This window comes from Triticum aestivum, chromosome 1D (assembly GCF_018294505.1).
Source record: "Triticum aestivum cultivar Chinese Spring chromosome 1D, IWGSC CS RefSeq v2.1, whole genome shotgun sequence".
NCBI classification, from domain to species: Eukaryota; Viridiplantae; Streptophyta; class Magnoliopsida; order Poales; family Poaceae; genus Triticum; species Triticum aestivum.
In genome coordinates, this window is record NC_057796.1 from 206,546,206 (window position 1) to 206,618,294 (window position 72,089).

Consider the following 72,089-nt stretch of genomic DNA (forward strand, 5'->3'; position numbering starts at 1 on the left):
ATCAGGACTAAGTTCATGATAAATTTAAGTTCAATAATCATATTACTTAAGAACTCCCACTTAGATAGACATCCCTCTAATCCTTAAAGTGATCACGTGATCCATATCAACTAAACCATGTCCGATCATCACGTGAGATGGAGTAGTTTCAACAGTGAACATCACTATGTTGATCATATCTACTATATGATTCACGCTCGACCTTTCGGTCTCCGTGTTCCGAGGCCATATCTGTTATATGCTAGGCTCGTCAAGCTTAACCTGAGTATTCCGCGTGTGCAACTTTTTTGCACACGTTGTATTTGAACGTAGAACCTATCACACCCGATCATCACGTGGTGTCTCAGCACAAAGAACTTTCGCAACGGTGCATACTCAGGGAGAACACTTATACTTTGATAATTTAGTGAGGGATCATCTTATAACGCTATCGTCAATCAAAGCAAGATAAGATGCATAAAAGATAAATATCACATGCAATCAATATAAGTGATATGATATGGCCATCATCATCTTGTGCTTGTGATCTCCATCTCCAAAGCACCGTCATGATCACCATCGTCACCGGCGCGACACCTTGATCTCCATCGTAGTATCATTGTCGTCTCGCCAACTATTGCTTCTACGACTATTGCTACCGCTTAGTGATAAAGTAAAGCAATTACAGGGCGATTGCATTGCATACAATAAAACGACAACCATATGGCTCCTGCTAGTTGCCGATAACTCGGTTACAAAACATGATCATCTCATACAATAAAATTTAACATCATATCTTGACCATATCACATCACAACATGCCCTGCAAAAACAAGTTAGACGTCCTCTACTTTGTTGTTGCAAATTTTACGTGGCTGCTACGGGCTTAGCAAGAACCGTTCTTACCTACGCATCAAAACCACAACGATAGTTTGTCAAGTTGGTGCTGTTTTAACCTTCGCAAGGACCGGGCGTAGCCACACTCGGTTCAACTAAAGTTGGAGAAACTGACACCCGCCAGCCACCTCTGTGCAAAGCACGTCGGAAGAACTAGTCTCGCGTAAGCGTATGCGTAATGTTGGTCCGGGCCGCTTCATCCAACAATACCGCCGAACCAAAGTATGACATGTTGGTAAGCAGTATGACTTTTATCACCCACAACTCACTTGTGTTCTACTCGTGCAGATAACATCAACGCATAAAACCAGGCTCGGATGCCACTGTTGGGGAACATAGTAATTTCAAAAAAATTCCTACGCACACACAGGATCATGGTGATGCCTAGAACCGAGAGGGGAGAGTGTTGTCCACGTACCCTCGTAGACCGAAAGCGGAAGCGTTGGCACAACGCGGTTGATGTAGTCGTAGGTCTTCACGATCCGACCGATCAAGTACCGAACGCACGTCACCTCCGAGTTCAGCACACGTTCAGCCCGATGACGTCCCTCGAACTCCGATCCAGCCGAGTGTTGAGGGAGAGTTTCGTCAGCACGATGGCGTGGTGACGATGATGATGTTCTACCGACGCAGGGCTTCGGCTAAGCACCGCTACAGTATTATCGAGGTGGACTATGGTGGAGGGGGGCACTGCACAAGGCTAAAAGATCAAACAATCAATTGTCGTGTCTATGGGGTGCCCCTGCCCACGTATATAAAGGAGTGGAGGAGGGGGGAGAGGGCCGGCCCCTATGGCGCACCCTGGAGGAGTCCTACTCCCACCGGGAGTAGGATTCCCCCCTTCCAAGTAGTAGGAGTAGGAGTCAAGGAAAGGGAAGAGGGAAGAGAAGGAAGGAGGGGGTGCCGCCCCTCCCCCTAGTCCAATTCGGACTAGTCAATGGGGGGGAGGGCGCGGCCTGCCTCTCCCTCTCCCCTAAAGCCCAATAAGGCCCATATACTTCTTCCCCCGTATTCCCGTAACTCCCCGGTACTTCGAAACATACCCGAATCACTCGGAACCTTTCCGATGTCCTAATATAGTTGTCCTATATATCGATCTTTTTTTCTCGACCATTTCGAGACTCCTCGTCATGTCCCCGATCTCATCCGGGACTCCAAACTACCTTAGGTACATCAAAACTCATAAACTCATAATGTAACTGTCATCGAAACTTTAAGCGTGCGGACCCTACGGGTTCAAGAACTATGTAGACATGACCGAGACACGTCTCCGGTCAATAACCAATAGCGGAACCTGGATGCTCATATTGGTTCCCACATATTCTACGAAGATCTTTATCGGTCAGACCGCATAACAACATACGTTGTTCCCTTTGTCATCGGTATGTTACTTGCCCGAGATTCGATCGTCGGTATCTCAATACCTAGTTCAATATCGTTACCGGCAAGTCTCTTTACTCGTTCTGTAATACATCATCCGCAACTAACTCATTAGTTGCAATGCTTGCAAGGCTTAAGTGATGTGCATTACCGAGTGGGCCCAGAGATACCTCTCCGACAATCGGAGTGACAAATCCTAATCTCGAAATACGCCAACCCAACAAGTACCTTCGGAGACACCTGTAGAGCACCTTTATAATCAGCCAGTTACGTTGTGACGTTTGGTAGCACACAAAGTGTTCCTCCGGTAAACGGGAGTTGCATAATCTCATAGTCTTAGGAACATGTATAAGTCATGAAGAAAGCAATAGCAACATACTAAACGATCAAGTGCTTAGCTAACGGAATGGGTCAAGTCAATCATATAATTCTCCTAATGATGTGATCCCGTTAATCAAATGACAACTCATGTCTATGGCTAGGAATCTCAACCATCTTTGATTAACGAGCTAGTCAAGTAGAGGCATACTAGTGACACTATGTTTGTCTATGTATTCACACATGTATCAAGTTTCCGGTTAATACAATTCTAGCATGAATAATAAACATTTATCATGAAATAAGGAAATAATAATAACTTTATTATTGCCTCTAGGGCATATTTCCTTCAAAGACTTCATCCACACAAAACTCAACAAGAACACGTGAGATAAGTTAGTATAAATTAGTGCAAAACCTTATCATTCTCTACTATAGAAAATCACTAAAATTATAATTTAACATTGCATACTAAATTCCTCTGCATATTTAATACTCCTATCCTCAAATAGAATCATTAAACAAGCAAACATATGCAAACATAACAACAATCTGTCAAAACAGAACAGTCTGTAAATGAGGCAAGAAGATCCATACTTCTCTAAATCCAAAAATTCTGAAAATTTTACCACACTGTATAAAATTTGTTATAGCTTACCGTGTAAAAATTTCAAGATTTTATCACGTTCTGACTTTTCTGAAGAATTCAGACAATGATAGAAAACTTTTTGTTTTCAAACAGCAACATGTAGACTTGCAAAATAAGCATGGTAAAGACTATACTTGACATTTTTATTGAAATGAAAGATACAAAACATTATTATAAACAAAAGCAAGCAAATCTAAACAAAAGAAAATTACGCTCCAAGCAAAACACATATCATGTGACGAATAAAAATATAGCTCCAAGTAAGGTTACCAGTAATGTTGGAGATGAAAGGGGGCATGCCTTCCGGAGCATCCCCAAGCTTAGTTGCTTGGGTATTCCTTGAATATTACCTTCGGGGGAATCCCCAAGCTTAGGTTCTTGCAACTCCTTATTCCCCTCATTTCTATATCTCACCAAAACTTCAATCACACGAAACTTAACGGAACTTCGTGAGATAGGTTAGTATGATAAAAAGCAAATCATTCACTTTGGCACTGTCAAAGGGAGATTCATAATTGTTTCCATGTAATGCCTATTGTGCCCTACAATTTCTATAATTTATATTGACCAGTATAAGCCATAGAAACTATAAAACAAGCAAACTATGCATTGAAAAACAGAATCTGTCAAAAATAGAGCAGTCTGTAACAATCTGAACAATGACCATACTTATGTAACTTCAAAAATTCTGAACAATTAGGAGGACGTAGGAGATTTGTATATAAATCATTTGTAAAAAATTCAGAATTTTATCACGCTCCAGTAAATCTCAAAATTTTGCTACTAGATGCAAAAGTTTCTGTTTTTGCACAGAATCAAGTCAACTATCATCCACACTATCCCAAAGGCTTTACTTGGCACTTTATTGAAACAAAAGCTATAAAACATGATTACTACAGTAGCTTAATCATGTGAACATACCAAAACAGTAGGTATAAATATTGGGTTGTCTCCCAACAAGCGCTTTTCTTTAATACCTTTTTAGCTAGGCATGATGATTTCAATGATGCTCACATAAAAGTAGAGAATTGAAACATAACGGGAGCATCATGAAGCATATGACTAGCACATTTAAGCCTAACCCACTTCCTATGCATAAGGATTTTGTGAGATAACAACTTATGGGAGCAAGAATCAACTAGCATAGGAAGCCAAAAGAAGCATAACTTCAAGATTTTCAACACATAGAGAGGAAACTTGATATTATTGAGATATGTAAAAGCATATGTTCCTCTCTCATAGTAATTTTTAGTAGCTTCATGAATGAATTAAAAAATATAACTATCACATAAAGCATTCTTTTCATGATCCACAAGCATAGAAATTTTATTACTCTCCACATAAGCAAATTTATTCTCATCAATAGTAGTGGGAGCAAACTCAACAAAATAACTATCATGTGATACTTGATTTATATAATCAATTTGAGCATTAAAATGATGATGACAAGATTCATGGTTATCATTATTCTTTATATCATAAGTGCCATCACAATAATCATCATAGATAGCAACTTGGTTCTCATAATAATCAATTGTAACTAGTGGATTCATCACTAAATAAAGTCATGACCTCTCCAAATCCACTTTCATAATTATTACAACAAGATTCAACACCCTCCAAAATAGTGGGATCATTACTCCCTAGAGTTGGCACTCTTCCAAACCCACTTTCATCATTGCAATCATCATAAATAGGAGGCATGCAATCATCATTATAAATTTGCTCATCAAAACTTAGGGGACTAAAAATATCATCTTCTCCAAATATAGCATCCCCAAGCTTATGTCTTTGCATATCATTAGCATCATGGATATTCATAGAAAGCATACTAAAAACATTGCACTCATGCTTATCATTCAAAGATTCTATGCCAAACATTTTATTGAATTATTCTTCTATCAGTTGCACAATTTTCCAATCCATAATTTTCAAGAAAGACATGATAAAGACGAAGAATATGAGGCAACCTCAATTCCATTTTTTTAGTTTTATTTTATAAACCAAACTAGTGATAAACAAGAAACTAAAAGATTCAATTTCAAGATCTAAAGATATACCTTCAAGCACTCACCTCCCCAGCAACGATGATAGAAAAGAGCTTGATGTCTACTACGCAACTTATTCTTGTAGACTCCTGTTGGGCCTCCAAGCGTAGAGTTTTGTAGGACAGTAGCAATTTCCCCACAAGTGGATGACCTAAGGTTTATCATTCCATGGGAGGTGTAGGATGAAGATGGTCTCTCTCAAACAACCCTGCAACCAAATAACAAAGAGTCTCTTTTGTGCCCAATACACCCAATACAATGGTAAATTGTATAGTTGCACTAGTTCGGCGAAGAGATGGTGATACAAGTGTAATATGGATAGTTCCAAGCACTTTAAAATTATCCCCTGTACCAGGCATCAATATTTTGAAAACGCATGCCGGAGTCTTGGGGGCTGCTCATTCGTAAACCTATGGTACTTTTCTTCGATTCCAAAGCCAGTTTTTCAAAACAAGTCTTGGGCTCGGGGGCTACTCATTGGCTACACTGTCCAAAGTACTATGATGCAATACAAGCAAAACTGTCCTCAGATAGATAGACATAAACCTAAGCATGGAGGTTATTCTCAATATATTATAGAAGAATACCTCGAAGCTCGTGACGAGGCCCTTGAAGACCTCACGCATTCCAGCCTCTGCAGAACGGAAGCCCTGCAGCACCGCGCCGATTAGTGTGTGGTGCTCTTCTTTAAGGGAGGAACCCGTTATGGCTACCTCCATCTCTTCTGTCCACCCCACAGTAGCCTACCATGGGGTAGCATGCGGGGGTGGCGGAACCTCAGAACCCAGCACCAAAGTGCCGGGAATGAGCGTCTCCAGCTGTATTGGCACTGGAGACGACTTCGGTTGGGCCGATGTCTGGTCCAGCCCTTCTTCGACGACCTCGGGGACCCTGTCCCCTTGGCCTAGTTGGACCATGGCCTCGACCTCGGCCATGGCAACCAACACTTTGGTCCTCGTCGTGTTGACTAGGGGGGCCAGAGTAGACGTCGCCTCCCCCAGACCCTCTTGAGCTGGAATAAGAGTGGCGGGGTCAGGCGTGCCGCTGGCAGGTGGCAGCCTGTTCGAGGAGTCGCCGCTGAGATGCGTCCGCGGAGGACTGAAGAGATTACTCATATAAATCTTATCTTGACAGAAAAACTTATTAAAGTAATGGACATTGTGATGATAACATACCTTCTGGATGCAGGCTTCTCCCTCCCCATCTCGAGGAGGTCGTTATCCGACCCGTCGGGGAAGGTAATCTTCTCTGGATGCAGGCCTCTTCTAGCCCTTCACCCGCACTTCGACCTCGGCGCCCTTGGGCGCCACCCTCTTCCCCTTTAGGGAAGGGTCTTCTTCCACCTTGTCCTCCTCCATGTCGTCTTCATGAGTGGAGGAGGCGTGAGTGTCCTCGGACCGAGTGACCGAGGTCTCCCAAGTCCGGAGACCCGCCCTGCCCTTCGAGAGATTTGAGCCCTTGGGGATCAACACGTTCAGCTCCTCAACTCGGAGGGCCGTGAGCAGGGGGTCCTCTCCCCCTCAGGCAGTGGTGCTTGGCACAACATCTGTTGCGCTTTGGTGATCCACTTCTGCAAGCATGAAATCATTTGATTAGCCAAAATCTACATTGCAGGGTATAAAACTATGTGTCAGAAGGTTACCTGGGGGGTAGCTATCCTCGAAGTCGAGGTCGCGCTCATCCGAAGGGAAGTCATCCTCGGACGACTTGAACAGCCGCGTCCACATCCCGGCTAAGGTGGAGCTGAAGAAGTTGAGGACGGGGCCTACGTCCTCGGACTTGTGCTCCCACACTGGGGCGAACCGAAGTTGGAGTGGGAGGATGCGGCGGTGGAGCATGACTTTTACCACGTCAGCCAGCTGGAGGTTCTTCTCGTCAGACCACCACTTGATCTTCTTGCTTAGTTCCTCCACCTCCTTTTGGTTCCCCGAGGCGATGCCCTTCTTTTTGCAGGACACGAGCTTCTTCGGGGGCCCGACTGAAAAGGCTGGGACTTCGGCCTGGCCGGCGACGAGCGGCTTAATGATGTAAAACCACTCGCGCTACCACTCTTTGACAGTCTCCCTGAAGGTGCCCTTGAACCAGTCGGCCTTCTGGTTCTTGCTGATCATGGGCCATCCGCACTCACCAGATCGGAGCCACTAGACTTCGGCTTGACGCCAAAGATCTTCAGCCATAGGCCGAAGTGCGGCTCAATGAGGAGGAAGGCCTCATAGATCGTGATGAAGGAGGCAAGGTAGAGGATGGGGTTCGGGGCCATGTGGTGGAAGTCCAGCCCATAGTAGAACATTACCCCGCACACAAAGGGGTGCAGCGGGAATCCCAGACCTCTTACGATGTGGGGAATGAAGACCACCCTCTACCCTGGTTTGGGAGCGGGCACCTGCTGGTTGGGATCTGGTGCTCAGTGGCGGCTTTGGCAGGGATGTACCCCGCGCTGCGCAACTCCAGGATGGTGCCCACGATGGAACCACCCAAGTGCCCCTTGAAGTTGTCGGCCATTGCCGGGACTGGAGAGTAGTATGCGCTGCAGAGGAAGGGGGCAACTTTGGATCTGTGTGCTAGGGCTCGGGAGGCTGCTGGCAGGGGAAATGAGAGCATGGTTCTTTCTGTTGCAGTTCTTTTTGCTCTTATAGGATGGTGAAAGGCCAAGAGTTCACCCTGCCGCACCGGTGAAATCGCCACTCCCCCGTAAAAGATGCCATTATGCGTACGGGGAGAATCGAAATCTTAATGATATCCCTAATAAGATGGGCACGATATCCACTTTGATGGGACGCACCAGTAAAAAGATTGCCTTGGGCCACGATGTGGGTGAGTAGTAACTGCTTGACCATTCGTGGGTAAGAGCCTCTTCGATAAAGTTGTTAGGCTAGTAAGTATTGTTCACACTAATGCGGCCGACCTTCGAGGCTAAGTAATCCCGTAACTTCGGGCGCTAGGTGACTCGGTTGAGCCATGGCCGAGGTATGTCGCTCCATGGGGAGAAGGAATCTCGGATTACTAATCCTATATACTTAAGAAGTTCATCCCCACTACATGATTTATCTCAACATGCAAGCTGTCCACGTCACCATGGTGCCACATCACCCTTTAGTTTCCAAACAACACCCAATCGATCTCTTTTTGTGACCAACCCCTCTCGATCTCTTTCTGTGACCAGCCCCTCTCGATCTCTCTCCCAGCGCTCTTCCACTCAGGAAGAAAAAAACTAAAGCGAGCGGGTGCCTTTTCCTCTTCCTATCACAAAAAGCCTAACCAAAGTCTAGACCCATCCTATCTCGGCCCATCTTCATCTGCTCCTTCCCCTAAAAAGGCGTTTCATCTCCTCTTTCTTTTCCCTTCCCATTTCATCTTCCCACTATAGTTTTACTCACGCGAACAAATCATCTCCTCATCTTATTGTTGCATCCAATTCAACAGCAGTATATAGCCAGCCATCGCATCAGCTTTTGCACAACTACCAAATCGGAAAATCCTCACCTTTTGTAGCGATGGTGATGTTGAACTACTGATGGTGCCATGCCGCTACCGGACAAGCCTTCGTGGGTTATGGCCACCACAGGCCTGCGCGCAGCTGCCGACCCAGGCTCCAGTGATCACCGGTTAAATTGAGCCCCATTTACCCACAATAGAGCATGTTGGTTCTGGTGGCCCGAGCCCCACGCCCAGGCGTCCACCAATTTTCACCGTGATCCACACACGCCATCGTCGACATCCTCCTTGAACATCACCTGCAGCAAATGTGGGCGGCTCTCCTTCCTCTAACTTTTCAGATCTGTGCAATTTTTTCCATGGATCTGAGCAATTTTTGAGTTTTAGCTTTAGTTTGATGCTCTCATTTTGGGTGTGGTAGGAAGCATGTTTTTAGAAGCTCTGCTCCATCTCCAAGCACCTCCTCTTCGGCAGCAAGTCCAGCCAATTTCTCTCACCTACAAACCTCTCTTACTTAGGCACAACCGAGTAAGCATGTGAGGAGATAACATGGATTGTGTTCATCTCTATGATCTGGTAAGTTTTGATTGGAATCGCTAGATGGTGAAAAACTCCTTTCATTAGTATTTTTTTCATTTTTCTTGAAGGAATAGACATATGAAACTTACTATTTACTACTACATGGAACTACAATCGTCTCTCTCTCTCTTACACACACACACATGTTATTTTAGTATGAATTTTATTTGTATTTTTATTGTTTTCCTTGGATTGTTCTGTAGAATCAGCATATGGCATAGTGTTGTTCATTTTCAGGTCTTTGTTGTTTGTGGTATTATTCTACTACCGATAACATGAGATGGATCCCATACCCGATTAATACCACTGTCTTACTGGCATGGTCGTTCATCTACGCCAAGGTTCAAAATTCAAGGTTTTGTTTGTCAGTTGCCAGGCATTCAGGAGGATCCACGGACGAAATGCATATAGATTTAGCTATATGTTTACTCTTATGTGTATGATATTTTACATTGTAATTTTAATTGCTGGCTTTTATGGAGTTTAGTTGGTTCCATGCAAGAATTTCTAGGGTTGCTTAAATCATTTCACTCATTATAGGTTCTTCATGTTGGGACTGGACAGCAGCAATGAGCTGCACAAATTCACCGACACAACAAATATGCACACTACACAGCCCCCTCCATCTATGATGAAATTTGAGGACAACTTCAACCAACAAGTAAGCAGCGGAATAACACAAACAACATGCACATGTGACACGGGATTTAACGTGGGAAAACCTCCTCAGCTTGAGGAGAAAAAACAAACCACGGTTGTGGACCGACCGGTCCACACCACTTCACTATGAGAATGATGAGTACAAAGTATTCTCTAGAACCTCTAGAGATTTATAAAACACTCTCCATGTTGCCAACCGGCAACAACAATAATAACCACAAGAGGCAAGATTTCAGCAAAGCAGAATTTACACAGCTTATGTACCCTTCAGTGCTTTGCAAACTGCTCTTAAACCGCTGAACTAAATAGGACCAAATTTGGCAGACAAGTAGACACACGAGTTCCTGAGATCCCCTCAAAATTTCAGCTCAATCGGACATCGTTTCCCTACCCAAATTGTTCGTCTCCCAAAACTACTCTATTCTGAAAACTGCAGGAGTCAGAGCTAACAAAACCACTCTCAAATCTGATGCCCCACTGACCCAATCCTCAAACCAGCAAACCAGATCGAAGTACTCAAAGTGAACAAGCTCACCAAGTTTGGTGCCAATCCAAGCACGTTTGAGCCTCCAATCACCAGCTTGAACACTGTCTAGTTAGATGCAGCAAATCTGGAGAGAACCTCTACTTCTTCTTCTTCCTCTCTCTCAGGTTCTGTTTTCTCTTGTGTGTTCTCTCTCACACTCTCACAAATGGTAGCCACCACTAGCAGGGTGGAGTGTCTAGGGTTTTCTCCTTGCTTCACTTCCCTTGGAAGCGCTCTCAACCGTTGGATGCAGCAAAGATCAACGGCTGACATGCGTTGGACTTATGGACTGATGTTGGGCTGCCAACACACCTCCATGTGGAGGGACTTAGACCAACAATCTCCCCCTCCCGACATCATGGAGGGTCTCACTGCCTTCCGACAGTCCTACCAGCGAGCCGGTGGCATACTTCAAGCTTCTTCCTTGTCACCACTTTAGTCAACATATCAGCCCCATTGTCATCGGTGTGAACCTTCTCAAGTTGCATTTGCTTGGAATAAAACACATCTCGAATCCAATGATAACGGACTTCTATATGCTTATACCTTGAATGAAATCTTGCATTCTTACTCAAGTGGATAGCACTTTGGTTGTCACAAAAAACACATACTTGTCTTGCTTAAAACCAAGCTCACAAGCCAACCGTTTCAGCCACAATAGCTCTTTGCTCGCCTCTGTTACTTCAATGAATTTAGCTTCAGTTGTATTCAATGTCACACACTTCTGCAGCCTGCTTTGCCATGGCACCACTCCCCCTGCATAGGTAACCAAGTAACCTGAAGTAGACTTCCTTCTGTCAACATCTCCAGCCATGTCAGAATCTGAGAAAGCAACCAGCTTGGCCCCACCACCACCAAAGCAAAGCTTCAGATTTGTGCTGCCCCGGAGATATCTCAAAATCCACTTCACGGCTTCCCAATGAGGTCTTCCTAGATTAGACATAAATCTTCTCACAGTAGTAACCGCATGAGCAATGTCAGGCCTTGTAACACCATAGTATACATCAAACTCCCAACCGCTGAAGCATAAGGAACATGATGCATTTCCTTTTTCTTCTCATCGGTGTTAGGACATTGCTTTCTGCTCAACTTGAAATGGGCTGCTAGTGGACAACTCACAACTTTAGCATTTTCCATCGCAAACTTCTGAAGTACCTTCTCAATATACTTCTCTTGAGAGTTGAGACAAGTACAACTTGTTGCAATTTCTGTCTCGTTCAATTCTCATTCCGAGAATGTTCTTTGCTGGACCTAAGTCTTTCATGGCAAAACATTTGCTCAACTCCTTCTTCAACTTAGCAATCTTAGAGACATCCTTGCCAACAATCAGGATATCATCAACATAGAGCAATAATATGATGAAATCATCACCTAAGAACCTTTGAATAAACACACAATGGTCTGAGCTACATTTCTTGTAGCCTTGCTCCCCCATGACAGTTTCAAACTTCATGTACCATTGTCTTGGTGCTTGTTTCAGGCCATAGAGACTTTTCTTCAGCTTGCACACATAGTCTTCTTTGCCTTTCACAAGAAACCCCTCAGGTTGCTCCATGTATATTTCTTCCTCCAACTCATCGTGAAGGAATGCAGTCTTCACATCCATTTGCTCAACCTCCAAGTTGAGACTTGCTTTATGCAATGGATTACTCTTATGGATGCCATTTTCACAATCGGTGAAAAGATCTCATCATAGTCAATGCCTTTTCTCTGGCCGAATACTTTTACAACTAGCCTGGCCTTGTACCTTGGATGTAATGTGTGCTCTTCTTGCTTGATTCTATAGACCCACTTGTTCTTCAAAATTTTCTTGCCCTTGGGCAAATTCACCAACTCATAAGTATGATACTTATGCAAGGAATCCATCTCTTCTTGCATAGCCTTTTTCCACTCCTTCTTGTGCTCATCTTCCATTACATATGCAAAGCATTCAGGTTTTGAACCGTCAGATAATAACGCCATGTATTGATCTGAGGGATACCTGCTGGAAGGAATTCGACCCCTGTTGGATCTTCTGAGTGGAGCGGCTGGTGGACTTTCTGGTGCTGGTGCTTCCTGCTGATCCGGATCATCAACTTCAGCGTCATACTCTTTCTGCTGTTGGGGAGTATCTTCTTCACTTGCACCACCATGTACATCATCTTGTACATCTTCTGCACCTGCTTCAACTTGCATTGGAGCTGGAGCTGCAGGAACTGGGCCAGAATCAATCATGTCTTGCTGCTGCTGAGGAGGAACCTGCTCCTTTGTCTTCACAATATCCTCAATTTTTTGGTCTTCTACAAACACAACATCCCGACTTCTCACAACTTTCCTTGCTATAGGGTCAAACAGCTTATAGCCAAACTCATCACCCCCATAGCCAAGAAAGATGCACTGTCTTGTCTTTGAATCAAGCATTGACCTTTCATCTTGAGGAATATGAACAAAGGCCTTGCACCCAAAAACTTTCAGGTGGTCATATGAGACGTCCTTATCACACAAAACCCTGTTAGGAACATCTCCCTGCAAAGGATAACTTGGTGAGAGATTAATAAGATAAATTGCAGTCATCAAAGCCTCACCCCGAAAGTGTTTACTTAGCTTTGCATTTGACAGCAAGCATCTAACTCTCTCCACAATTGTCTTGTTCATCCTCTCAGCAAGACCATTCAGCTATGGTGTCTTCGAGGGAGTAAATTGATGCCTAATACCGTGCTGCTTGCAATATGCATCAAATGGCCCAATATACTCTCCTCCATTATCAATGCGATGCACTTGATCTTCTTCTCAGTTTCTCTCTCAACTGAGGCTTGAAAATGCTAAAAATACACCTAGTACTTGATCTTTGGTCCTCAAAGTGAAGGCTCAAACTTTCCTGGAAAATTCATCAATAAAGGTCACAAAGTACTTAGCACCACCAAGAGACCTTACCGACATTTTGCAAACATCAGAATGTATCAAGTCCAGCTTCTCAGGATTCTTGTCACGAGGTAGAGTCTTGAAGGCAACTCTGTGTTGCTTCCCTGCTAGACAATCTGAACATTTATTGATGTGAACTCCCTTCACACCCTTCAACATTTTTTTCTTCACTAGCACTGTCATCGCCTTCTCACTCATGTGCCCAAGTCGCTTGTGCCATAGAGCACAATGGTCATCCTTCTCTAGTGCATTGACAGAAGCACTATAGAGCTTAGCATGAACATGATACAAAACTAAAATCATTTTACCTCTTGCAACAATCATGTTGCCTTTGGTGAGCTTGTACTGCCCTTTCCAAAACTGCTTAAGTAATCATCTCCATCAAGCAAACCAACTGAGATAATATTGAGACGAAGTGCCTCAACATGCCTCGCCGACTTGAGGACTAACCTTGTACCATTTGCGGTCTCCAAATGCACATCTCCTTTTCAATGATGGCTGCCCTATCATTGTTGCCCATCTTCACAACACCAAAATCATCGGATATATAGTTAGTGAAGAGCTCTCTATGAGATGTAGCATGAATGTTAGCACTGCTGTCCGGTATCCAAATCATCTCGTCACCATCCACAAGGTTGACAGTTTAATCAGAAACAACAGTGATCTTCTCCTCAACAGTGGAACCAAATCTGCCCTCATTTTCTTCATGCATAACAAGCATGATGTCCTCTTCTGCTACAGTAACTCGATTGCCCTCTGTGTCACTATCACTGTCAGCTTTCTTATGATCTTGCTTCTTCGTTTTCTTTTTGTCTTTTTTCCACTTGTCACATTGCCACTTAATGTGGCCCTTCTGATGGCAGTGATGGCACTCATAATCATCATACTTGTTTGTTGATTTGCTCCTACCTCTTTCTGCCCCTTTACCTGGACCTCTTCTCTTGCTTCTCCCCTGAACTAAGTGACCAACACCTCTGAATGTGAGGAAGAACTAGCTTCATCCACCTTTCTGGATTCTTCATTTAGTACCCTGGTTTTCACAAGATTCCAAGTGACAACTCCATTAGGTGCTGAATTGCAAACCGTGACTTTAAAGGTCTCCCAACTGTCCGGTAATGAGCCTAGTAGAAGCAAGGCTCTCACTTCATCTTCAAATGTAATTCCCAATGAAGAAAGCTGATTTATAATGCCTTGGAATGTATTCACATGATCTGCAATTAGAATGCCCTCTTTGTACCTCAAACACATCAATTGTTTGATCAAGAACATCTTGTTTGTACCTTCTTTTCCTAGCAAACAACTCTTCCAATTCTGTCATAAGTTGCGTGCATGTGTCTCATCAATGATATGGTTCAAAACATTGTCATCAACCCATTGCAGAATAAATCCACAAGCTTGGCGATGAAGTACCTTCCACCGACCTTCCTCAATGCCCTCCAGCATCTCAGTGGAGAACACTGGCTTCCAGTAGTTTTTGACATATAACAAGTCCTCCATCTTGCCCTTCCATGCTTGATAATTTGTACCATTCAAAGATATCATCCTGTTGGTATTCACTTCCATCTTTCACCACAATAAACTCAACAATTAGCACAAGTAAACCAAGGGTTTGATGCCACTTTGTTGGGACTCAACAACAACAATGAGCTGCACAAATTCATTGGCACGACAAATATGCACACTACACAGCCCCCTCCATCTGTGGTGAACTTTGAGGACAGCTTCAACCAACAAGTAAGCAGCGGAATAACACAAACAACATGCACATGTGACACATGATTTAACGTGGAAAACCCTCCTCAACTTGAGGAGAAAAAAAACCACGGCTGTGGACCGTCCGGTCCACACAACTTCACTATGATAATGATGAGTACAAAGTTTTCTCTAGAACCTCTGGAGATTTACAACACACTCTCCATGTTGCCAATCGGCAACAATAACCACAAGAGGCAAGATTTCAGCAAAGTAGAGTTTACACAGCTTTTGTACTCTTCAGTGTTTTGCAAATTTCTCTTAAACCACTGAGCCAAATAGGACCACATTTGGCAGAAAAGTAGACACACGAGTTCTTCAGATCTCCTCCAAATTTCAGCTCAATCGGACATTGTTTTGCGTACCCAAATTGTTCATCTCCCAAAACTACTCCGTTCTGAAAACTGCAGCAGTCAGAGCTAACAAAACCACTCTCAAATCTGATGCTCCACTGACCCAATCCTCAAACCCGCAAACCAGATTGAAGTACTCAAAGTAAGGAATGAGCTCACCAATTTTGGTGCCAATCCAAGCACGTTTGAGCCTCCAATCACCAGCTTGAACACTGTCTAGTCAGATGCAGCAAATCTGGACATAACCTCTACTTCTTCTTCTTCCTCTCTCTCAGGTTGTGTTTTCTCTTGTGCGTTCTCTCTCACACTCTCACGAATGGCAGCCACCACCAGTAGGGGTGGAGTGGCTAGGGTTTTCTCCTTGCTTCAATTTCCTTGGAAGCGCTCTCAACCGTTGGATGCAGCGAAGATCAACGACTGACTTGTGTTGGACTTATGGGCTAATGTTGGGCTGCCAACACACCTCCAAGTGGAGGGACTTAGCCCAACACTTCATGATTTGCCTCTTTCGTGGAAAGCGGTTAAGTGTGGAGCAAACCAAGGTCAGACATGCGATCCAGATTTTCTCAAGAATAATGTTAGTATGTAATTCAAAGTTTCTAGGACATGATTGTTCATAAAACCTTAATATATTCCATGGGCTTATATTTTGGTTAGATGGTTTTTACTATAGTTCAGTGAGAGAAAAAAATCTATTTTATATCATATCCACTATATCTAGCTTGGTACGCTTCCATCATGTTCCTTATGGAATAGTCTATTTCCACATTCCTCTTATCACAATGCTCCTGCTCCTATCATCTTTGGTTGATTTTTTTGACATTGTCTTTGGTTGATTTTTTATACTATTGCGACTAATTCTTATAGAATATGAGTTACATGTTAACTAATTGGTGTCTTTAACTGTGGGTTTCATAGAAAATTCTACACATAAACAAGGTCGATGGAAAATTGTATATTTGCATTTGTTGACATAGTATATGTACATATAAGAGTTTTGCTTTAGGAAACTGAGTTTTTTTATTTGTTTGCACTGTATCAAGGTGAAACAACCACCAATATATTCACTCCATGCAATCGCCTTATCATTCACACTTCTACATAACAAACTGTTATACGTATTTTAAAAAAATGTTAAAGAGACTATTTATTATTGTTGTTGCCATTGTTTCATTTTTTATTTTCTGCAATTCGCCCATGCTGAGATATGAATTTCAAATGCCACATGGTTTCATACTCCCAGTCATGTCCTTAACATGTCTATTTCTCTTCCTGCATATTCCCTTCATATATGTAATAGCATGGCCATAATCAAATAATTCATTTCCTGTTTTTCAAAGGTACGTTTTTTCTTCTCTTAATTTGGTAATACACCATAATTTACATGTTTCTAATGGTGTTAGTGTATGTTCTTCTGAATTCTCAACCTAACGACACCTTTAGTTTACATTCATGTTTTATTGCAGTAAAGAATACAATACACTTCCTTGGGCAGGATGTACAAGTGTGATGATGAATAAGGGCTAATAAGGGTGTTATGGTGTTTCCTAGTTTGGAGATGTTATAATTTTATTTTATTTATACATGTCTTTCTGGAGTGGAGATATATGATAGGATAGTAACTTATGTTATGTTTTCATGCACACATGTGTAGTTACAGCCAAACAATCTTCTCTAAGGCTAAGCACTTGGATATTATCTCTTCAAACATATGGCTTCACTTGAAAAATGTAAGAATAATAATTTTCTACAGTTAGAATATCACTAGATGATTGCTCTGGTGTTGATGAGAATTCTAGCATAAAAGCTATCCTCGCTGAGAGTCAACTATGACCCCTTCTGATTATCCTTTGGTTCAATTGTTAAATGTTACCTGGAACCCTATTGAATAAGATGTAATAAAATGGAGTGTACATGTTCTCCTACTAAGGAATTATGCCTTTTTTACACCTTTGGATGATAAACAACCAAGCTATTTTTCTTGAATTATTACGAGAAAAAAATTCAACCAACTATACATCCCTTCCTTTTCGTCTGAACGATGCATTCTGATGCTCTAAACGATGTTTTCGGACTAAGCATATCATCCCATCCAAGGTTCAAAAAAATATAGTTATGTTTCTTTTCATGGTTATTGTTTCTCAGAATAAATCCTTTTTCTATGTAGTACGACAAATTCCCGCAGCAACGCATGGGGTATTATCTAGTAAAAGGGAACTCGTCTGTCAAGCGAAGGAATTTGGATCCATTCAAGGAGGTCATCCTTGGCATAGAAGACTAGTTCGAGGGATACTGACGGTGTCCTAGACTAGGGGGTACTAACCTAGTCGGCCTGTAGTCTTTGGGCTAGTCTACTGGGCCCCGCATTCTCATTAAGGAAGATTCTAGAGGTTGTACGCCTAGATGAGATCAGGACCGTATCTGCGGAAGACTTGACGTATACTCCAGGATATCCCTAGCCGCCTCCATGCGATCTCAGGATGCCGACCATGTAACCCTAGATACCCTACCTGGCATGTATATAAGCCGGAGGGTTTAGCCCGTAGAGGGGACCGAATCACAATTACATTCGCCTAGCCTTAGAGGTAGAACACAATTTACGATCTCGAGGTAGATCAACTCTATACTCGATACATCACCATCAATATAAACAAGAGTAGGACGTAGGGTTTTACCTCCACCAAGAGGGCCTGAACCTGGGTAAACATCGTCTCCCTTGTTCCTATTACCACCGATCCAAGATCCACAGCTTGGGACCCCCTACCCTGAGGTCTGCCAATTTTGACACCCACAACAAGGATTCAGTATTTGTAGTTGTGGATCGTTTCTCTAAGATGTCACACTTTATTCCTTGCAACAAGATAGAAGATGCTTCGCATGTTGCAAATCTATTTTTTAGGGAAATCTTGCGATTGCATGGAGTGCCCAAGACTATTGTGTCGATCGCGGTGTCAAGTTCCTTAGCTACTTTTGGAATACACTATGCCCCAAGCTCGGAATCAAGCTACTCTTCTCATTAACATACCATCTGCAAACCAACGGCCAAACGAAGGTCGCCAACCAGACGCTATCTACTCTCCTCCGTGTGTTGATCAAGAAGAACAGCAAGGAGTGGGAGGAATGCTTAATCATCGCCGAGTATGCCTACAATCGAGCAAGAAATTCTACTACCGGTAAGTCCTCCTTCATGGTCGTCTACAGATTCAACCCGTTGGCCCCATTGGACATTCCACCACTACCACTACAAGAGCTCATCAACATGGACACGAGTGCATGAGCGAGCTACCTCAAGAAGGTGCATGAAGATACAAGGCACACAATCGAGTGCCAAGTACAATGACTCATGACTAAGATCAACATCAACAAGCACCCCATAGTACTCAACCCCGGAGATCTTGTGCGGCTACACCTACGCAAAGAACGCTTCCCCAACGAGCGCAAGTCCAAGCTACTACCTCGAGCCGATGGACCCTTCAAGGCGCTAGCAAGCTACAACAATAATGCATACAAGATCGACATTCCACATGACAAGTACAACGTGAGCGACATCTTCAATGTCCAGGATCTATCTCCCTTCCATGGTGATGAGGTTTTCGATCCGAGGTTGGATCTTTCACAGGGGTGATGATGCGGATCATCCTACGGTCATCCCCATGGACCTACCTTCGTCTCCCAAGACACCACGTGGACCAATGACTAGAGCTCGTGTAAGGGCTATCGAAGCTGAGGTGAACTCGCTCCTCTCCGAACTTACATACTCCACATGTGAGACATGGCTACTACCTCAAGCGGAGACCTTGTGTGTGATCAGGTACTTGGAGGAAGGCCATGGACCAACTACGTCCACTGGACGAGATGGCGAGGACACCAAATGCAAGGACCGAGGAAAGGCTGACAGCAAGTCACAGCCACCGGACGACCGGTCCACACCGGACGTCTGACGCCTGAAGGATTAGCTAGCCAGAAGGCCCAGCCGATGAATGCTACAGTGGTCGGACGACCAAGAAGTATCGAACGCCTGACACGCTCCTGCAACCGGACATCCAACAGCCTCCGGAAGCTCGGTGCCACCAGTCTAATGTGAAATTACCAGAAGACCGAAGCCTTCCGGATGACCAACGCACCGGACGTCCGACATCATCCGGAAATCCGACGACGCCTCAACATAGCTGAAATGCTGGAAGTCCCCTCCTTACAGGACGTTCGGTCCCTCATGAGACATCGGATGATCGGTAATGTCTGGACGTCCAACGCCTGTTTGTGCACAGCTACTCAGGCCGAGGTCCATGTACCTGTGACGCCCCGATTCAATCGTCCACTAATCATGCACGCAAACGTGTACGATCAAGATCAGGGACTCACGGGAAGATATCACAACACAACTCTAAAACATAAATAAGTCATACAAGCATCATAATACAAGCCAGGGGCCTCTAGAGCTCGAATACAAGTGCTCGATCATAGACGAGTCAGCGGAAGCAACAATATCTGAGTACAGACATAAGTTAAACAATTTTGCCTTAAGAAGGTTAGCACAAACTGGGATACAGATCGAAAGAGGCGCAGGCCTCCTGCCTGGGATCCTCCTAAACTCCTCCTAGTTGTCGTCAGCGGCCTGAACGTAGTAGTAGGCACCTCCGGTGTAGTAGGAGTCGTCGTCGACGGTGGCGTCAGGCTCCTGGGCTCCGACATCTGGTTGCGACAACCAGGTAGAAGGAAAAGGGGGAAAAGAGGGGGAAAAGCAACCGTGAGCACTCATCCAAAGTACTTGCAAGCAAGGAGCTACACTACATATGCATGGGTATAGGTGTAAAGGGCCATATCGGCGGACTGAACTGCAGAATGCCAGAATAAGAGGGGCATAGCTAATCCTGTCGAAGACTACGCTTCTGGCCACCTCCATCTTGCATCATGTAGAAGAGAGTAGATGGTAAGTTCACCAAGTAGCATCGCATAGCATAATCCTACCCGGCGATCCCCTCCTCGTCGACCTGTGAGAGAGCGATCACCGGGTTGTATCTGGAACTTGGAAGGGTGTGTTTTATTAAGTATCTGGTTCTAGTTGTCATAAGGTCAAGGTACAACTCCGGGTCGTCCTTTTACCGAGGGACACGGCTATTCGAATAGATAAACTTCCCTGCAGGGGTGCACCACATAACCCAACACGCTCGATCCCATTTGGCCGGACACACTTTCCGGGGTATTGCCCGGCCTCGGAAGATCAACACGTCGCAGCCCCACCTAGGCACAACAGAGAGGTCAGCATGCCGGTCTAAATCCTATGCGCGCAGGGGTATGGGCCCATCGCCCCTTGCACACCTGCACGTTGCGAACGCGGCCGGTGAGCGGACCTAGCAACCTCCATTTCAAAGGAAGTTGTGTTACGCGGTCCAACCCGGCGCGCGCCGCTCAGTCGCTGACGTCAAGAAGGCTTCGGCTGATACCACGACGTCGAGTGCCCATAACTTTCCCTCGTAGTTGGTTAGTGCGTATAGACCAAATGGCCAGACTCAGATCAAATACCAAGAACTCGTTAAGCGTGTTATTTGAAGTAACTGCGGACGCCGACCAGGGCCAGGCCCACCTCTCACCTAGGAAGTCTCAACCTGCCCTGTCGCTCCACCACAAAGATCCACACAGAGGGCCGTTGGGACAAAGGTCCTTTCAGCCCCCAATCCGTGAATCACTCGCGGGTGCTCCACGAGCCGACCCAACTTTACTCACCACATGTATCATGTATAAAGTATATAGTATAAACCCGTGATCACCTCCCGAGTGATCACGACCCGATAGTATAGCATGGCAGACGGACAAGAATATAGGGCCACTGATGGAATACTAGCATCCTATACTAAGCATTTAGGATTGCAGGTAAAGGTAACAACAGTAGTAGCAAGGACAGGCTATGCATCAGGATAGGATAAACGGAAAGCAGTAACAGGCTACACTACTCTAATGCAAGCAGTATAGAGAAGAATAGGCGATATCTGCTGATCAAGGGGGGGGGGGCTTGCCTGGTTGCTCTGGCAAGAAGGAGGGGTTGTCAACAACGTAGTCGGTCGGGGCACCAGCAGCGGCGTCGGTCTCGTAGTCTACCGGAGAGAAGAGGGGGAAGAAACAATGAATACAATGCATAACGATGCATGACAAAGCAAACAGCGGTGTTAGGTGTGCCCTAACGCGGTAAGAGGTGATACCGGCGAAGGGGGGAAACATCCGGGAAAGTATCCCCGGTGCTTCGCGTTTTCGGACAGATGTACCGGAGGAGGAAAGTTGCGTGTTCGATATGCTAGGGGTGTGTGGCGGACGAACGGGCTGCGTATCCGGATTTGTCTCGTCGTTCTGAGCAACTTTCATGTAGAAAGTATTTTCATCTGAGCTACGGTTTATTTTATATGATTTTCTAAAGTTTTAAATCAATTTTAGAATTTCAGCATGACATCAGCAGTCAACAGAACGTTGACTGGGTCACACTGACGTGTGGGTCCCGCATGTCATACACTGTTAGTTAATTAACAATAGTTAATTAGGTTAATTAGTTAATTAGGCTAATCTAATCAGGATTAATTAAGTTAATTAATCATTATTTTAATTATTTTTATTTACTATTTATTTATTTATTTATTTAGTTCTTTTTTTAATAACGTTCTAGGGCTAGGCCCCACATGTCTGTGGCCCAGAGGGGCCATAGCGGTTCGGGCCGTAGCGGGCGTCGGGCACCACCCGATATGGCGCAGCGGGCGCCCGCCCGCTGCCACCAGCACGGCCAACGGGGGGAGGCTCGGCGAGCCCGGAGCGTGCGCTCGCCGGCGGGCGGTGACGGTGGAGGCGACGAGGGGAGCGGCGCGACGCAGGCGGTGAGGGGAGCGACGCGATGCGCGGGTGGGCGGCGAGCGCGGCGCGCGGGCGGGCGACGAGCGCGGCGCAGTGCGGCGACTGCGGGGCGACGGCTGCTGGACGCGGCGGTGAACGGGGCGAGGGACGCGGGCAGGCAGGGGCGCGGCCGGAGCGGACGAACGGCATGGGCGAGCAGCGGCGAGGGCGCGGGTGCGTGAGAGCCGGCGGCCACGGGGTGCAGCAGCCGGGGAGATCCGGGGCTGGCACGGTGGCGCGCGCAAGCGTGGCCATGGCGCGGCCGCAGGGGCCGTTCGGCGGGAAGGGGCGCCGTGGCGGGAGGTGTGGGAGGCCGGGCGCGTGCGCGCGCGGCGGCGCATTGTGCGGTGCGTTGTGCGGTGCGAGTGCGGTGAGCAGGGGAGGGCGCACGTCGGGCGGAAGCGAGGCAGAGGAGAGTGGAGAGGGGGCGAGGCCTCACGGGGGTTTGTATGGCACGGGGCAGAGGGGCTCGAGGAGGAAGTCGGAGAGCCGTACGCAGGGGAGGCAGGCCAGTGGGGAGGTCCCGCGAGGTCCTCGGGCGGCGGCGACGGTCGGTCCGGGCGGCGGCGTCGACGGGTCGTTCCCCCGATCCAAATCTGGATCAGGGAGGAGGAGGCGATCGTGGGGGGCAGAATGGGGCGACGGGGGTTAGGGTTTGCGGTTGCGAGGGGATAAGGGAGTGAGTGGGGTGCGGCCTAGGCCAGGTGGGCTGGCCTGGTGGGTCGGAGCCCAATGTTTTTTTTCCTTTTTCTCTTATCTTTTTTGTATCTTGTTTTGTTTTACTTTTCTTATTTTATTTTATTTTTGTTTTGGCTAATTGTTGGGCACCAAATGAGTTTTGTAAAATATGAGAGCTGGCCCACAAATCACGGCACAATATATTCTACCACCAAAAACTAGTTTGGTGTAAATATCATTTCATATTTATTTTGTATTAATAAAAAGGCTATTAAATAATGTTTTCAGCCACTGTTTGAGGTTGTTTAAGTCACTTATCAAATTTCAATAATGTTGTTTACAATTTTATCATAGCCTCTGATTTACCTATTATTTATTAGACATTTTAGTTTTAATATTTGAAAACTTTTATTATTTGCTTGACTTTGAATTTTGAATTTGAATCGGTTTCGAACTAATGCGAGATTAGCAACAATAACCGAGGTGACGTGGCATCGTTAATGTGGGATTACTGTAGCTTAATTATCTGGGCGTCACAATTCTCCTCCACTACAAGAAATCTCGTCCTGAGATTTAAGGGGGGAAGTGAGGGGGAAGGGATTTGGTTACGAAATTCTAACAAATCTTCTTGGCCTTGGTTGCTCTTCTCCAAGAGGTTGATCCATTACGTTGATGTCTTCATTCCTCTGCTTCAGGTCATCATGATGAAGTCATCATCCTTTCTTCGGAAATTTCATCGTACTTACGAAAGGGCAAGGGGTAACTTCGAAAGAACGGACCTTGCAAGGTTGACTCCGGCAAATAACTCAGGGAATGGGGTAGAAAGTAATTCTCGAATAGATACTTAAGAACATATCGAGAGTAAAGTAAGAAGGTACCCTGAGAAGTTTCCAATGGGCAGGCAGTCGTTCGATGGCCTAATCAGAAGGTGAAAGGGGTTCAGAGCAACGAGAATAAGTATTGCGTCTGATACCAGAATAGATCACTAGGAAGGTGGCCCGTGAATTACATACGAAGCAAAGCGTGAGGAATAACTTTGACAACAGGGTGTACAGGAGAGTCAGGTTTCGATCCTGTGGAACTGTGGGTTATGGGCCCACCATGTGGGTTAAAAGTAGGAAGGGGGATGACGTCTTGCATGATCATGTAAGCAAGGCATGTCAGAGGATAGACTATCGATTATGTCGGAAACAACCATTGGTACCAAGGGCGAGGGACGAAGAGAACCATTTTCCTGCTCGTTGAACGAGGCGGACCAATAGGCAAGGTTCTCGTCCATCGGTGGTTACCGGAATGCTATCAACAAAAGCAACAGGGTCTTACTGACACGGTTGTACACCAAGGTGTTCACATAAGCAAAAGAATATTACTGCTTAGATCATATAGATCACCAGAAAGGTTAAACAAAAAATGGAAAGGAAAAGGTGATCTTCATATTAAACAGAACAATGGAAAGGAAAATGTGTTTAAACACAAATTTCAGGGGTATATCCTTCCCAAGGACAAACAGAGCATGATATCCATGACAGGAGAAATTTCATGACATTACCCATACAACGGTGTTTGGATAATTGATAGAGAATTTAGCATTGTGCTTCAAATGCTCGTATTGATGATCGGAGTAGCACAGACATGCTTTGAGATAGCATTGACATGGTCTTCAAGCAAAGGTCAGTCTTTGGATACACGAAGGATTCCTCAGGAACAACTCGTAGAATAAGTCTTACAATTTCCTCATGGAAGAGTGTTTAACCTGGCTGCAAAGGAAAACTATAACAATAGAGCCTTCGGCCAGGTGTGCTAGGCATGACATCACCTTACCGGGTCACATAAAGACCAATGTTATAAGTCTTGGAAATATGTTCCAACCATCATATCTGACCGAGATTCAGATGTGATTGGTGTCAGGATGCCTCAAACTCAGGATGCCCGAGGAGAAAAGGTGCAACATAAATTGACGAGATGATATCGAAGATTCTCGGGGAAATGAAATATGGCAGCGAGTTTCAAAACAAGAGTTCATCAGTAACCAGGGAGAGGAAGAGGATGTGGCTGATGGAATCAGCGACAATTCATCGAGATTAACAAAAGATGGATTTCCACAATTATGTGAACAAGGAGATAGCATTTGTAGGATCAAATGATATAATGAGGTATGCTCGAGGAAAACATACACAATTGAACATTGGTTGAAAAGGTGCACTCAAAATATGGGCTAGGCTGCACGACCAAAGTTAGAATGGTGATTCAATTATCGAAAGACTTAGAATGAAACTATCGCCCATTCACTTCAAAGCAATAGGGTTGCTAGAAGTTTTGAATTGACACGTCACAGCTCAATTGTCGGTGTTTCGGTTAACAACAACACGGGGACCAAGGAATGAACGGAGATGGCGGGAAGTATTATTATATCAAGAATTCTTAAGGGGTGGTGAAATTCTCACCACATTCTTGACAAAAAGAGATGGCAATAATCCAAGGTAAAATAGAACATGAGCTAGATTGCGAGGAGCTCAAGGTATAACACAAAACACGGACAAGTTTGTGTTGAACGGAAGGCAATAAAGTGGTCAATGATAACACAAATCATCGAGGGAAAGGATGGTATTTCTCATTATGAATTTAGTTGATATCCTTGAAGAGCTCAGAATGCTGATGATGATCACGACACATTTGTCGAGATTTTTCATGAAGATGTAATCGATCGATGATGGCATCAAGTCAAAGGAATGATGAAGCGAATGGCTATTGGACCCATGGGTACGACACAAACTCGAATTCAAGTTTGTTGTTCAAGGAGAAATGATATGTCGAGGAAGATCGATGTAAGATTAGCTCGCCGTCGAAATTTGTGCTCCAAGAAGAAGGACCAGGTAGCACAGTTAAAATTAGCATGATAGTGATGTAGCCGGTCAGGCTAGGAAAGACATGATGGAGTATTAAACTTGTAAGCAATGAAGATCTCTAATCCTCGTTGAATCGCAGTGCAGACTCAATTCCTTTATCGGTGTCCTTGAGTGTCTAACAACTCAAAACCCGGGGAAAAATTCGAATCGGTGAGAATAATAGTAGATGAAGAACTCATAAGGAGTTATGTAGTTCCGAGATATTCTCGAGATACCAGAGGGTAAAACTCGAAGGTAGAGCAGAGTAGAGGTTGGACTGGGGTATTGATCCGCAGAAGACAAATGCTTAAACTTGGCCGAGAAATGGGATCAAAGAAGAAAATTATGGTCGGAACCATAGCTGCAAGGGATCCAATTTAATGACACCGAAAGAATTACCCAAATGATTAAATATTTTGCAAGAAGCTTCCATGATAAGTTCCACATCGGGTCCATGGGCATGAACACAAAGTTCAAGGTCGACTCCCACTTCTTTAATGCATAACCTTTCATTCACTTCTCGTCTTCAAAGAAGTTGTAGGGTAGAAAATTATCTGGTAAAACACCAGAAGGGTATAACTTGTGAAAACTTTCGGGTTCATACGGTTTTAGGGAAGGTATAGGTTCAACCCATCGGGGCATCTTAGGAACATATACTACGAACTTCAAGAGTAAATAAGACAAGCTCGAAAGCAGAGCATCGTTTCCAATTCAGAGAATAGGATTTACCATTGGCATTATGTATGAGGGAAAGAACTTCCAACGTGATTGAATATGCAGGACGTTGTCGGATAAGATCCAACAAAGGACTTGATGGTCCACAAAGGATCTGATGTGAGTATCGGTACTCAAACAGAAGAGGAAGGAATGCAAATGCAACAGGTTAAGGAATCATCTGAATAATTCGAAGCTTAAATGCAAAGGAATTATGATTCCAAATCGAAGGATCGGAAGCAGATGCTCTGATCGAGGATGGATAAGTTGAATAGACTTAGGGGCACAATCGACGGCAATTTGATTGGTCGAGAACTAGCTCCTGTTCAAAATGACGTCTGAGCCGGAGGGATGAATTCTAGGACCTGATTGAGGATTGCGAGCATTCACAACATATTGAATCAACGGACCCAAATGATAATGACAAGGAATGTCAATCAGATTACGAGACTTATGGGATTCACCATAATGCAAGCAAGCAAGAATTTCAAGAGCAATAGGCTGCTCAGGATTTCCATAAAATTGAATGGTATTTCGAGGACTTTTGTGAAACACATGAACAACTAGGAATGAGCGGATACTCGGCAAGTGCGAGGGATTATCCGTAGGGGTATTTATGTGGCAAGGAACTGCAAGGCAATAGGCACAAAGTATACTCGGAACAATAGAGAGAATTTCAGGGTATCTTGTAACAACAAGATCAACATGGAATGATTGAATGAATGGCAAGTATACGTGGTTATCCATAGGGGTATATCGATGGTCGGGAATAGCAAAAGCGGTGGGCACAAAGTCTCGAGAGAATATGGAAGAGTATCTTCGGAATCTTTTGGTGAAGCCGGCCATCATCTGGAATGAAGGAGCTCTCCGGGAGAAAGTATTTACGAGAACCTAGAGTTAGAGTTAGCAAAACCATTTAACCCGAATAGAAGAGAGATCAGAGTCCCAGAGTATGGACAAGGAGTAAAAGATCTTAATACCACCCAATGGCGATGTGGGTCCGTAAGACACACAGCCATGTTAGTAAAAGTTTTGCAATGACTAGACTCGACTTCGGCCAAGTAGGTGGAAAGGGGGATTCCTACAGGCAGTCGGCTCTGATACCAACTTGTGACACCCCGATTCAATCGTACACTAATCATGCACGCAAACGTGTATGATCAAGATCAGGGACTCACGGGAAGATATCACAACACAACTCTAAAACATAAATAAGTCATACAAGCATCATAATACAAGCCAGGGGCCTCGAGGGCTCGAATACAAGTGCTCGATCATAGACAAGTCATCGGAAGCAACAATATCTGAGTACAGACATAAGTTAAACAATTTTGCCTTAAGAAGGCTAGCACAAACTGGGATACAGATCGAAAGAGGCGCAGGCCTCCTGCCTGGGATCCTCCTAAACTACTCCTGGTCATCGTCAGCGGCCTGAACGTAGTAGTAGGCACCTCTGGTGTAGTAGGAGTCGTCGTCGACGGTGGCGTCAGGCTCCTGGGCTCCGGCATCTGGTTGCGACAACCAGGTAGAAGGAAAAGGGGGAAAAGAGGGAGAAAAGCAACCGTGAGTACTCATCCAAAGTACTCGCAAGCAAGGAGCTACACTACATATGCATGGGTATAGGTGTAAAGGGCCATATCGGTGGACTGAACTGCAGAATGCCAGAATAAGAGGGGGATAGCTAATCCTGTCGAAGACTACGCTTCTGGCCACCTCCATCTTGCAGCATGTAGAAGAGAGTAGATGGTAAGTTCACCAAGCATCGCATAGCATAATCCTACCCGGCGATCCCCTCCTCGTCGACCTGTGAGAGAGCGATCACCGGGTTGTATCTGGCACTTGGAAGGGTGTGTTTTATTTAGTATCCGGTTCTAGTTGTCATAAGGTCAAGGTACAACTCCGGGTCGTCCTTTTACCGAGGGACATGGCTATTCGAATAGATAAACTTCCCTGCAGGGGTGCACCACATAACCCAACACGCTCGATCCCATTTGGCCGGACACACTTTCCTGGGTCATGCCCGGCCTCGGAAGATCAACACGTCGCAGCCCCACCTAGGCACAACAGAGAGGTCAGCACGCCGGTCTAAATCCTATGCGCGCAGGGGTCTGGGCCCATCGCCCATTGCACACCTGCACGTTGCGAACGCGGCCGGTGAGCAGACCTAGAAACCTCCATTTCAAAGGAAGTTGCGTTACGCGGTCCAACCCGGCGCGCGCTGCTCAGTCGCTGACGTCAAGAAGGCTTCGGCTAATACCACGACGTCGAGTGCCCATAACTTTCCCACTTAGTTGGTTAGTGCGTATAGACCAAATGGCCAGACTCAGATCAAATATCAAGAACTCGTTAAGCGTGTTATTTTGAAGTAACCGCGGACGCCGACCAGCGCCAGGCCCACCTCTCACCTAGGTAGTCTCAACCTGCCCTGTCGCTCCGCCACAAAGATCCACACAGAGGGCCGTTGGGACAAAGGTCCTTTCAGCCCCCAATCCGTGAATCACTCGCGGGTGCTCCACGAGCCGACCCGACTTTAGTCACCACATGTATCATGTATAAAGTATATAGTATAAACCCGTGATCACCTCCCGAGTGATCACGGCCTTATAGTATAGCATGGCAGACGGACAAGAATGTAGGGCCACTGATGGAATACTAGCATCCTATACTAAGCATTTAGGATTGCAGGTAAAGGTAACAACAGTAGTAGCAAGGACAGGCTATGCATCAGGATAGGATAAACGAAAGCAGTAACAGGCTACACTACTCTAATGCAAGAAGTATAGAGAAGAATAGGCGATATCTGGTGATCAAGGGGGGGGCTTGCCTGGTTGCTCTGGCAAGGAGGGGTCGTCAACAGCGTAGTCGGTCGGGGCACCAGCAACAGCGTCGGTCTACCGGAGAGAAGAGGGGGAAGAAACAATGAATACAATGCAAACAGATGCATAACGATGCATGACAAAGCAAACAGCGGTGTTAGGTGTGCTCTAACGCGGTAAGAGGTGATACCAGCGAAGGGGGGAAACATCCGGGAAAGTATCCCCGGTGTTTCGCGTTTTCGGACAGATGTACCGGAGGGGGGAAGTTGCGTGTTCGATATGCTAGGGGTGTGTGGCGGACGAACGGGCTGCGTATCCGGATTCGTCTCATCGTTCTGAGCAACTTTCATGTAGAAAGTATTTTCCTCTGAGCTACGGTTTATTTTATATGATTTTCTAAAGTTTTAAATCATTTTTCAAATTTATTTAATTAACTTAATTCAACATTATCCAGAACAGTGTTTGCTGATGTCAGCATGACGTCAGCAGTCAACAGAACGTTAACTGGGTCACACTGACGTGTGGGTCCCGCATGTCATACACTGTTAGTTAATTAGGTTAATTAGTTAATTAGGCTAATCTAATCAGGATTGATTAAGTTAATTAATTAATATTTTAATTATTTTTATTTACTATTTATTTATTTATTTTTAGTTCTTTTTTTAAATAATGTTCTGGGGCTAGGCCCCACATGGCTGTGGCCCAGAGGGGCAATAGCGGGCGTCGGGCACCACCCGATATGGCGCAGCGGGCGCCCGCCCGCTGCCACCAGCGCGGCCAACCGGGGGAGGCTCGGCGAGCCCGGGGCGTGCGCTCGCCGGCGGGCGGTGACGGTGGAGGTGACGAGGGGAGCGACGCGACGCAGGCGGTGAGGGGAGCGACGCGACGCGCGGGCGGGCGGCGAGCGTGCGACGAGCGCGGCGCGGTGCGGCGACTGCGGGGCGACGGACGCGGGCAGGCAGGGGCGCGTCCGGAGCGGACGAACGGCACGGGTGAGCAGCGGCGAGGGCGCGGGTGCGTGAGAGGCGGCGGCCACGGGGTGCAGCAGCCGGGGAGGTCCGGGGCCGGCATGGTGGCGCGCACAAGCGCGGCCATGGCGCGGCCGCAGGGGCCGTTCGGCGGGAAGGGGAGCCGCGGCGGGAGGTGTGGGAAGCCGGGCGCGTGCGCGCGCAGCGGCGCGTTGTGCGGTGCGAGTGCGGTGAGCAGGGCAGGGCGCGCGTCGAGCGGAAGCGAGGCAGGGGAGAGTGGAGAGGGGCGAGGCCTCACGGGGGTTTGTAGGGCAGAGGGGCTCGAGGAGGAAGTCGGAGACGTCGTACGCAGGGGAGGCAGGCCAGTGGGGAGGTCCGGCGAGGTCCTCGGGCGGCGGCGACGGTCAGTCCGGGCGGCGGCGTCGGCAGGTCGTTCCCCCGATCCAAATCTGGATCGGGGAGGAGGAGGCGATCGGGGGGGGGCAGAATGGGGCGACGGGGGTTAGGGTTTGCGGTTGCGAGGGGATAAGGGAGTGAGTGGGGTGCAGCCTGGGCCGGTGGGCCGGCCTGGTGGGTCGGAGCCCAATGGTTTTTTTCCTTTTTCTCTTATCTGTTTTGTATCTTGTTTTGTTTTACTTTTTCTTATTTTATTTTATTTTTGTTTTGGCTAATTGTTTGGGCACCAAATGAGTTTTGTAAAATATGAGAGCTGGGCCACAAATCACAGCACAATATATTCTATCACCAAAAACTAGTTTCGTGTAAATATCATTTCATATTTATTTTGTATTAATAAAAAGGTTATTAAATAATGTTTTCAGCCACTGTTTGAGGTTGTTTAAGTCACTTATCAAATTTCAATAATGTCGTTTACAATTTTATCACAGCCTCTGATTTACCTACTATTTATTGAACATTTTAGTTTTAATATTTGAAAAATTTTATTGTTTGCTTGACTTTGAATTTTGAATTTGAAGTTTCGAACTAACGCGAGATTAGCAACAATAACCGAGGTGACGTGGCATCGTTAACGTGGGATTACTGTAGCTTAATTATTCGGGCGTCACAGTACCCATTCACTCCCCTAGACTATATATACTCGTCTCCCACTGGCGTTTTAGGGTTAGCAAAGGATTAGCTCAAGATAAAGATATAGCTTTGCTCATCCACTTATCTCTCCCATAGAGATCAAGGCCTCCATGTGAGAAGATACCCCAAGTGGATTCAAGACCCCTTCATGGGAAGATCCTCATAGGATTCAAGACCTCTCTCCTTCAAGGATTGGGGTCAACTAGCTACTCTTTGTACCCTCTTGTGTTTGATTTGGATCCTTGGATCTCCTCTTTGTGTGTGTGGATTTAGCATATGTGTGATTTGGATCTTGTTGATTGAGTGGTTTCCCTCTCGTATTCTTCGCGGGATCCCCTCCAATTTGTGAAAGATCGGCCCTTAGGGTTCCACCCTACATTAGGCTCTCTCTATCCTCAACATACCAGATCCTTGGTTTGGTTTTTTTGGCCCTACTCTTCTTGCCAAGCACAAATGCTAGGGGTACAGCCCCATAATTTTCCTCTTCCTTCAAATCACCAGGATTTGGATCCTCATCAGATGATGGTACCCACACATCAACTCTTGATCTAGACTAGGATGTGATCTTGTGGTTGGCTCTTTTCTTACTATCAACTTCTTCCTTTGTTTCCCCTCTGGCACAACATCCTCTTCCAACTCATCATCCTCTCCATGCTCCTCTTGCACTTCCTCTTCTTCTAGCTCATAAAGTTCTTCAACATCAATTTCACCTTAAAAGTGCAAAAGTGGGTCATCTCTCTACCTCCTCATCTCATCCATCCTAGCTCTAATATCCTCATCTTCCTCCAAGTCAGAGTCGTCTTCAGTTAGTAGGACATGAAGTTTTCTTTTGACTGCCTGCACCCTCTCAACATTCTTCTGATGCTCCTTAAACCTCTGAATTTTAATTCTCCTCTCAAGCTCCATACTTCTTTGCAACTCCTCTTGCTCGATATCAACATCTCCTGCATTGCCTTGCTCCATATCCAAATTATTCCTAAATAGATGTGTGCTCTGTTGTGTGGAGGAAAATTGGATTGGCTCTATCTCCCCAACTTGTGCAATTCTCTTTGATATTTTGGATGGTGACTTGTACAGCACACCAGCATCACTCACCTCATATGCAGTGGTCTCTCCAACATTGCCTAGAGGTACTTGTTGATCACATACATAACCTATGTTTAAATCTGCAGGTCTGGGCTCTCTACCCCTAACTGCTGTCAGGCTTACTATGTTCTGATCTCTGTTGGTAATGTGGTCCAGCATATCATCGAATTTTTCATCATCACATATCTCTTCCAAACCTGCTATTCCCAACCCAGCATCCCTCACAAAATACATGTAATCTTTAGATCCATTTCCTACTGTCTCTATGAATGCTAAAAGATTGAGAAATGTGATGTCCAAAACACACATAGACCTTTCCAATTTATCCCTGTCACGAAAGTGGAGTCTAAGTTCCCAAACATCATCAGGCAAGCTACAAACAAGATACTACACATTAATTAAATAGTCCATAACAACTACTTAAATTTCTAATAATTAATTACAGTACATAACTACTACAAACAAAAATAGTGAACATTTTTAATATACAATGCATACCAACTACTAACCATTAAAATTATACCCCTGATAAAAACATTAAACGCTAACCATTAGCCACTTTACCTCTGATAAAAACATAAAATGATAACCATTTTAACTATACAATCCATACCAAGTTATGAAAAGTTTAATTAAACAGTACATTACTACTACAAACAAAAACAATGAACAATTCAAATATATAGTGCATACCAACTACTTGAATTAACAAAGTCAATAAGAAACACTATAACTAGAAGAATTATACTGTCTACTAAACATGGTACAAATTGTTCTTCAAACTTGACCATCTAATTAACACAGCAAAATTCCCAATTTGTATTACAACCCTAACCAAACCCTAGAGTTTGGTTCAAACCAGAATCCCCAATTTGGTTTAGAACCCAAACCCTGGAATCGATAGAAAAGGAGGGGCAGAAAACTTACTCCACACCGCCGAATGCAGATGCCCATTAGTGGCTTCCCTTCGGAATTACCTGCACAGCACGGGCAAGAGCACATGTGGCACCATACTCGAGCGACGGCGACGACGCTCTGCTTTGTGGGGCCTGGATAGGGTTATAGCTCTCGTAGACCTCCTCTGGTGGCTTTGGATCTCGGCCGCCAAGCAACCCTCCCGCGCCATCGCCGATGGTGTCAGTCCTCACCGTCGCCATGGACAAGACAGAGAGAGGAAAGTGCGGGGAAAGGGGGAAATGTCAAGATGGAGGGAAAAAGAAAAGCCTGAGCCGATTATGACCTAGCAGCGCCGTCAAACGTCGTCAGTTCATGACCGTTATGCCACTTCATGAAAAACAGGACCCACATGTCATAAGCGAGGTTAAAATGCCCAAAGAGACGGGTGAGTGTTTTCTGAAAAAGATTTAGCCCAGAATCAGCGCTTTCCGGCAGAAATTCGTAGAACGATGTTTTCTGCAAACCAAGGCTTCATTGTGGTGATTTTCTGCAATTCACTCACTCAAGTGGGGTCGAAGTCAGTACTACAACAAGAGTCCCCTTGAGCCCGAGTCATTGATGTGCAAGTAATTTCCAGTAGGCACATGGGGTAGATGAGATCCATTATGTAATAGTTATTGGATTTGTTAGGGTTTGATGCTTAGTGACATCTATCTTGTCATACTTACCAACGAAGATTATGGCAATCTCCTACACTCGTGGTTTTATCAATCATATATTTTTTGGACCTGGATCAGGTAGGTTAGGAAGAGAACGAAGGAGATAGGAAGAGACTAGTGAGAGGGAGAGAGGGACCGGATGGATGTATTCATCATGGGGTGTGTCGCAGGGTGGGGTCCTAGACGAGCATAAACGTGACCATTTTCTCCCACCTTTACTATTTTCTCTCACATGCATAGATCTTGAGCGAAGCATTGTGTGGTATGCTACTTGTAATAGTGTTGGGACTCCCCGAAGAGGAAGGGTGATGTAGTATAGTAGTAGATAGTATTTTCCTTAGTTAAGAACCAAAGTTTATCGAACCAAAATGAGACAACACACAAACATCATGAACGGTACCTGCACACACATAAAGCAAATGCTTTCGCCCAACAAAGGCAAGAGGGTAGTCAATTCCCTTCTCGCCAATTGCAAGGACCAAATCTGGTAGTGATATGTAAACAAATAAAAACAGCGAGCAATTTTAGGTTTTTAGTAATAATGGAGAATGGACACGGTGGCCATAGGTTCACTAGTGGCATCTCTCTCATAAGCATAACAACGGTGGGTAAACAAACTACTGTTGGGCAATTGACAGGATAGCGCATAGTTATGATTATGATTCTTATGGCATGATTCATATATATACATTACGTCCATGACAAGTAGACCGTTAATCCAACAACATCTACTACTATTACTCCACCCAAGACTGCTATCCAGCAATGCATCTCGAAGTATTAAGTTCATGACAAATAGAGTAACGCTTTAAGCAAGATGACATAAGTAGACAAAGTAAGACCAGACAATATGTTCGAACCCGTCGCTTTATCCTTAGTAGCAACAATACAATATGTGCCTCGCAACTCCTCTAGTCATAGAGTAAGGACACCACAAGATTGAACCCACTACTATGCACCACTCCCTCTGAAGATCTACTCATCTAATTGGCCAAAGAAGACTCATAGATTGAAAAACATGCATACCTATAAAATTACAGACAGATAAATCTCAGAAAAGACTCAAATAGTTTTAATGAATAATCTGATCATAAACCCACAATTCATCGGATTCCAACAAACACACTGCGGAAATTACATCGAATAGATCTCAGAGGAGATCATTGTATTGAAGATCGAGAGAGAGAGAGAGAGAGAGAGAGAGAGAGCCATCTAGCTACTGCTATGGACCCATAGGTCCTGTAGGAACTACTCACACATCATCACGGAGGCAGCAAGGTCTATGAAGATTGCCTCCCCAATGGTCCCCACCCTCCCGCAGAGTTCCAGAAAAGGCCTCCAGATGGGATCATGGAAGAACCGAGGTTTGCGACGGCAATAAAATTGTTTCGGGTCTCTCTTTGGTGTTTTTTGAAATATTAGAGAATTTATAGGTCACCATTTAGGTCAGGGGGTGCCTAGGGGGCCCACAAGTGCTGATGGCACCCCCAGGGGTGCGTCGTGTGAGCTTGTGGCTCCATTGTGTATCGTCTGGTCTCTCCCCGAAGCTTTTAGGGTCTCTCATGGTCCAGAAAAAATCACTATAAAGTTTCATCGTGTTTGGTACTTCGTTTGGTATGGTTTTTCCACGAAACAAAGAAATTGGCAAAAAACAGAAACTGGCGCTGGCCACTAAGTTAATAGGTTAATCCATAAACATAATATAAAATGACATATGAAGCATACAAGAATGACAATATAATAGTATGAAACAATCTAAAATTATAGTCACGTTGGAGACATATCATGGTGTAGATAGGGCCAGCTGGGGAATTGGTTGTTAGCACATTTTTATATAGTTTGTCCAATTTAGACACGGTTGATTACAACTTTAATTAATTTAGAATCGAGAGAGTACCAACTATGAGCAATTTTTGTATTTACACTGGCTATTATGTTATGATCAAGTTGGCCTAGAGTACTAGCCGACACAACTATTGGAAGATTTGTTATTAAGATGGTGACTGGAGCACCACTTCATGTTCGAGGTGAAAACTCTTGTTGGGCCTTCATTGGTCAGCCTCAACAACCACAAACTTGTGTCGTTACCTTGTTAAAGGAGTAATCTCTTTCCAACATGGCAACGGCAACGGCAACATCAAAGCGTGTACCCCTTCTTGAAGGCGTCAAAGAAGTCGACTTGGTCCTAGGTGTTAGAGTCATATATTGTAAGACTACCCACAGTGGGAGTAACATAGGTGGTAACATCACACTTATCTAGGCAAAATAGATGATGTGGCATGTAATTAATGAAGAAAGAGAGGCATGTGGTAACATAGCTAGTTACTGTAACATCACACATATCAAGAAAAGATGAGTCTACAACGTAATAAATGAAGTGTTGCATGACACAACACATATGTTACTACCCATTGTGGAGGTAGTAACATTGACTAGTAACATATGCATGTTACTAGTCTAAGTTACTACCCATTGTGACTAGTCTAATGGTTCTGTGGTACATGTCTATGTTATGTACCCTGCTTGTTGACTACTTTGGACTTGTTGCCTTGCATCAAATTCAGTAAAAACAGATGTGTGCATCACAATGACGGAGAGGCAGGGATTTCAACCTGATATTCGGAAAAATAAAATCCCAAGTCTAAATGTAAAATGATCACATAAATGGTTCATCTCTGTTTCTATATTGACTTACATTATTGATGCAACAGATAGTGATACATAATTAATTCATTGTCGGTGTGATTGCATAGAAGATAAATAGTGTAGTAAAGAGCCAATCGTAGCAGATGAAACTACTGGGAGTTTACATTTGTGGTGTCCAATATAATTTGTGCCTTTCTCCCTTAACATTGTTTAATTATGGCATAGCTATCTGAAGATTATGGCATGGCTATCTGAAGATTATGGCATAGCCATCAAAGTTGTGCAACAGGGTGGAACCCATGCATAATTGCCGCAGACCACACTTTCTCCAGGTTCAGCACTGCATCTCCGCACTCATCCTCGCTCCATCCCTCCAATGCATGAACAATTCCAGCGACGCGCCACGCGCTCATGACCCTCCTTGGCAGCCAATTCTGAAAACAACCAAAGTTGGTAAATAGTAGATGATGTACTGAGGCTCTTCCAAAGTTGATTGCAGCTTAGTGTGATCGTATTACCTCGCACGAGTGCACGTTTTGCATCGATTCAGGTACACCCATTGCAGGAGTCATCGCATAGGTGCAGCAGTCCTTGCGCGCCATCTTTGGCGGGAACTGTGAGAATGGGATGAACTCTGTTCCTCGCGGTGCCCTCAACTGCTCAGCATCATCCAGACCTTCTCCAATGAGCCACACCTTGAAACATTGAGGCCAACTAGTGAATAGTGATGCGGTTTGTTAATTAGCCATTATGCTATTCTATATGGTGCAACCTATTCATCTCCTATAAGAATGGACGAAATTCAGAAGCCCCTTGTTTTCAATTCTCCTTCTTACCTCTGCAGTGCTAGTTGTTGATAATACAAGATTGCCATCTTCATTTTCAGGTATACAGGGCTTAAGGAGATGGTACTCCTGCTTGTTTGTCACTATGACCTGCCCAATACGATTGGCTTGTTACACTTTCGTACAAAATTCCATTTCAATTTGTGTGCATGATTGAATTTGAATTGGAGCAGATGTGGCTAGGTGGTTCTTACTTTGACGTTTTTCTTGCAGAGTGCTGCAGCAACACTACGAGCGACCTTCGAAATCTTTCCGGCAAGGATAACTTGATTTGTGCCCTGGGGAATAGTATGGATGACCACTGCAGCAGCTAGGCTAGTGCCATCCACAAGTCTTACCCCCCACTTTGGGTATTTCTGCAGATAAAGTTCTCCACTCCCATTGAGGCTATGCGCCTGATGTTCAAGATGTTGTTATCAGTTACAAGCTGTGCTACGATTTGAACTGCAGAAGATTTGAACAATGAAAGAAATGGCATACCTGATTCAGAAGTCCAAGGCTAACAACTTTAGCTCCTTTCTTACCAGCTTCAGATATTGCCTTCTCAATCAGGTCATTGATTGCCTCCTTCTCCTTGTTCAGTCCATACTGCAGAAACGAAAAGGTTATAAATTTGCACAATCAATATATTTACCAGCTGTATTCTTGATTAAAATTCAAACATGATATATTCTTACATGGAAATTGTATCTTGGTATAGCCCATGACTGCATCCGGAGCTTCTTCATGGAATTCCTCTCAACTGTGAACCAAGAACCGTATGCCCACGTCAGTACCATGGACAGCCATGACACGGGCCACATGATCCGCAGTTGCCACATGGAAGTGTACGGCTTGGAGGCGTACTGGGCGAACCCGGTCCTTATATGGTAAATGGACTGCAGGCTGGTGAGATGCGTAAGGTGAACCACGTCTACTTCTTTCTCCTTGCCCTTGAGTGAGTTTTCATACAGCGTGTCCGTCGACTTGTCCATAGTGTTGTATATGTAGTCATAGAACGGCATGAAAAGAGAGTAGTTTGTCCGGAACTGAGTGTGGTGAAGAGAATGAAACCTAGAAGCAAGCAACAGTGCAGATTACACACTGAGAATCATGGAAACAAAAGCTTAATTCTACAGAGTAAAATCTACAATAACTGAACTTTGCCTTGCTTTATCTGCCTGTGTTTGAGAGTAGGATAAAGGAGAGCTGACTTCTTTGCACAAGTAGAGGGAACACTTACGATGGTGTGTACATGAGATACTTGAGAGGGGGGATCCATTCGAAGAGCCGATTAGGCACCAGTTCGAAGTTGCAGTGGCCCATGTTGTTCATGAAGTCAATGTAGATCACATAGATCTCGAACGTGATTATGGAAGCGGTTCCCGTCAATGCGCATGTAATCATTGGGACCGAGAACAACAGTTGATAGGCCAGTAGCTCGGCAAAGGGATGGATGACGGCTGCATGAACATAACATGACGATGACTCGTTAGGTGTACTTGTTCAGAAAGAGATCAGGTCTTGAGAGTAAAAGGAGAGCAACTAGTAGCTCGATGCATTCAGTTGATCCCTTGATATATATCTCCAACTGTGTGAATTAATTGTCAGCAGATATGATTCTAACATGATTCTGTATAGCTAATTGATTGTACTCTTCCCCTTTCTCCACCGTAGGAAAATATGCCTGTTCTATTCGAAATGTTACAAATGTAGATGCATATTATGGAGCATGTTCACGAGAGCATGTAGAGCTCTGCCAGACTCAACAAAATAAAATGTAGAGCTCTGCCTCCACGCTGAAGATACTAGCTAGTTGTAACTTATGTCGTCAAATCAGAAAAAAGGAAACTATATCCTACATTCCTACCAGTATTAAGTTGTAACATACGTAATTACGTACACATACTGCTACTTTACTAGCTTCTAGACTGATTGTTTGAACATTTTCATGTGAATACAACTGGCCCCTGACAGCATCCAGGAACGAAGTTTAAACATTTAGCCATTAATTTTGCGGATATTGTCTTTGGAGGCCGAGCTCCATGCGGCTCAGTTTTGAAAAAATTGAATTTTGTCGAATTTCATATTTTCTACATTTCAAAAAATTCTGAAAAAAAACACACATATACATGAAGCATAACACACATGTGTGTAAATTTTCAGGGCAAAATAAGTTGAAATGAGGGTTGTGCAAAAAAGACAAATCTGGGGCTTTTTAACACATGATACTATTCATCCTCCCAGGCCATGAATTTGTCTTTTTTGTACAGGTCACATTTCAACGTTTTTCATTCTGAAATTTTACACACATAGACATAACATACTTTTTTACTTGCACAATTTTTTCAGATTCTTTTGAAACCGAAAAGTTTGAATTTTGATTTTTTTCGAAAAAAGGCCTCCATGGCTCCCGGGAGCCAAACGTCCGCTCTCTTAATTTTGCTGACAATAAAATGCATACTTTTGATAGGAAGCATTTTTAACATGACAAATCTTTTTTTGCGAATATGCTTTGAAACGTATCATTGCATTGATAGAGGGTAGAAAATACAGGGAAGCACCCTAGCCACGTGCACAAGCTGGCGTGACCGGGACCCTAGGCGCGCAGACGACAGAGGGGATGCTCAGCCCCAAAAGTAGTAATTCAAGTTACAGGGATTAATATATTTAGTCCTTTGGCTCCGGCAGCTGCCCAGGAGCGAGCCTCCTCCTTGATCGCGCAAACAAGTGTCGAGGAAGAGGGTGTAATCTTGTCGAAGATTGCGGCGTTGCGGTGTCGCCAAAGTGACCAGGCAGTGAAGGTGGCGATGGAGGCCAGGCCACGTCGCAAGGGTGCCGGAGTAGCGTCCCAGACCGTGGACAACCAATCGAATAAGCTAAAAGATCCATCTGGCGGGAGAGTTGTGGGGCGGCCCCAGGAGAGAACCTCATGCCAAGTAACTCGAGCAAAGACGCAGCCCACGAGGACGTGGTGAAGCATCTCGGGCTCCTGGGAGCAGAGGATGCAAGTCAGCTCATGAGGCAGATCGCTGCAGGCGAGGCGATCGGCGGTCCAACATTTGTTCTGGGATGCCAGCCAAAGGAAGAATTCGACGGATAGGGGTGCCCAGGTCTTCCAAATCAGATGCCAATGCAAGGAAGAAGTAGAACCCAAGAATAGCGCATTATAGCATGAGGGCGCCGAGTAAACGCCATTCTCAGTCCAGCGTCATCTGATCGTCTCTGGTTGCGGGGTTGGCGTCACATGTTGTAGTTGGCGCCAAAGGTCAACATATTCGACGGTGGCGGCCGGCCCCAGGGCTCCCTGGATGTCAAGTATCCAAGCGCGGTCGTGCATGGTCTTGCCATCCGTGAGGAGCGCCGCCTCCTGCTAGGCACAAGTGCCACCAGGGCAGGTGCAAGGTTGAGGATGGAATTGCCGTCGAGCCAAGGATCGACCCAAAAAGGGCAAGAGTTGCCATTGCCAATGGTCCACGTAGTGGAGGCCAGAAAAACTGGAGCACCTCGGGGTCAGACGATGGGGGGGGGGGGGGGGGTGGGTGCAATTGCAAGAAGTATATGCAGATGCATGGCACACAAAACTTGTCGAACCAAAGCTAAGGCCAACTCCAACGTGCCAACCCATTTGGTCCGCGCGTGTCCGTTTGGGTCCGGGGCGGCAAAAAAACACAGCCCAATGTGTCGCCCCCACTGCAAATATTGTCCACTTCGTGTCCGTCCGGACGCATTTCTGACCCAAATTTGGGCCCAATTTACGTCCAAACAAACACGAGATGGATGCACCATGGGTCCTTTCGGTGTCTACCTCAGGCCCGCGTGCCAGCCGCCCAACCATCGCCTCCGTCCTATTCAATGCCACACATGCGCCCAGGCCCGCTTGTCAACCCTAGGAAGCGTCTGGACCCCTCCATTTTAATGGCAAGCGTACCATGGGCGGCCGCCCCATCCACTTCCATCCCCCATCTACGCTTGCTCCCCGGCCGGCCAACATGAACGCTGACCGCCGCCACCATGGGCTTTTTCAGCAAGCGTGGCCAGCATGACCATGAAGCTGGGTCATCGTTGAGGCGTCGCTCGGCCAACTTCACAATGGCGCCGCGGGGCCGGCTGGCACGCCAGCACATGTACATTCCCGTGCACCATTGCCACTACTGGGAGTACCGCGTGCCTCTGCCGTGGTCGGACGTCAACCTCCCGCACGGCTGGCACCTCATTCCGGTGTCGGCAGTGCCGCAATCTGACCACGCGCGTGCAGCCAAGATCCGAGCTGCCCGGGCTCCTCTACCACCCAAACTACACGGCAAACTTGCCGTACTAGGATGGGTGGTTCGCCATGGAGCACGACGTGCGCCGGCGGGACAACTTCAAGATTGGGGCGGCGCCCCACCACCATCGGTGGTCGTGGAGGAGGAGGACGAGGAGGAGAATGCCGCATACGCCATGGCCCTCGAGGAGGCAACAAGGCAGGTGCTCGAGGAGTCCAAGCGCGAGGAGATGGCTAGGTGGCCTGGCCTTGCGCTAGCTCTGGGCGAACTTGCAGCCGGAGTGGAGGTCAACGCGCCACCACCACAACCACCGACGCCACCCGCGCCCGAGCCACTCCAATCATGGCTGTGGACGAGCACGTTGGCGTAGTATGTGTTGTGCACGTCCGTGTGGGTGGACGTGACCGACAATGAGGAGCGGCAGCATCTGTACGACACCGGGACGTGGGCGTTGGCGGTTGAGCGGCAAGCGAAGCAGCCAGATGGGGCGCAACAGGTGGCAGTGCTCGCAACCTACCAGCAGGTCTTTTCCTGGAATGCAGGCGTCGGCGTTCATCATCCTGACCAACGAGAAGGACAACACCGCCACCTAGGGCTACGGGTTGCTTCTTTTAATTTTTTGTGTTACTGTTTCAAGTTTTAATTAATGTAAGTGGACTTTCGCTAGTGTTTTAAATATTAAGTTTATATTTTAAAAAAATTATTTAAATTAAATTATTTTTTAAATGACCAACTCTCACATGCGTCGGCCACGTTGGGTGCACCTACGACCTGCCGGACGAAACCGAACATCTTTATCCGTTTAGCCAATTCAAACAGACAAAATCTGCATCCGTCTGTATAGGCGTGTTGGAGTTTGCCTAAGCGCTCTCCTGGCTAAGAAGCGAGGCCTTCCAAGAGTTGGTTGACAAGTCACATCAAATGGGAAGAGGTCACCTTCGGAGAGGTGGAGAAACGACAAATCTTTTTTTTTTTTTGCAGGTGGAGAAACGACAAATCTAGTGATACTAATAGTCAGGTGTGTGTTTCGATACGGACAGCGTTGGTAGCAGTCCCTATGTCGGAACTGTTGGTAGGGTCACCCTCTGAATGTTTCAAACATATTGAAAGTACAGGTAACAGGTTGAGAATTTTGATTGATGATTACGCTGCATGTGTTAGACGGGGTTAAACCATGTGATAGCTCACCAGCTAATTAATTAAGCATGTTAAGCGAGGGTCACGTCGAAAAAAAGCATGTTAGGTGAGGGCGCGAGGGGGCCTCACTCACATGTGATTGGCTCGGTGACGATGGAGGCGTGGTGGTGCGAGTGGTAGCGGGTGTAGAGGAAGTGGTGGTGCAGCGCGCGGTGGAACCAGTAGTAGAGGAACTCGACCGGGCCGGCGTGCAGCAGCGCCAGCAGCACCGCGCCGTCGGTCCTCCACCATGGCAGGTTCTGCCCGCCCGGCAGGTACAGCGAGCCGAGGAGGAGCAGGATGGCACTCAGGATAATCTGGTCGTCCCTGCCATGCGCATTATACACACACATGTAAACACATGCAACGTTAGCTTTCTTATTATCCTTTTTTTTTGCGACTGAATCTTATTATCCTTTTGGTGGTAGTTTTCTTATTATCCTTTTGGTGGATATAAGTCGACCAAACTAGAGCATGTAGGAGCATATATACGTACCAATTCCTTTCGCGGTCGACCTGATCGAACTCGATGCCGCGGTCGACGATCTGGCGCTTCCCGCGCGCGTTGTAGAGGCGGGACACGGTGATCCATGCCTGGTCGTGGAGCGCCCGGAGCAGCATCGACGGGAGGATGGCGACGTAGCCCAGGTCCAGCTCCCTCCACCCCTTGGTCGCCGCGAGGTGGCACCCGTGCGCCACCCATGGCGCCAGCACAAGATACTGCATATGCATTCCTCATCTCATCCACAGTATATGTTGGACTGCTTGCGATCGAGGTGGTGCAAATCTGCTAGTGCTAGGTACGTACCTTGAAGCTGCCGAGCCTCTTCCATGGCCACTCGCTGAGGATGCCGGGGTTCGTAGCCATCTCAAGCTAGATGGTACTACTACGTACGTACCACTCAGCGAGGAGATGCCTATGATATGATGGCTCTTTGCCACCTGTGGGCCGTGGCGACGAGATGACCGCTGTATCCACTCGATTTATAGGCCCGTTACGTGGGTGGATGTAAAGCAGGTGGTCTAACATCCTACGTTGGTGTCAACATAACTGCACTTGAATGGGTTGGCGGCAATAGGTAACCACAAATTGGTCCAAAATTCCAATCCTCTGCTTGATTTTTTTCCTCTTAGGGCTAGCCTCTTTGATTTTTTCCTCTTAGAGGTAGCCTCTGATTCAATGAGAGCGGTGTGCTCCGATCCACAAAATCGTCCGCACAGCTATATGGTGTAACGCTACAAATGGGGACGGTTTTCTTTTTGCGGGGGACGGAATATGGGGACGTGCTGTTACGGGTAGAATTTACGGACCAGTGTGGATCATAAAAAATGAATTTATGGGGCGGTTTTTTAAGGGACACAAGCAAATAGTTTAAATATAGTCGTAATTAGGACCAGTGGAAGAGGATGAAAAAAGATTAAGATGGGGCGAATTTTTAAGCATTATTTTGTTTGATGCAAAACCAATAGTGAGTATGTACTCACTAATAATGCACAAGAAAGGCTTCAATCCTTTTTTCACCGCGCCGCCCCCGCGGGCGGCCGGCCGCGCCTCCCCTCCTTCCCCGCAAGCCCTCCCCCTCTCTCCTCCTCCTCCCTGCCGCCGGCGGGCGCGCTGGCGCCCGCCGCGGGCCTGGCCCGGGCGACGTTGGCGGCGGCGGCCCCCTGCCCTTACCCGTCTAGGGTTTCTCCGGCACGGGACGGAGCGCTCCGGGCGGTGTCTTCAGGCAGCGGCGGTCATGTGCGGCGGCGCCGCCGTTGGCGGCGGGGCTGCGCCGCGGCGCGGGCTGGCGGCGCCCGCCCGGCCCAAATCTGAGCCCTTCGGGCCCCATCTGGGCCTGGGCGGGCCGGCGACAGGCGTGGCGTTGGCGTGGCCATCAGGAGGCGGTGGGGAGCGGCGATGATCGGCGGGGGCGGGTGGCGTCGACGCCAGCCTGCTGCAGCGTGGCCGGCGGGGCTTAGCGGGCCCATTTCGGGCCTGGCCGGGCCAGGGGTGGCCTGATATGCCCCGCTGCCATGTCCGGACGGCTACCGCGACGGTGCCGGAGGCGCGAACCTCCAGCACGACGACGGTGGAGGTGGTTCCCTCCCGCTCGGCCTCGGTGTTGCTGCTCCCGTCGCTTGGATCTTCTCTCCGGTCTTCTTGGCCTCGTGGTGGTGCTCGCAGCGAGACGGCGTTGGTGGCGGCGCAACCGTGATGGCGCATGGTTGGGCGGTGGTTTGGCTGGTCGGCTCCGATTGGCTGGTGGGGTTTGGCATGCGGGAGAAATCCTTGCCGGTTCGTCCGGCTCCGATGCGGTGACACCGGCGGGTGCCACTATCCCTTCTTGGAGGATGTGGGGAGTAGCTATCCCCCATCTCCCTCCGCGTACTGGGGAAACCCTAGGTCTTTTCCGGGCAGTAGCGTCGTCGGCGTCGCATCCCTTTTTGGAGGTGCTGCTTAGTTCGCGGTAGATCGGAGCCTAGGGCTGTGGTGGTTTGTATCCGGAGGGCGCAGCGGTCGCGGGTCTGCCACGCTTTGTCGAGCTGCCGCTGTTGGCATTTATTTCTTTTTCTTTTTCTTTGGGCTTGATGTGCTGCTCGCCCCAGCATTGCGATGTGTACAATGATGGTTTGCTTTGGAATACAAAGCGGGGAAACCCTTTTTCGGTAATCTTTTTTTTTTGCGAGTAAAGAAAGACTTCAATCCGATAATGGAGGATCAACTAATTTTTAAAAAGTGGATGTAGTCGGCAAACATAGTATTATAACAACTCAAGCACTATAGCAAAAATGGGTCTCGGCGAAAATAACATCTATTCTACCAAGTGATTACAACTCGGATCCATTTAGTAGTCAGTTTACGAAAAAATGATAGCACCAAGCAATGGCATAAAAACTAACGATTTTGGAAGAAAACAAGCAAAACAACAATTCTGCCTAACTGTTGCAGTGTTGACCACTTCACCATGACTAAAATATCATGACCAACGGGAAAGGAGGATCTCACATTCAGCTGAGAGATTGCTTTATGTGGTGCTCTTATTGTAGTTGCATGCCTTGTTAATATTCCCTCCATCTCATAATATAAGAACGTTTTTGACACTATTGTAGTGTTAAAAACGTTCTTATATTTTGAAACAGAGGGAGTAGTTTTTAAGGACCCTTTTCCGAAATTGAGGAATCCTCTTTTTCACTGAGGAGACAAGCTCAGGATGTTCAGTCTGAAATTAATTTAGTTATACTATATGCATTCCTCTAAAAAAGCCAGAAGCAACTTTTGCCATATATAGGTTCCAAATAAAGGACGCACATTGCAGTTCTTGAAACCACTATATTACCTGCACTGCGCGATGCCGTACGCCTAACGCAGTTGGCACATGGCAGGCCCCGCCGCTCGCTGTGTCCTACCCGTGCTCGCCGGCCGACCCGCCGTCCGCTTGATGCAGGCGGCAGGCGGCAGCCGCTGTTCGCTACGCCCCGGACGTGCCCCGATGTCCGTCCTCCACCGTGCCGTCCACTGCATCCCCTTGCTCGCTGCCCACCGCCCGATCACCGTCCGCCTGGCCGCCGCCGCCGCTAGCAGGGTTCGTGGGAATCATGATGTGTGTTAGAGTAGTCATTATGGTATACGACTTCTAGTCCAAGTTAGTTTTGTACCCGTACCTCAAGTCGGTTTGTACCCTCTTATATACTCTTATATGCCGCACCAAATCATCAATAAGCAACAGTTTTATTTAGTTTTCATGGTATCAGATACCGGTCCCAGGGTTTAGGGTATGGCTCCGCCAACGCCACCGCCGCCGCCGCCGCCCGGCTACTTCGAGCGCCGGGCCGCACTCATCGCCAAGGCTGCCAACGCCGCGGCCGCTTCTCTCTCGGCCCTCACCATAGCTCCACAAAACTACCCTGCACCCATCCTCGCCGCACCAATATCTCTTGCTGACACAATCTCCGACGTCAGCCCCTACATCCCCATAGTTTTTGATCTCGCCGCCCACAACTACTACCATTGGAGACATCTCTTCGATCTCCACCTCGGCCGCTGCAACCTGCGCTCGCATGTCGCCGCTAACTGTCTTCCCCGCCCCGATGATCCGCAATGGTTGAAAGACGATCTCGCGATCGTCCAGTGGTTCTACACCCGCATCACCACCGAGATCTTCAACATGCTCGTGTTGGAAATATGCCCTAGAGGCAATAATAAATGGTTATTATTATATTTCTTTGTTCATGGTAATTGTCTATTATTCATGCTATAATTGTATTTTCCGGAAATCGTAATACATGTGTGAATACATAGACCACAAAGTGTCCCTAGTAAGCCTCTAGTTGACTAGCTCGTTGATCAACAGATAGTCATGGTTTCCTGACTATGGACATTGGATGTCATTGATAACGGGATCACATCATTAGGAGAATGATGTGATGGACAAGACCCAATCCTAAGCATAGCATAAAAGATCGTGTAGTTTCGTTTGCTAGAGCTTTTCCAATGTCAAGTATCTTTTCCTTAGACCATGAGATCGTGCAACTCCCGGATACCGTAGGAGTGCTTTGGGTGTGCCAAACGTCACAACGTAACTGGGTGACTATAAAGGTGCATTACGGGTATCTCCGAAAGTGTCTGTTGGGTTGCCACGGATCGAGACTGGGATTTGTCACTCCGTGTGACGGAGAGGTATCTCTGGGCCCACTCGGTAATGCATCATCATAATGAGCTCAATGTGACTAAGGCGTTAGTCACGGGATCATGCATTGCGGTACGAGTAAAGAGACTTGCCGGTAACGAGATTGAACAAGGTATTGGGATACCGACGATCGAATCTCGGGCAAGTAACATACCGATTGACAAAGGGAATTGCATACGGATTGATTGAATCCTCGACACCGTGGTTCATCCGATGAGATCATCGTGGAACATGTGGGAGCCAACATGGGTATCCAGATCCCGCTGTTGGTTATTGACCGGAGAGGCGTCTCGGTCATGTCTGCATGTCTCCCGAACCCGTAGGGTCTACACACTTAAGGTCCGGTGACGCTAGGGTTGTAGAGATATATGTATGCGGAAACCCGAAAGTTGTTCGGAGTCCCGGATGAGATCCCGGATGTCACGAGAGGTTCCGGAATGGTCCGGAGGTGAAGAATTATATATAGGAAGTCAAGTTTCGGCCACCGGGAAAGTTTCGGGGGTTACCGGTATTGTACCGGGACCACCGGAAGGGTCCCGGGGGTCCACCGGGTGGGGCCACCTATCCCGGAGGGCCCCGTGGGCTGAAAGTGGAAGGGAACCAGCCCTTAGTGGGCTGGGGCGCCCCCCTTGGGCCTCCCCCCATGCACCTAGGGTTGGGAACCCTAGGGGGGAGCTTCCCCCTTGCCTTGGGGGGCAAGGCACCCCTTCCCCCCCACTTGGCCGCCGCCCCCCTTGGAGATCTGATCTCCCAAGGGCTGGCGCCCCCCCCCAGGGGTCCTATAAATAGTGGGGGGAGGGAGGGCAGCAAACTACAGCCTTGGGTGCCTCCCTCCTCCCCTGCAACACCTCTCTCTCTCTCGCAGAAGCTCGGCGAAGCCCTGCCGGAGACCCGCAACATCCACCACCACGCCGTCATGCTGCTGGATCTCCATCAACCTCTCCTTCCCCCTTGCTGGATCAAGAAGGAGGAGACGTTGCTGCACCGTACGTGTGTTGAACGCGGAGGTGCCGTCCGTTCGGCACTCGGTCATCGGTGATTTGGATCACGGCGAGTACGACTCCGTCATCCACGTTCATTGGAACGCTTCCGCTCGCGATCTACAAGGGTATGTAGATGCACTCCTTTCCCCTCGTTGCTAGTATACTCCATAGATGCATCTTGGTGAGCGTAGGAAAATTTTAAATTATGCTACGATTCCCAACAGTGGCATCATGAGCCAGGTCTATGCGTAGTTACTATGCACGAGTAGAACACAAAGCAGTTGTGGGCGTTGAGTTTGCCAATTCTTCTTGCCGCTACTAGTCTTTTCTTGTTTCGGCGGTATTGTAGGATGAAGCGGCCCGGACCGACCTTACACGTACACTTACGTGAGACAGGTTCCACCGACTGACATGCACTAGATGCATAAGGTGGCTAGCGGGTGTCTGTCTCTCCTACTTTAGTCGGAACGGATTCGATGAAAAGGGTCCTTATGAAGGGTAAATAGAAATTGGCAAATCACGTTGTGGTCATACGTAGGTAAGAAACGTTCTTGCTAGAAACCTACAAACCACGTAAAAACTTGCAACAACAATTAGAGGACGTCTAACTTGTTTTTGCAGCAAGTGCTATGTGATGTGATATGGCCAGAAGATGTGATGAATGATATATGTGATGTATGAGATTGATCATATTCTTGTAATAGGAATCACGACTTGCATGTCGATGAGTATGACAACCGGCAGGAGCCATAGGAGTTGTCTTTATTATTTTGCATGACCTGCGTGTCATTGAATAACGCCATGTAAATTACTTTACTTTGTTGCTAAACGCGTTAGCCATAGAAGTAGAAGTAATCGTTGGCGTGACGACTTCATGAAGACACAATGATGGAGATCATGATGATGGAGATCATGGTGTCATGCCGGTGACGAAGATGATCATGGTGCCCCGAAGATGGAGATCAAAGGAGCATAATGATATTGGCCATATCATGTCACTATTTGATTGCATGTGATGTTTATCATGTTTTTGCATCTTATTTGCTTAGAACGACGGTAGCAAGTAGGATGATCCCTTATAATAATTTCAAGAAAGTGTTCACCCTAACTGTGCACCGTTGCGAAGGTTCGTTGTTTCGAAGCACCACGTGATGATCGGGTGTGATAGATTCTAACGTTCGAATACAACGGGTGTTGACGAGCCTAGCATGTACAGACATGGCCTCGGAACACACGCAATACACTTAGGTTGACTTGACGAGCCTAGCATGTACAGACATGGCCTCGGAACACGGAGGACCGAAAGGTCGAGCATGAGTCGTATAGAAGATACGATCAACATGAAGATGTTCACCGATCTTGACTAGTCCGTCTCACGTGATGATCGGACACGGCCTAGTTAAACTCGGATCATGTTTCACTTAGATGACTAGAGGGATGTCTATCTGAGTGGGAGTTCATTAAATAATTTGATTAGATGAACTCAATTATCATGAACTTAGTCTAAAATCTTTACACTATGTCTTGTAGATCAAATGGCCAACGTTGTCCTCAATTTCAACGCGTTCCTAGAGAAAACCAAGCTGAAAGATGATGGCAGCAACTATACGGACTGGGTCCGGAACCTGAGGCTCATCCTCATAGTAGCCAAGAAAGATTATGTCTTAGAAGCACCGCTAGGTGATGCACCAATCCCACAGAACCAAGACGTTATGAACGCTTGGCAATCACGTGCTGATGATTACTCCCTCGTTCAGTGCGGCATGCTTTACAGCCTAGAACCGGGTCTCCAAAAGCGTTTTGAGAAACATGGAGCATATGAGATGTTCGAGGAGCTGAAATTAGTTTTTCAAGCTCATGCCCGGGTCGAGAGATATGATGTCTCCGACAAGTTCTTCAGCTGTAAAATGGAGGAGAACAGTTCTGTTAGTGAGCACATACTCAGAATGTCTGGGTTGCACAACCGCTTGTCTCAGCTGGGAGTTAATCTCCCGGATGACGCGGTCATTGACAGAATCCTCCAGTCGCTTCCACCAAGCTACAAGAGCTTTGTGATGAACTACAATATGCAGGGGATGGAAAAGACCATTCCCGAGGTATATTCAATGCTGAAATCAGCGGAAGGGGAGATCAGAAAAGAACATCAAGTGTTGATGGTGAATAAAACCACCAAGTTCAAGAAGGGCAAGGGTAAGAAGAACTTCAAGAAGGACGGCAAGGGAGTTGCCGCGCCCGGTAAACCAGTTACTGGGAAGAAGTCAAAGAATGGACCCAAGCCCGGGACTGAGTGCTTTTATTGCAAGGGAAGTGGTCACTGGAAGCGGAACTGCCCCAAATATTTAGCGGACAAGAAGAAGGCCGGCAACACCCAAGGTATATGTGATATACAAGTAATTGATGTGTACCTTACCAGTACTCGTAGTAGCTCCTGGGTATTTGATACCGGTGCGGTTGCTCATATTTGTAACTCAAAGCAGGAACTACGGAATAAACGGAGACTGGCAAAGGACGAGGTGACGATGCGCGTCGGGAATGGTTCCAAGGTCGATGTGATCGCCGTCGGCACGCTACCTCTGCATCTACCCACGGGATTAGTTTTAAACCTCAATAATTGTTATTTAGTGCCAGCTTTGAGCATGAACATTGTGTCTGGATCTCGTTTAATTCGAGATGGCTACTCATTTAAATCCGAGAATAATGGTTGTTCTATTTATTTGAGAGATATGTTTTATGGTCATGCCCCGCTGGTCAATGGTTTATTTTTGATGAATCTCGAACGTGATGTTACACATGTTCATAGTGTGAATACCAAAAGATGTAAAGTTGATAACGATAGTCCCACATACTTGTGGCACTGCCGCCTTGGTCACATTGGTGTCAAGCGCATGAAGAAGCTCCATGCAGATGGACTTTTGGAGTCTCTTGATTACGAATCATTTGACACGTGCGAACCATGCCTCATGGGTAAGATGACCAAGACTCCGTTCTCCGGAACAATGGAGCGAGCAACCAACTTATTGGAAATCATACATACCGATGTGTGTGGTCCAATGAGTGTTGAGGCTCGCGGAGGATATCGTTATGTTCTCACTCTCACTGATGATTTAAGTAGATATGGATATGTCTACCTGATGAAACACAAGTCTGAAACCTTTGAAAAGTTCAAATAATTTCAGAGTGAGGTTGAGAATCAACGTGACAGGAGAATAAAATTCCTACGATCAGATCGTGGGAGAATATTTAAGTCACGAATTTGGTGCACACTTAAGGAAATGTGGAATAGTTTCACAACTCACGCCGCCTGGAACACCTCAGAGAAATGGTGTGTCCGAACGTCGTAATCGCACTCTATTGGATATGGTGCGATCTATGATGTCTCTTACCGATTTACCGCTCTCATTTTGGGGTTATGCTTTAGAGACTGCCGCATTCACTTTAAATAGGGCTCCGTCTAAATCCGTTGAGACGACACCGTATGAATTATGGTTTGGGAAGAAACCTAAGCTGTCGTTTCTAAAAGTTTGGGGATGCGATGCTTATGTCAAGAAACTTCAACCTGAAAAGCTCGAACCCAAGTCGGAAAAATGCGTCTTCATAGGATACCCTAAGGAAACTATTGGGTATACCTTCTACCTCAGATCCGAAGGCAAGATCTTCGTTGCCAAGAACGGGTCCTTTCTGGAGAAGGAGTTTCTCTCGAAAGAATTGAGTGGGAGGAAAGTGGAACTTGATGAGGTGATAGTCACCCCTTCCGAACCGGAAAGTAGCGCAGCGCGGGAAAATGTTCCTGTGGTGCCTACACCGACTGGGGAGGAAGTTAATGATGATGATCATGAAGCTTCAGATCAAGTTACTGAACTTCGTAGGTCCACAAGGACACGTTCCGCACCAGAGTGGTACGGCAACCCTGTCCTGGAAATCATGTTGTTAGACAACGGTGAACCTTCGAACTATGAAGAAGCGATGGCGGGCCCGGATTCCGACAAATGGCTAGAAGCCATGAAATCCGAGATAGAATCCATGTATGAAAACAAAGTATGGACTTTGACTGACTTGCCCGATGAGCGGCGAGCCATAGAAAACAAATGGATCTTTAAGAAGAAGACGGACGCAGATGGTAATGTGACCATCTACAAAGCTCGACTTGTCGCTAAGGGTTATCGACAAGTTCAAGGGGTTGACTACGATGAGACTTTCTCACCCGTAGCGAAGCTGAAGTCCGTCCGAATCATGTTAGCAATTGCCGCATACTATGATTATGAGATATGGCAGATGGACGTCAAAACGGCATTCCTTAATGGCTTCCTTAAGGAAGAGTTGTATATGATGCAGCCGGAAGGTTTTGTCGATCCTAAGAATGCTAACAAAGTATGCAAGCTCCAGCGCTCAATCTATGGGCTGGTGCAAGCATCTCGGAGTTGGAACATTCGCTTTGATGAGATGATCAAAGCGTTTGGGTTTACACAGACTTATGGAGAAGCCTGTGTTTACAAGAAAGTGAGTGGGAGCTCTGTAGCATTTCTCATATTATATGTGGATGACATACTATTGATGGGAAATGATATAGAATTCTTGGAAAGTATAAAGGCCTATTTGAATAAGTGTTTTTCAATGAAGGACCTTGGAGAAGCTGCTTATATATTAGGCATCAAGATCTATAGAGATAGATCAAGACGCCCATTGGTCTTTCACAGAGTACATACCTTGACAAGATATTGAAGAAGTTCAGTATGGATCAGTCCAAGAAGGGGTTCTTGCCTGTATTGCAAGGTGTGCAATTGAGCACGGCTCAATGCCCGACCACGGCAGAAGATATAGAAGAGATGAGTGTCATCCCCTATGCCTCGGCCATAGGGTCTATTATGTATGCCATGCTGTGTACCAGACCTGATGTAAACCTTGCCGTAAGTTTGGTAGGAAGGTACCAAAGTAATCCCGGCAAGGAACACTGGACAGCGGTCAAGAATATCCTGAAGTACCTGAAGAGGACTAAGGATATGTTTCTCGTTTATGGAGGTGACGAAGAGCTCGTCGTAAAGGGTTACGTCGACGCTAGCTTCGACACAGATCTGGATGACTCGAAGTCACAGACCGGATACGTGTATATTTTGAATGGAGGAGCAGTAAGCTGGTGCAGTTGCAAGCAAAGCGTCGTGGCGGGATCTACATGTGAAGCGGAGTACATGGCAGCCTCGGAGGCAGCACAGGAAGCAGTCTGGATGAAGGAGTTCATTACCGACCTAGGGGTGATTCCCAATGCGTCGGGCCCAATGACTCTCTTCTGTGACAACACTGGAGCTATTGCCCTTGCGAAGGAGCCCAGGTTTCACAGGAAGACCAGGCATATCAAGCGTCGCTTCAACTCCATTCGTGAAAGTGTTCAAAATGGAGACATAGATATTTGTAAAGTACACACGGACCTGAATGTAGCAGATCCGTTGACTAAACCTCTCCCTAGGGCAAAACATGATCAACACCAGGACGCAATGGGTGTTCGATTCATCACAATGTAACTAGATTATTGACTCTAGTGCAAGTGGGAGACTGTTGGAAATATGCCCTAGAGGCAATAATAAATGGTTATTATTATATTTCTTTGTTCATGGTAATTGTCTATTATTCATGCTATAATTGTATTGTCCGGAAATCGTAATACATGTGTGAATACATAGACCACAAAGTGTCCCTAGTAAGCCTCTAGTTGACTAGCTCGTTGATCAACAGATAGTCATGGTTTCCTGACTATGGACATTGGATGTCATTGATAACGGGATCACATCATTAGGAGAATGATGTGATGGACAAGACCCAATCCTAAGCATAGCATAAAAGATCGTGTAGTTTCGTTTGCTAGAGCTTTTCCAATGTCAAGTATCTTTTCCTTAGACCATGAGATCGTGCAACTCCCGGATACCGTAGGAGTGCTTTGGGTGTGCCAAACGTCACAACGTAACTGGGTGACTATAAAGGTGCATTACGGGTATCTCCGAAAGTGTCTGTTGGGTTGGCACGGATCGAGACTGGGATTTGTCACTCCGTGTGACGGAGAGGTATCTCTGGGCCCACTCGGTAATGCATCATCATAATGAGCTCAATGTGACTAAGGCGTTAGTCACGGGATCATGCATTGCGGTACGAGTAAAGAGACTTGCCGGTAACGAGATTGAACAAGGTATTGGGATACCGACGATCGAATCTCGGGCAAGTAACATACCGATTGACAAAGGGAATTGCATACGGATTGATTGAATCCTCGACACCGTGGTTCATCCGATGAGATCATCGTGGAACATGTGGGAGCCAACATGGGTATCCAGATCCCGCTGTTGGTTATTGACCGGAGAGGCGTCTCGGTCATGTCTGCATGTCTCCCGAACCCGTAGGGTCTACACACTTAAGGTTCGGTGACGCTAGGGTTGTAGAGATATATGTATGCGGAAACCCGAAAGTTGTTCGGAGTCCCGGATGAGATCCCGGATGTCACAAGAGGTTCCGGAATGGTCCGGAGGTGAAGAATTATATATAGGAAGTCAAGTTTCGGCCACCGGGAAAGTTTCGGGGGTTACCGGTATTGTACCGGGACCACCGGAAGGGTCCCGGGGGTCCACCGGGTGGGGCCACCTATCCCGGAGGGCCCCGTGGGCTGAAAGTGGAAGGGAACCAGCCCTTAGTGGGCTGGGGCGCCCCCCTTGGGCCTCCCCCCATGCACCTAGGGTTGGGAACCCTAGGGGGGAGCTTCCCCCTTGCCTTGGGGGGCAAGGCACCCCTTCCCCCCACTTGGCCGCCGCCCCCCTTGGAGATCTGATCTCCCAAGGGCTGGCGCCCCCCCCCCCAGGGGTCCTATAAATAGTGGGGGGAGGGAGGGCAGCAAACTACAGCCTTGGGTGCCTCCCTCCTCCCCTGCAACACCTCTCTCTCTCTCGCAGAAGCTCGGCGAAGCCCTGCCGGAGACCCGCAACATCCACCACCACGCCGTCATGCTGCTGGATCTCCATCAACCTCTCCTTCCCCCTTGCTGGATCAAGAAGGAGGAGACGTCGCTGCACCGTACGTGTGTTGAACGCGGAGGTGCCGTCCGTTCGGCACTCGGTCATCGGTGATTTGGATCACGGCGAGTACGACTCCGTCATCCACGTTCATTGGAACGCTTCCGCTCGCGATCTACAAGGGTATGTAGATGCACTCCTTTCCCCTCGTTGCTAGTATACTCCATAGATGCATCTTGGTGAGCGTAGGAAAATTTTAAATTATGCTACGATTCCCAACAGCTCGATCACGACGGCGCCACCGCTGCCAACATCTGGCACTCCCTCCGTCAGCTCTTCCAAAGCAACACCGACGCTCGGAAAAACGCTCTCCACACCGAGCTTCGCAATATGGTGCAAGGAGACGCCCCGGTGAACCTGTTCTGCCAGCGCGTTAAGACCATTGGCGATGAGCTCCGCGAACTCGGCGATACAGTTAGCGATTCACAGCTAATCAATATCGTCGTCGTCGGCCTCAGCGAAGACTTTGACAAGCAAGCCTCCTTCATACCGATGATACGGCCCCCTCCTACCTTCGCTGAAGTACGTTCCTTGCTACAACTCGCGGCGGAAACACAAGCTCGCAAGGACTCTCGCCCCAAGGTCTTTCATGCTGCGGCTCGTCCTCCTCTGTCGTCTACACCAGCGCCGCCTTCCAGGCCGGCTCCTGCCGCCGGGCCGTCTGCATCGTCATCTGTTGAACCGCCCCAGGCTGGCGTCCTAGTCCGAACTACCGCAGCAAAAACCCTATCTACAGGCCGCCGCCGACTCGTTCGGTTCCGCCTACGACATCACTAGCACCGAGTCCTGCACCACCCACCAGTGCTCCATCTGCGGTTGCATGGCGGCCTCCTCATGATCCTTGGACGGGGCTTGTTCAAGCATGGCCCATGCCCTGGTCCGCTCCGTCCACCCTCGGTGCTCCGCCGGCATACTCAGGTGCCTGGCAACCCGGCCTTCGGCCGCCTACTGGTGCTCCCGAGGTTCTCAACCCCCGACAGCCGGCCACTGCCTATCACGCCGCCCCGACGTATGCTCCTTATGGTCATTACAGCAGCGACGGCGGCGCCTACTACACACCTCAGCCGGCCCTGCTCCCGACGCCACCCCCACCACAGCCGGCCCTACTGCCTTCACCATCGTATCCGCCGGCACTGCTTCCGACGCCACCCTCACCTGCGACGCCGAGCTGGGATCAAGCTGCCTTTCTCCAGGCCATGAATAACTTTGCTGCACAAGGAAACTCAGCTACGGATTGGATCTTTGATTCAGGGGCCTCTAGTCATATGTCTGCATCTAGTAATTGGTTATCTTCTTGCACTAAATCTCCTTTCCCTTCCATTATCCTTGGAGATGGATCATCTATTCCTATATATTGTGTTGGTCGGGCTCAACTTCCCTCTTCCACCAAACCTCTTTTACTTCGCGATGTTCTAGTTGCACCCGCCCTCATTAAAAATCTTATCTCTGTTCGCCAATTTACCTGCGACAATCTAGTTTCGGCTGAATTTGACCCTTTTGGTCTATCTGTGAAGGATTACCTGACCAAGGCCGAGATCGCTCGCTTCAATAGCTCCGGTGATCTTTATTCTCTTAATGGAGTTCCTGCCGCCACCCCTCCAACATCCATGCTGGCCTCCGTCGATCTCTGGCATCGTTGCTTGGGCCATCCCAACCCCGCCGTCTTAGCTTCTATGCTTAGTGAATTTACCATACCATGTAATAGGGACTCTCATAATTCTGTGTTTTGCGAGTCTTGTCAATTAGGCAAACATGTGCGTCTTCCCTTTAGTTCCTCTAGTTCTTGTAGCACTTATCCCTTTGAATTAATACATTGTGATTTATGGACCTCTCCCATTGCAAGTGTTTCGGGTTTTAAATACTACCTTGTTATCCTAGATGATTTCACCCACTTTGTCTGGACTTCTCCTCTACGCAACAAATCCGAGGTCCATTCTCTTTTCCTTAATTTTCAACGCTATGTGTTTGTTCACTTCTTCCTCCCAATTCGCTTTATCCAATGTGACAATGGTCGCGAGTTTGATAACATTAAAAATCGTACTTTCTTCTTACAACATGGCATCCTGCTTAGGTTCTCATGTCCCTACACCTCCCCTCAAAATGGTAAAGCAAAACGCTCTCTTTGCACCCTCAATGATATAGTTCGCACTCTCCTCATTCAATCATCTATGCCTCCCAAGTTTTGGGCTGAAGCCCTACACATGGCCACCTTCCTTCTAAATATTCGACCTTCTAAAACTAAACCCAACACTGCTCCCTATTATTCCCTCTTTCTTTCCCACCTCGACTACTCCGCGGTTCGTGTTTTCGGCTGTCTCTGTTTTCCCAATGCCTACGCCACTTCTGCAAATAAATTGTCACCACGCTCTATCCCATGTGCTTTTCTTGGCTTCTCTGACGAGCACAAAGGCTATCGCTGTCTCGACCTTCACACCGGACACGTTCATGTCTCTCGTCATGTCACGTTTGCTGAGCACATTTTTCCTTTCTCACAACGCACTACTACACCATCCAACACCCCTAGCTCCGCAAACACCCCCTCTCCCCGTCCTTTCCAACTATATACTCCCCTACCTGCCGAACACAACAAATCACCACCACCATTAACACCCACCATAGCCAATCCCAACCATACACTCACCCCACCCGAGACGTCCCCAACACCCCCGACCCCTGCTCCCTCCCCAACACCCCCGGCCCCTCCTCCCACTCCACCACCCAGCCCTGCTCCCACTCCACCACCCAGCCCTACTCCTTCGTCCGACTCTGTGACGCCCCCGATTTGACCGTACACTAATCATGCACGCAAATGTGTACGATCACGATCAGGGACTCACGGGAAGATATCACAACACAACTCTACAACATAAATAAGTCATACAAGCATTATAATACAAGCCAGGGGCCTCGAGGGCTCGAATACAATTGCTCGATCATAGACGAGTCAGCGGAAGCAACAATATCTGACTACAGACATAAGTTAAACAAGTTTGCCTTAAGAAGGCTAGTACAAAAGTAGCAACGATCGAAAAAGGCAAGGCCTCCTGCCTGGGACCTCCTAACTACTCCTGGTTGTCGTCAGCGGCCTGCACGTAGTAGTAGGCACCTCCAGTGTCGTAGGTGTCGTCGTCGGTGGTGGCGTCTGGCTCCTGGACTCCAACATCTGGTTGCGACAACCAGATAGAAAGGAAAGGGGGAAAAGAGGGAGAGAAGCAACCGTGAGTACTCATCCAAAGTACTCGCAAGCAAGGAGCTATACTACATATGCATGGGTATATGTGTAAAGGGGCATATCAGTGGATTGAACTGCAGAATGCCAGAATAAGAGGGGGATAGCTAGTCCTGTCGAAGACTACGCTTCTGGACATCTCCATCTTGCAGCATGTAGAAGAGAGTAGATTGTAGTCCTCCAAGTAGCATCGCATAGCATAATCCTACCCGGCGATCCCCTCCTCGTCGCCCTGTTAGAGAGCGATCACCGGGTTGTATCTGGCACTTGGAAGGGTGTATTTTATTCAGTATCCAGTTCTAGTTGTCATAAGGTCAAGGTACAACTCCGGGTCGTCCTTTTACCGAGGGACACGGCTATTCGAATAGATAAACTTCCCTGCAGGGGTGCACCACATAACCCAACACGCTCGATCCCATTTGGCCGGACACACTTTTCTGGGTCATGCCCGGCCTCGTAAGATCAACACGTCGCAGCCCCACCTAGGCTCAACAGAGAGGTCAGCACGCCGGTCTAAACCTATGCGCGCAGGGGTCTGGGCCCATCGCCCTATGCACACCTGCACGTTGCGTACGCGGCCGGAAGCAGACCTAGCCCCCTTAATATAAGCGCGAGCTTACTGTCCAATGCGGCGCGCGCCACTCAGTTGCTGATGTCAAAAGAGTTTCGGCTGATACCACGACGTCGGGATACCCATAACTACTCCCACGTAGATGGTTAGTGCGTATAGACCAAATGGCCAGACTCAGATCAAATACCAAGATCTCGTTAAGCGTGTTAAGTAACCGCGAACGCCGACCAGGGCCAGGCCCACCTCTCACCTAGGCGGTCTCAACCTGCCCTGTCGCTCCGCCACAAAGATCCACTCGCGGGTACTCCTACGAGCCGACCCGACTTTAGTCACCACATGTGTCATGTATATAGTATATAAGTATATACCCGTGATCACCGCCCAGGTGATCACGGCCCGATAGTATAGCACAGCAGACGGACAAGAATGTAGGGCCACTGATGGAAATCTAGCATCCTAGACTAAGCATGTAGGATTGCAGGTAAGGTAACAACAATAGTAGCAAGGATAGGCTATGCATCAGAATAGGATATCGGAAAGCAGTAACATGCTACACTACTCTAATGCAAGCAGTATAGAGAAGTATAGGCGATATCTGGTGATCAAGGGGGGGCTTGCCTGGTTGCTCTGGCAAGTAGGAGGGGTCGTCGACTCCGTAGTCGAACTGGGCAGCAGCAGTGTCGGTCTCGTAGTCTACCGGAGAGAAGAGGGGGGAAGAAACAGTAAATACAATGCAAACAAAAGCATGACGATGCGTGACATGACAATGAGCGGTGCTAGGAGTGTCCTAACGCGACAGTAGGTGGTACCGGTGAAGGGGGGAACATCCGGGAGGTATTCCCGATGTTTCGCGTTTTCGGACAAACGGACCGAAGGGGGAAAGTTGCTAGTTCGATAGGTTAGGGAGGTGTGGTGGACGAACGGACTGCGTATTTGGATTCGTCTCGTCGTTCTGAGCAACTTTCATATAGAAAACATTTTCATCCGAGTTACGGTTTAAAAGATATGAATTTTCAAAGTTTATTTGAATTTCTGGAATTATTTATATTAAGCAAAAATGAATTATGACGTCAGCATGAGGCAATGCTGACGTCAGCAGGTCAACAGGTCGGCTGACCAGTCAAACCAGACAGGTGGGTCCAGTGGGACCCACATGTCAGCCTCTGTTAGTCTAATATCTATTTAAACTAATCTAACAGTATAATTAGAGGGGTGGGCCCCATATGTCAGTGAGTGATTAGTTAACTAATTATTTTTATTTATAAAACATTTTCTTTTTCTTTTATTTTTGCGGCGGGGCCCGCATGTCAGTGACTGGGCCTGCCCAGTCAGCAGTTGACTGGGTCAACCCAGTCAACTGGGGCCCGTGGGGGCCACTGGCAGGGGCACTGGGGTGGCCCCAGGCCAGCCACGTCGGCGGCCGGCGCCGGAGCAACGCCGGCGACCAAAACGCACGGCGGCGCGGCTCAGGAGGGGTACGGGTTTCACGTACAGGGGGTCTGCGGGGGCGTGGCTGGGCGCGTTCGACGCGGCTCGGCGTCGCGCGTCCAACTGCGGTGGTCGGAGGGGCTGGAACGGGCGGGGCGAGTGCTACGAGCTCTCCGGCGGCGAGGTGCTACGGGTGCCCGATGGAAACGCGGCTACGGCGGGCTATCGAGCAAGCGGAGGGGCTGGGGGCATCTACGTACGGTGGGGAGTGCAACGGGCTTGAGCCCGTGACCAAAAGGTCACCGGAGACCCGCCGGCGGCGAGCTCCGCGGCGCGGCGTTCGGGCGCGCGTGTGGGAGCAGCTACGGAGCGCGGGCGAGCTAACGGAGAGGGGGAGGAGATGCGGGAGCTCACAGCGGAGCCGTAGGGAGTGGCAGTGAGCTCGGGGAGGGCGCGGGGTAGCCGGAACCGGCGACGAACGACGGCGACCCGAAGGTTGAAGACGAGCTCGTGGAGGTCGGTGCAGTGGCGCTCGGCTCGTTCCCGATGGCGTAGTCGGCGTAGTCGACGGCGGGGAGTCGTTCGGGCACGTCGTCGGGGCGATCGGGGCACGGTGGCCGCGGGAACGGCGGCGAGCGCGCTCGGGCAGAGGGTATCGAAGGGGAGAGGGAGGTGGATCTGGGGGGGGAGGCGCAGAGGCCGAGGGACGAGCGGGGGCGAGTGGGAGAGAGGCCCGAGGAGGCGGGGGGAGCTGGGGCCCTTATCCTCCCCGTCGCCGGCGAGGGGGTGCGGCGGGGACGGCCACTGTTCGACCCCGGTCGGGGGAACAGGGAAGGGGACGCGGGGGGGAGAGTGGGCTGGGGCGACTGGGCCGGGGGGGTCGGGGGTGGCGGCCCAGTTTGGGCCACGGGTCCAGTGGGGGGGGGGAAGGGCCTTCTCTCTTTTTTTTTTGTCTGTTCTGTTTTCTGTTTTTTTTTATTTGTTTATTTTCTTTTCTGTTTTATTTCATTTAAAAGTATTTAGGTATTTTATAAAAATGTGTTTTCTCCACCATAATTACCAGTGTATTATTTGGCACCCACCGAACATTTTTGTTTAAACTTTTGAAAACTTTTATTTTTTCACTTTAATTATATTTGAAGCTTGAACTAGGAGTTTGAAAGGAAGGTGATTCAAATGTGATCAAGCCCTGTTTAGCAACATGATTAGCTTAATCACAGGGAGTTACTGTAGCATGATTCTCAGGGTGTTACAAATCTCCTCCACTACAAGAAATCTCGTCCCGAGATTTAGGAGGTAGAAGGAAACAGTGCGGGGTATTCTTCGCGCAGACGATCCTCTCGTTCCCAAGTGGCCTCATCTTCAGAATGGTGCGACCACTGGACTTTGAGAAACTTGATCGCCTTCTGACGTGTGCGGCGTTCAGCTTGGTCGAGAATGCGGACCGGATGCTCCTTATAGGAGAGGTCTTGCTGCAATTCGAGCACCTCATGATCCACAGCTCGGATTGGATCCTTGAAGCAACGGCGGAGCTGTGACACATGGAACACATCGTGAACCTGAGAAAGGTTCGGCGGTAGCTCCAGTTGGTATGCCACTTTTCCACGCCTTTCGAGAATAGTGAATGGGCCAATATAGCGAGGAGCTAGTTTGCCCTTGATCCCGAAGCGGTGAGCACCCTTCATAGGTGTGACTCGAAGATAAGCCTTTTCGCCAGGTTGATAGACCATGTCTTTATGATGACGGTCATACTGACTCTTCTGACGTGACTGAGCAGTCTTGAGATTCTCGCGAATAATGCGGACTTGTTCTTCGGCATCTTGGATAATATCCGGACCGAAGAGTGGACGTTCCCCAGTTTCTGACCAGTTCAGAGGGGTTCGGCACTTTCGTCCATATAACACTTCGAAGGGGGCCATCTTCAGACTAGCTTGATAGCTATTATTATAAGAGAACTCAGCATACGGGAGAGATTCCTCCCATTTCTTGCCGAAGGAAATAACACAAGCTCGAAGCATGTCTTCGAGAACTTGATTGACGCGTTCAACTTGTCCTTGCGATTGAGGATGAAACGCAGTACTGAATGACAGATGAGTTCCCATAGCTTCTTGGAAACTTGCCCAGAATCTTGAAGTGAATAAGCTACCACGGTCTGAACTGATAACCAATGGAATACCGTGGAGTGAAACAATCCTGGACATATAGAGCGTTGCCAACTGGCTAGCAGTGATCGTTTCTTTGACCGCCAGGAAATGTGCAACTTTGGAAAGCCGGTCAATGACGACAAGAATAGCATCATTACCTTTCTGTGATTTGGGAAATCCAGTGACGAAGTCCATCTCAACATGGTCCCATTTCCATTCAGGAATAGAGATAGGTTGCAGAGTTCCAGCAGGCCTTTGATGTTCTGCTTTGATACGACGGCAAACGTCACACTCAGCAACATAACGAGCAATGTCTTGCTTCATATTAGTCCACCAGAATCTCTGACGGATATCTTGGTACATCTTTGTACTACCAGGATGGATACATAGAGGCGTATCATGAGCTTCTTTCATAACTTCCTGTGTCATATCCAGGTTTTTCTCTGCACATGGCACCACTAGGCGGCCCTTGAAGTATAGGGTGCCATCTTCAGCAATGGTGAAGAATGAGGGCTTTCCTTCTGCGAGGTAGCGCTTAATCTTGTGGGCTTCAGAGTCATACCTCTGTAGCCTTTTGATGCTGTCCTCGAGATCTGGTTTAGCAACTAGGGTATTGAGGGAACCCTGGGTAACAACGTGGAGGTTCACCTTGCCAAATTCCTTAGGAGGGGGAGCGAGTGCACCCGGAGGAACAATATGGAGGTTCAGCTTCCTGAATTCTTCAACAAGCGAGGGCTGAACTTTATGAACCTGGAGGTGGTTGCAGTAAGACTTGCGGCTCAAGGCATCAGCCATTACATTAGCCTTGCCTGGCGTATAGGAAATACCCAAGTCAAAGTCTGCAACAAGCTCCATCCATCTCTGCTGACGGAGGTTCAGATCTGGCTGAGTAAACAGATACTTCAGACTTTGGTGGTCAGTGAAGATCTCGCAACGATTACCGAGAAGGTAATGTCGCCACTGCTTCAGCGCATGAATGACAGCAGCAAGTTCGAGGTCGTGAACTGGGTAGTTCTCTTCGTGAGGGCGCAATTGTCGAGAGGCATAAGCAATCACTTTGCGGTCTTGCATTAGGACACAGCCTAATCCTTGACGGGAAGCGTCGCAGTAAATGACGAAGTCCTTCTTAGTATCAGGTGGAGCTAGAACTGGGGCAGAAGTCAACTTGTCTTTGAGTGCCTGGAAACTTTCCTGACATTTGTCTGTCCATTGGAACTTGACGCCCTTATGCAACAGGTTAGTCAGAGGCCTGGCGATCTTGGAGAAGTTCTCGACAAATCGACGGCAATAGCTGGCGAGACCGAGAAAACTTCTGACTTGCTTAACGTTCTTGGGAGGAGTCCAATCAAGAATAGCCTGAACTCGCTCAGGGTTGACGGCAATACCATCCTTAGAGATGACATGCCCAAGATAGGTTACTTCCGGTAGCCAGAATTCACATTTGGAGAACTTGGCATATAGTTGATGTTCTCGTAGCTTTTCCAGCACAAGTCGAAGATGTTCAGCATGTTCTTCTTCGTTCTTGGAAAATATCAGGATATCATCCAGATAAACCACGACGAACTTGTCGAGGTAATCCATGAATATGTAGTTCATCAGACGAGAGAAGGTGGCTGGAGCATTGGTTAAACCGAAAGACATGACGGTGTACTCGTATGAACCATAGCGAGTCACGAAGGCGGTCTTTGGGATATCCTCTTCGCGAACACGGATCTGGTGGTAGCCCAACCTCAAGTCGAGCTTAGAGAACACTGACGAACCCGCCAGTTGATCATACAGATCATTGATCCGAGGAAGAGGGTATTTATTCTGAATGGTAGCTTGGTTTATAGGACGGTAGTCTTGAACTAACCGGTTTGTCCCATCCTTCTTCTTGACAAAGAGAGAAGGTGCTCCCCAAGGAGAGCAACTTGGGCGAATGAATCCTTTGCGAAGAGACTTGTCGATTTCCTCCTTAAGCTCAAGGAGTTCATGCGGCGGCATTTTGTAGGGTCGCTTGGCTATAGGAGTGGTGCCTGGTTTCAAGTCGATGATGAATTCGACAGCTCTAGCAGGGGGAATCCCCGGAAGTTCTTCAGGGAAGACGTCGAGGAATTCACGCACGACGGGAATGTTTTCAATGCCCTCGAGTGGTGCAGCGTTCAATGCATTCAATGCGTAAAGCCTTGCCTCGGCATTTTGCACCAGATGAGCTTGGTAAGCAACTATTTCATCAGAAGGGTGTAGCAGATGGACGGTCTTAGTGGCGCAAACTATAGAAGCAGTATGCGCTTTCAACCAATCCATACCCAAAATGAGGTCGATGTTAGACGACTTCAGGATAATGGGAGAGGCATAGAATTCCAGCCCTTCGATTTCCACGGGGACATCGATGCCAACCAAGGAGGTTTGACACTGTCCCACGGGGGTTTTGACCAATACAGAGGTGTTCATCTCCTCACATTTAACGTCGTGCTTGTATGCAAAATCTTCTGACATGAATGAATGCGATGCACCTGTATCAAATAAAACGGATGCTGGTACTGAATTTACGAGGAGTGTACCCATCACAGTAGCAGGCTGGTCTTGAGCTTCGTTGAGATCAACGTGGTTGGCATGAGCACGACCATAAGGCTTAGCATTGTTGTTGCGGGGCTGGTTGTTACCACGGCCCGTTGCTGGAAGGGCAAGTTGATTCTGATTCTGATGGCAGTCCCTGGCACGGTGACCTGGTTGTCCACACTTGTAGCACAGACCATTATTGGGAGTGGGAACAGGAGCTTGGGATGGTGGAGCTGGAAGTCTTGACTGCCTAGATGGTGGTGGAGGCAGACGAGGTGCAGCATAGGTCTGCCTTGGGGCAGATGCATTTGGACGGTACATGCTGTTCGGGATCCATATCTTACGCTTCTGTGCGGGCGAACCCGAAGATGAGCCCGTGTCACGGTTGCGCCTGTGAGAGCTCTGGTATTCCTGCAGACCAGTTTCGACATTGATGGCCTTGTTCACCAAGGTGGCGAAATCAGCAAAGTCATGCACTAGAAGTGCGAGCTTGATGTCAGCTTGAAGGCCATCACGGAACTTCTCCTGTCTGCGTGCATCAGTTGCAATGTCTTCTTCAGCATAGCGGGACAAGTCCAGAAACTCCCGCTGATAAGCTTCGACAGATTTGTTGCCTTGGGTGAGGTTGCGGAACTCACGCTTCTTCCGGTCCATGACTCCTTGAGGAATGAAGCGGGCACGGAAAGCTGCTTGGAAGTCTGGCCATGTGATGATTGTTCCAGCTGGCAGAGTACGCCTGTGGCTGTCCCACCATTGAGCTGCGGGTCCCTTCAAGAAGAAGGAAGCAAAGGTGACATAGCTGGCAGGGGCTACATCAGCAGACTCCAACTCATAGGTGATGTCACGGAGCCAGTCATCAGCATCCAGAGGCTGAGTTGAGCTGCGGTAGATGGTTGGGTTGAGGCGTATGAAATCTTGAAGAGTCACTTGGGCTGGCTGCTGGTTCATATTGGGGCGAGGAAACTGAGCCATCATATTTTCCATGAATTGGCGGTTCAGTTCAAACTGTTGGATCATACCAGCCATGTACTCAGGTGGTGGTGGGGCATCGCCACCACGACCACGACCACCTGGTCTAACCATCCTGCTAATATATAACAGGGGTGGTTCAGCATTGAGAAATATTTACAAAGACAAGAATCATTCATGATGAAACATGCATAACGAAAGGAGCACGATAGCTACTACATAGTAGTCGGCATAACTTACAAAAGGGGTCATGCATAGAGTTCAGTACATAGAGTTCAGTACATGGACTAAAACATCATAGGCGGCACACAGGCTCGCGGCGACTGCAACTAATACTACAAGCAAGCCTACATCAGTCCCAAGAGGTACTGTGGAGGTAATCGTAGCCCGACAGATGGTAGTGAGGCAACGGATAGTCCTCCACGTCAGCAGATTGGGGGCCGCGGATACTCAGGTGTAGAGCCCGACGCTCAGGTGGCAGAAGAGGGCCAAGTGCGGGAGAGTAGCCTCCCACCTCTGGCCAACCGACACCGTGGGGCATCACGGCCCTGGCTGGGTAGATCGCAGTACGCGGTACCTGTCCAGATCGGACAAAGGGGTGCAGCAGCGTCAGAGCACGGTAAAGGTGCTGACGGGTGGTGTACATCTCGTGGCGAAGAGCTCGGTTAGCTCGATCCAGCCCATCAGCATGCAGAACCAGGTGCTGATGGTAGAAGGGCTCTCGGGTGACAGTGGAGTAGGCAGCAGTATAGTATCCCTCCGCACCAACATCAGAGGCGATAGCAATGTGCCTGAAAGGGGAGGTGTCCAACTCCCGATACTCTCCACGAAGACGTGTCAGAGCAGCATAGGCAGCATCGTGGACAGCCATATCGATGGTCACACCAACACCGTGGGCGGTGTGCAGCACAATAGTGGAGTCATACTCCCGAGAGTAGAGGTGGACGATGGCACGGTACTGCTCCTGGTTAAAGTCCTGGTACTCCTCGTAGACGGTGTACTCAGGGTGCCAGCGATAACCCAGATAGGTCATCATCTCAGCTAGCACCGCAGGTGATCCCGAGGCACCAATGGCCATCGTGTGGCGAACGACCTGCCTCGTGGGTTCCATCTGAAAGCAAAGACGTTTCAAAGGAGTCAAATGACAGTGTGTGAATTGTCCAAAATACTATTCTAAGAATCAATTATGGCTTATCCATCTTTGGGGTGAACGCGGTCACGGGATCCTAGTGTTAGAGTTAGTAAATTCGTTTAACCCGAGTAGAAGAGAGTTCAGAGTCCCAGAGTAAAGGTCGAGGAGTAAAAGATCCTAGTACCACCCAATGGCGACGTGGGCCCGTAAGACACACAGCCATGTTAGTAAAGGTTTTATAATGTCTAGACTCGACTTCGGCCAAGGAGTGTGGAAAGGGGGGTTCCTACAGGCAGTCGGCTCTAATACCAACTTGTGACGCCCCCGATTTGACCGTACACTAATCATGCACGCAAGTGTGTACGATCACGATCAGGGACTCACGGGAAGATATCACAACACAACTCTACAACATAAATAAGTCATACAAGCATTATAATACAAGCCAGGGGCCTCGAGGGCTCGAATACAATTGCTCGATCATAGACGAGTCAGCGGAAGCAACAATATCTGAGTACAGACATAAGTTAAACAAGTTTGCCTTAAGAAGGCTAGCACAAAAGTAGCAACGATCGAAAAGGCAAGGCCTCCTGCCTGGGACCTCCTAACTACTCCTGGTCGTCGTCAGCGGCCTGCACGTAGTAGTAGGCACCTCCAGTGTCGTAGGTGTCGTCGTCGGCGGTGGCGTCTGGCTCCTGGACTCCAACATCTGGTTGCGACAACCAGATAGAAAGGAAAGGGGGAAAAGAGGGAGAGAAGCAACCGTGAGTACTCATCCAAAGTACTCGCAAGCAAGGAGCTATACTACATATGCATGGGTATATGTGTAAAGGGGCATATCAGTGGATTGAACTGCAGAATGCCAGAATAAGAGGGGGATAGCTAGTCCTGTCGAAGTCTACGCTTCTGGACATCTCCATCTTGCAGCATGTAGAAGAGAGTAGATTGTAGTCCTCCAAGTAGCATCGCATAGCATAATCCTACCCGGCGATCCCCTCCTCGTCGCCCTGTTAGAGAGCGATCACCGGGTTGTATCTGGCACTTGGAAGGGTGTATTTTATTCAGTATCCAGTTCTAGTTGTCATAAGGTCAAGGTACAACTCCGGGTCGTCCTTTTACCGAGGGACACGGCTATTCGAATAGATAAACTTCCCTGCAGGGGTGCACCACATAACCCAACACGCTCGATCCCATTTGGCCGGACACACTTTTCTGGGTCATGCCCGGCCTCGTAAGATCAACACGTCGCAGCCCCACCTAGGCTCAACAGAGAGGTCAGCACGCCGGTCTAAACCTATGCGCGCAGGGGTCTGGGCCCATCGCCCTATGCACACCTGCACGTTGCGTACGCGGCCGGAAGCAGACCTAGCCCCCTTAATACAAGCGCGAGCTTACGGTCCAATGCGGCGCGCGCCACTCAGTTGCTGACGTCAAAAGAGCTTCGGCTGATACCACGACGTCGGGATACCCATAACTACTCCCACGTAGATGGTTAGTGCGTATAGACCAAATGGCCAGACTCAGATCAAATACCAAGATCTCGTTAAGCGTGTTAAGTAACCGCGAACGCCGACCAGGGCCAGGCCCACCTCTCACCTAGGCGGTCTCAACCTGCCCTGTCGCTCCGCCACAAAGATCCACTCGCGGGTACTCCTACGAGCCGACCCGACTTTAGTCACCACATGTGTCATGTATATAATGTATATAGTATATACCCGTGATCACCGCCCAGGGGATCACGGCCCGATAGTATAGCACAGCAGACGGACAAGAATGTAGGGCCACTGATGGAAATATAGCATCCTAGACTAAGCATGTAGGATTGCAGGTAAGGTAACAACAATAGTAGCAAGGATAGGCTATGCATCAGAATAGGATATCGGAAAGCACTAACATGCTACACTACTCTAATGCAAGCAGTATAGAGTAGTATAGGCGATATCTGGTGATCAAGGGGGGGGGCTTGCCTGGTTGCTCTGGCAAGTAGGAGGGGTCGTCGACTCCGTAGTCGAACTGGGCAGCAGCAGTGTCGGTCTCGTAGTCTAACGGAGAGAAGAGGGGGGGAAGGAACAGTAAATACAATGCAAACAAAAGCATGACGATGCGTGACATGACAATGAGCGGTGCTAGGAGTGTCCTAACGCGACAGTAGGTGGTACCGGTGAAGGGGGGGAACATCCGGGAGGTATTCCCGATGTTTCGCGTTTTCGGACAGACGGACCGGAGGGGGAAAGTTGCTAGTTCGATAGGTTAGGGAGGTGTGGTGGACGAACGGACTGCGTATTTGGATTCGTCTCGTCGTTCTGAGCAACTTTCATATAGAAAACATTTTCATCCGAGTTACGGTTTAAAAGATATGAATTTTCAAAGTTTATTTGAATTTCTGGAATTATTTATATTAAGCAAAAATGAAATATGACGTCAGCATGAGGCAATGCTGACGTCAGCAGGTCAACAGGTCGGCTGACCAGTCAAACCAGACAGGTGGGTCCAGTGGGACCCACATGTCAGCCTCTGTTAGTCTAATATCTATTTAAACTAATCTAACAGTATAATTAGAGGGGTGGGCCCCATATGTCAGTGAGTGATTAGATAACTAATTATTGTTATTTATAAAACATTTTATTTTTCTTTATTTTTGCGGCGGGGCCCGCATGTCAGTGACTGGGCCTGCCCAGTCAGCAGTTGACTGGGTCAACCCAGTCAACTGGGGCCCGTGGGGGCCACTGGCAGGGGCACTGGGGTGGCCCCAGGCCAGCCACGTCGGCGGCCGGCGCCGGAGCAACGCCGGCGACCAAAACGCACGGCGGCGCGGCTCGGGAGGGGTACGGGTTTCACGTACAGGGGGTCTGCGGGGGCGTGGCTGGGCGCGTTCGACGCGGCTCGGCGTCGCGCGTCCAACTGCGGTGGTCGGAGGGGCTGGAACGGGTGGGGGTGAGCGCGACGAGCTCTCCGGTGGCGAGGTGCTACGGGTGCCCGACGGAAACGCGGCTACGGCGGGCTATCGAGCAAGCGGAGGGGCTGGGGGGCATCTACGTACGGTGGGGAGTGCAACGGGCTTGAGCCCGTGACCAAAAGGTCACCGGAGACCCGCCGGCGGCGAGCTCCGCGGCGCGGCGTTCGGGCGCGCGTGGGGGAGCAGCTACGGAGCGCGGGCGAGCTAACAGAGAGGGGGAGGAGATGCGGGAGCTCACAGCGGAGCCGTAGGGAGTGGCAGTGAGCTCGGGGAGGGCGCGGGGTAGCCGGAACCGACGACGAACAACGGCGACCCGAAGGTTGAAGACGAGCTCGTGGAGGTCGGTGCAGTGGCGCTCGGCTCGTTCCCGATGGCGTGGTCGGCGTAGTCGACGGCGGGGAGTCGTTCGGGCACGTCGTCGGGGCGATCGGGGCACGGTGGCCGCGGGAACTACGGTGAACGGCGGCGAGCGCGCTCGGGCAGAGGGGATCGAAGGGGAGAGGAAGGTGGATCTGGCGGGGGGAGGCGCAGAGGCCGAGGGACGAGCGGGGGCGAGTGGGAGAGAGGCCCGAGGAGGCGGGGGGAGCTGGCGCCCTTATCCTCCCCGTCGCCGGCGAGGGGGTGCGGCGGGGACGGCCACTGTTCGACCCCGGTCGGGGGAACAGGGAAGGGGACGCGGGGGGGAGAGTGGGCTGGGGCGACTGGGCCAGGGGGGGTCGGGGGTGGCGGCCCAGTTTGGGCCACGGGTCTAGTGGGGGGGGGGGAAGGGCCTTCTCTCTTTTTCTTTTTTTTGTCTGTTTTGTTTTCTGTTTTTCTTTTTATTTGTTTATTTTCTTTTCTGTTTTATTTCATTTAAAAGTATTTAGGTATTTTATAAAAATGTGTTTTCTCCACCATAATTACCAGTGTATTATTTGGCACCCACCGAACATTTTTGTTGAAACTTTTGAAAACTTTTATTTTTCACTTTAATTATATTTGAAGCTTGAACTAGGAGTTTGAAAGGAAGGTGATTCAAATGTGATCAAGCCCTGTTTAGCAACATGATTAGCTTAATCACAGGGAGTTACTGTAGCATGATTCTCAGGGTGTTACAGACTCTTCCGTTGCGCCGAACTCACCAGTACCCACCTTACCCCCTCGTGCTATTCCTACAGCAGCCCCGATTAATGATCATCGCATGCGTACTAGGGCCAAATCAGGATTTCATCAACCCCAAGACCGCCTAAACCTTCATACCTCCGTATCTCTCACTTCTCTTCCAAAGAATTACAAAACTGCTCTACTTGATCCCAATTGGGTCG

General features: G+C 47.9%; 1 protein-coding gene across 1 annotated transcript; it reads right to left on the reverse strand.

Annotated features, from left to right (window-relative positions):
- Window positions 1-36,850: 36,850 nt before the first annotated feature.
- LOC123181004 (very-long-chain aldehyde decarbonylase GL1-5) lies at window positions 36,851-44,089 on the reverse strand. Its single transcript, XM_044593210.1, has 10 exons — window positions 43,925-44,089; window positions 43,613-43,836; window positions 43,211-43,443; window positions 38,916-39,135; window positions 38,371-38,746; window positions 38,174-38,281; window positions 37,888-38,088; window positions 37,685-37,783; window positions 37,367-37,543; window positions 36,851-37,282 (listed from the first exon to the last, which is right to left on the reverse strand). The coding sequence occupies exons 1-10, from the start codon at window positions 43,982-43,984 to the stop codon at window positions 37,121-37,123; spliced, it is 1,860 nt and encodes a 619-aa protein (XP_044449145.1). The 5' UTR covers window positions 43,985-44,089; the 3' UTR covers window positions 36,851-37,120.
- Window positions 44,090-72,089: the final 28,000 nt, after the last annotated feature.

What these genes read in the sequence shown, in the direction of transcription:
- LOC123181004 (XM_044593210.1), bottom strand. Translation starts at nt 43,984, where the DNA reads ATGGCTACGAACCCCGGCATCCTCAGCGAGTGGCCATGGAAGAGGCTC. An exon ending in CGTCACCGAGCCAATCACAT is followed by an intron (nt 39,136 to 43,210) that starts GTGAGTGAGGCC and finishes ATGTTCATGCAG; the next exon opens with CCGTCATCCATCCCTTTGCC. An exon ending in TATCTCATGTACACACCATC is followed by an intron (nt 38,747 to 38,915) that starts GTAAGTGTTCCC and finishes GCTTGCTTCTAG; the next exon opens with GTTTCATTCTCTTCACCACA.